Source organism: Carcharodon carcharias, chromosome 31 (assembly GCF_017639515.1).
Source record: "Carcharodon carcharias isolate sCarCar2 chromosome 31, sCarCar2.pri, whole genome shotgun sequence".
Classification (NCBI taxonomy): domain Eukaryota; kingdom Metazoa; phylum Chordata; class Chondrichthyes; order Lamniformes; family Lamnidae; genus Carcharodon; species Carcharodon carcharias.
In genome coordinates, this window is record NC_054497.1 from 3,752,068 (window position 1) to 3,813,526 (window position 61,459).

The window sequence follows — 61,459 nt, forward strand, 5'->3', positions numbered from 1 at the left end:
GCTGGCCAGACACCCCAGTGTGCAACATCAGCTTCAACAGGAGATCTGCACGACTGTGAAACAAAAGGTACCTAAAAAAAACCCAACCGCACCCGATCATCAACCAACCGCCATCAGAACATGAGGAATCGGAGCTGGAGTAGCCCATTCAGCTGCCCGAGCCTGCATTATATAAGGTCATGGTTGGCCTGATTATGGCTTTAACTCCACTTTCCTGTCTGCACCCCCGCCCCCCCCACCCCCATAACCCTAGACTCCCTTGTCGATCAAAGTCTGTCTAACTCAGCTTTGAACATATCCGAATGACCGAACCTTGCTCACTGGGGGTGAGAATTCCAAACACCGGCCTCCTGAGAAAGGAAATTCCTCCTCATCTCAGTCTAAAACTCAATGTGCCCAACCTTGTCGAATTCAGGTGGTGTATTTAAGTGCCGCTACTGAAGATCGTGTTGCCTGCTTCAAAGCATTCTCCATGTGTGATCTAGAGGGTTAGGATTATGGAAGCTTGCAGCACAGAAGGAGGTCATTCGGCCCATCATGCCTGTGCTGGCTCTTTGAAAGAGCAGTTGTGCTTCGTCCTACACTTCTGCTTTTGCGTCGAAAACCTAGTCTGTTTTCTCAAGTTCCTGTCCATTAAATTATTTATGGAATCAACTTCCACCACCTTTTCAGGTAGCTCCAGTTCCCAAAAACTCTCTGACTGAAACGTTTCTCCTCATATCCTCTCCATTTTGTTTTTTCTCTTTTGCCAATGATTTTAAATCTAAGCTGATTATTGACCCACTTTCCAGAGGGAATAGGGCAATGCCTTGACCAATCAGAGTCAAGCTGCTTGGTTTAAATGTCAAACAAAGTTTGGCAGTTAATTGTCAATCAGCATCAACTGATGCATTTGTCATGGTAATGTTTCTACCAATCAGAGTCCACTTGCCAGCCAATCTGCACTCTCTTCTCATACAGTATAAATATGTTGCTGTCCCTTTCACTGGTACTCTTGCAAATTGTCCTGTCAAGTTGAAGACAAAAAGCTTCAACAATTGCCTCTTTGTTCAGCATTACTCAAGGAATAGTTCTTTTTCAATCTACTCTTATCAGAATCTCTCTTCACCTTAAAAACCTCTTAACCTTATGCTTTGGCAGCACAGACTAACATATTCCACCAACATTAATGTGGTTAGCGTTAGCTGAACCGGACATATTCTACTGATAGGGTAATGGTGAGAACCTCGTAAACGGAAGCAATCTCGAGATGGGTCTTGAAGATTTCAAATGATGGGGTTGTGACTATTTCCTTCGGCAGTTTGTTCCACTGTGGGATTGTCCTCGGGGAGAAAGATTATTGATACACTACTTACTTTTCCAACCTCTTATTGAAGTCCCTGGTAAACCTCCTTCTTAGGCCTGGCATCTTTCCTGAAGTGTCCAGAATCATCTGCAACACTCCAGCCAAGGCCTGACCCGCGATCTCTTTGCTTTTATATTTGATGCCCATTTATGAGAACAAGTAACTCGTAGAGCCATAGAAATTTACACCATGGAAGGAACCCAATCGACCCATCGGCCTGTCTTGGTCGAGAAAGAGGGATCCAGCTTCATCCCCACTGCCCAACTGTTGGTCTGTATATCCAAGTACAGGTGCTGGGCCCCTTATCCAGCGTCCCAAAACACGGAGGTAGCTGAGAACCAGGTCACGTGCTGGAGACTACAATCCCCATCAGGCATTGCTGTCCATCAGACCTGGGTTCAGTTGTGCTGAAGCCCCCTGCTCTTTGGGTTGTTCCAAAGCTAGCCTGGTCCGGGCTTCATCCCTTCCCTGGGACAGAGAAATCCCAATCCCGGCTTTAAGTTTTGATTAATTGTTCTCCTATCCCGCACCCCCACCCCCGATCCAAAATCCGGAAAATCCACAAGTCCGGCACACGTCCTGTCCCACCCCTCCTGGCCACGGGGTCCGGTACCTGTACTGTTTAAACGTGAGTGTTTCTGCCTCTACCCTTTCAGGCAGTGAGCTGAATCTAATGCCCTCCTCCCCTGTGGCCGGTTTGGTGGTGATGGGGCATTTAATTGGGGGCGGGGCGGTGGCAGGTGGGGACGCTGTCGCTGTTGCCCCCCTCTGCCCCATTTAAGTCTGCGGTGGCAAGTCTTGGAGAGAGCTAGGAAAACTGGGATCAAGCTGGAGGCATTGTGAAGGTGACCGAATGGTGTACACACCTGCCCGAGTCAAACCCAGTCCTGAAAAAGTCACAGCCACCTCCGAGATGGAAGATCCAAGAGGCAAGAGGTTACTCTTAAGGTTTCAGAGTTACGATTTCACTCTGAAGTACAAGCCAGGAAGTGAAATGGTGCCAGAAAATGCCAAATATTAGTTGTTGCCAAATGAGGAAAGCACGATGAAAGATCTCAGTATAAAAATCCATCACCCAGTGAATGTAACACCACCCAAACTGAGTCAAGCGGGCGATGAGACCAGTCAAGATGAGGAGTTACAGATGGTCTCTCAGGAGGTGATCCAGGGATTGGCTGATAAGGTACAACAAACACAGTCAGCAACATGGCAGTACTGGCCTATCAGAAATGGCAGCTCACCAGAAGATGGTGTCCTGATGGCTGGATCTAGAATAATCTTACTCAGAGGGATAAGAAAGGATTTCTCTGAAAGATACGTAAGGGCCACATGGGAATGGAGAAGTAAGTTCAGAGCCAGGTCAGCTGTCTACTGGATAGGCTTCTACAAAGACGAGTGAAAAATTCCGTCCAATGTTTTATTTTTAAAAGAAAGTTTTATTGTTATACTATTGGTAATGAGCTAGGAACGAATTGTTATGTGAGTATTTATTCCGGGATGCTACATTTACTGTTGCACTGTAGTCAGGTGCTGAATAACTATGTTCCAGTCCACCGGCCACATGGAGAGATGCAAGATACACACTCAACGGAGCTCCAGCATTTTGAGTTTAAGGTGTGATTATTTCTAACTTATGGGAACCAGAAGACAAAACAGCCCTCATACATTTATGCACCTCAATGAAATTTCCACTTAGCTGCCTCTATTCCAAGGAAAACAACCCCAGCCAATACAGTCCTTCCTCATAACTAAGATTCTGCATTCCCGGCAACACCCTTGGAAATCCCTTCTGCACCGTCTCTGGTGTGCTCACATGCTTCCTGTAATGCAGCTATTTGAGTGGATTATAAACTTGCCCCTCTGCCTTTCCGAATTTGTCTACATGGACCCAAAGGTTTCTTCACTAGTGTGCTGGTTGGCAGACACTCTATCTGGGAACAAGCACAAAGGGAGACAGTATGACTGCACACGGCTACTCTGCACAATCAACAAATCAGAAAGTGCCGGAAAAACTCAGCAGCTCCGGCAGCATTGCTGGAGAGAGAAACAGAGTTAACGTTTCGAGTTTAACATGACTCTTCTTTGGAGCTGAAGCGGTAGCAATGTGATGGGCTTTATGTTGTCGAAAAAGGAAGGACAGTCAGGTGGAACAAAAGAGAAGGTCAGGGATAGGTTACAGGGCGGGGAGATTAAACGGCAAAGGTGACATGGAAAAAAAGGCAAAGGGTGTGGTAATGGCAGTAGTAAGTTAAGGAACAAAGTAGGTGTTAATAGCAGAATAAAGGTCAGTGCTGTCTGACAGCAAAACATGAGAACAAGATACAAACTGGCACTGGGAGGAAAGTAATGCAAAATGGAGGACAGAGCTCATGATCTGAAGTTGTTAACCTCAATGTTGAGTCCAGAAGGCTGTAAAGTGCCTAATTGGAAGATGAGGCACTATTCCTCAAGTTTGCATTGGGCTTCACTGGAACACTGCAGCAGGCCGAGTTCAGAACTATGAGTGTGAGAGCAAGACACTCCCCACAAATGCCTAATTCAGGAAATGAGGAAGGGCATTTGTGGTGCATCTCTTGTTCTGGCTGATTTGCTTTTTCCTTTTCAGATGTTTAAAGGGTTAAAGGCCAGTTATAGCATTTTGTTGTCCATTCGTCTGAGATCAGTCAATTCAACATAGGCCAAAGATCTAGCCTAGGCCTTTCCTTGGTCATAAGCCTCATTGCATGATGGGTACAACAACCAGCCATTGAGGGGCCACTTTTCATGGGTATCACTTCCCTTTGTTCCATAATAAGTACCTGAAAGGAGGGTAAATGGCTTTTAAGCATTTGACAGTGAGTTTCAAAGTCTTCTGCAGGAGCCTGGATTAACTCCTGAATTTTCCCTTTTCCCACCCACCTTAAAATGGAACACCAGTAAAACTGGGAAATAAGAGTACTGGTCCGAACTGTTTGTTTCCTTCCGAGATGTACATAGAAGCACCAGTATTCCATGGCATTCCCAAAACAGGGAACTGTGTCACGTCAGCTTGCACTCGCGATTTCCATCTCTCAGTGGCACAACATGCCATCAGGCCTTATACATTCTTAACGACTGTCCATAGAACGCTCAATAAATTATTGAATTGTGAAGTTTTCGATTTTAAAAAATAGCTCTCAACATTTGGGTGCGGTTATGATTTTTTTCTTCCCTCCATTTTATAAGGGTTTTACTTACGAAAGCCTCACAGGAATGGAATACCTGGACATGGTCGTCATGGAAACACTTCGGTTATTCCCTCCTCTGGTTTGGCTGCAGGGAACCTGCAAAAAATCGGTGGAGGTGTGCGATGTGAAAATTCCCAGAGGAATCCGGGTCACGGTGCCGGTCTGGGTGATGCATCACAGCAGGGAATTTTGGGACCATCCTTGCAGATTTAATCCATTGAGGTAACCAGTAAATATCAGCTTTCACCCTGGCGGCCATCTTGTTTCTAACCAGTTGATGATGCCGTTTGCTTCATCAACTCATCATCTAGGAATTTTGGGGGAATGCAGAATGGCAAAGGGGGTGGTATCTTTCTTCGTGAGTTGTTTTTAGTTGCTTGTCAGGATAGTTCAACAACATTGAACCAAGCTCTTGTAATCTCCTGTTTTGCCATCAAGATTAAAGCTTGAGATAGCAGAGCCATCCATCTAAGATAAGTCATAAGATCGTAAGGAATAGGAGGAGGAATAGGCCTTTTGATCCATCGAGCCTGCTCTGCCATTCAATAAGATCGTGGCAGATCCGATTGTGGCACCCAGAAGGAAGAAACAGTAACAACTGGTCCGAACTGGTCTTGTGTGCCTTAAAATGCAACATCTATAAAAACTGGGAAATAAGAGTACTGGTCTGAACTGTTTTTTTCATTCTGGGCATCAACTCCACTTTCCTGCCTTGCTCCTCCATAACCCTCAATTCCGTCATCAATCAAAAACACGTCTAACTCGGCCTTGAATATATTTGATGACCCAGCCTCCTCTGCTCTCTGGGGAACAGAATTCCAAAGACTAATGACTCTCTGAGAAAAGAAATTCCTTCTCGCCTGCATCTTAAATGGGAGACCACTTATTTTTAAACACTGCCTTCTTGTAAGGGCTAGTTCCCCAGTTAAATGCCCCTATTGAGGAATTCGGTGGCCCGAAATTGCAGGCCCTTGACTTCCTGCACAATTAAATTCTGTGATGGGGAGTTGGACACTATGGACTTGTGATTTCTGACTAGTATCTCCTACAATCACTTCTCATGACTGGGAGTGGTCGATTGAGGAATCAATCCTAAGAGCGCCCCACATACTCTAAGTAACAGTATTATAATACTGATGTATAGGTAATTGAGCAGCTGTTTTATATAAGTAACAGCTGCTCAATTACCTATACATCAGTCCTGCTGCTTATGCAGCTAGAGACGATAAAGAGGAACCCAAAGGGGCCAAGGTGGGAGAGGAGCAGGGCCAATGGAACAAAATAAAAATTAAAGCCATGGAATAAGAAATAGGAGCAGGAGTAGGTCATTCGGCCCCTTGGGCCTGCTCGACTGTTGTGTGTGATCATGACTGATCTTCTACCTCAAATCCACTTTCCTTCACCATCTGCATATCCCTTTGATTCCCATGGTGCCCAAAAATCCATCGATTTTAGTCTCAAATATACTCATCACCTGAGCATCCGCAGCTCCCTGGGGTGAAGAGTTCCAGAGGTTCACACCCCGCTGAGTGAAGAAATTTCTCCTCATCCCAGGCCTAAAATGGCCGACTCCACATTTCCTATGGCCTATTATTGATTGTTTTTGTCAACATGCGCAGGTTCACCAGAGAAGAGAAAGATGCTCGGGACCCCGAATGCTACTTGCCCTTTGGCCTCGGCGCATTGAGCTGCATTGGGAGTGAGTTCAACGTCATGATGATGAAAGTAGCTTTGGCTTCGATTCTCAAGTGCTACAGATTTGCCTGGTGTTCCCTGACCCCTGTGAGTAGCTAACACTGTCAGACCCAGGAGGCACCTCTTGGTAACACCTCGACTCACTGTTGATAGTGAGGTGAAGTAGGGAGTGAGGAGGCTCATGAAGAGCATTAATGCCAGTCTGGCGTGGGCCAGTTCAGCTGAATGGCCTGTTTCTGTGTTTTACACTCTTTGTAATTCTGTCAAAATTAAAGGGGGTATCTAATGCCCCCTTCCTCCCGGGATTGGACTGGGAGGTGGATGGGGGGCTGTTTAACTGTGTGGGAAGGCATGAGGCCTGTCACCTTCCTGCTCTCTCCCCCGCCACCCTGATTAAGGCCGGCCTTCCCACTCCTAGGCCTATTAATGCCCTTAAGTGGAAAATTAAAGACTACAGACGGGTCTCATCTAACCACCACTGGTATTCCAGTGGCCCAGGGAGAGGGGTGGGTGGGGGGCGGGGGCGTGGGGGGTGGTGGTGGGGGGGCGGGGGTGGCTGGTGGGTTGTTGTGTGTCCATGCCAGGCGGGGTGACCTGCCTCCTCACTCAGTCCGGGGGTACAGGTTCCTCCTGATGGGGCACCCAGGGGGCAAGGGCTGCCATTGCTGAAAGCCCTCTTTGCCCTCCATGCCAACAATCCCCCCCACCCCCCCCACCCTCTTAGCAGGGCCTGTCTGACTGACTGGTGCCTGGGTGAATTTCTTTCTTTCTGCTGCTTCCTGTGCTGGTTGCAGAATGGTGATGGTGATAGTCCCTGGACTAGCGGCAGTGAAGCCTCTGGGTCACTGAACAGACTGAGAGACCCTGGTGGTAGCCTCCTCTCTCTCTACCCTTTTAGCTTAAGGAATTGCTCCAGCACAAGGCTCTTCCTTTGGTAAAATTTGCAAGAAAAAATTTTGAGGCTCTTCTCCGCTCATAAGAGTGTCCCCGCTGCTGCACTCCCACCTTTTCCACTCCCACGGTGACAACATCCCTCTTTTGGGTGGCCTAACCGACGGGCCCCAGCCCAGGAAACCAGGTAGGAGTTGTGGCAGGCCTAGGGTTGCCAACCCTCCAGGATTGGCCTGGAGTTTCCAGGAATTGAAGATCAATCTCCAGGACACTGTTGCGTGTGTAACCCTGGAGAAAAATCATCAGGGCATTAAAAAGTATTTTTTTGTCATTTTCTTTGAACATTTGTCATAACCAGATATAAAAATATTGAAAATAGGAAATATGACTGTTTGGCTGACAGTCAAGCATCATCCAATTGGGTGATGAGTCTTTTTGCTTTCCAATTGGTGTAGGAAGGCAGTGCGTCACAAGGATGGATGTGTTGGCCGACTAGTGGCTGGGGTGTGGGGGCAAGTCATGTGATGAAACCTCCAGGAATACATTTAATCTTGGTTGGCACCCCCTAGGTGGGACATGGAGCAGCAGCTTGAAGTCCTGCTCATCCGCAACACCTCCAATGGCTTCAAAATCCAGCCTTCCCTGGACTTTGTGCCTCTAGATATTTTAACAGTGGGCAGAAGCATGATGCAAGATGCTCCCTGCAAAACCGTGGGCCTCCTGGGTTTGTTCCTTTGGCTCTGGATTGGGTGCTCTTTCAGGGTTAAGCCAGTGCTGGACTCGACAATGCTTCACATTATCTCCATCTCTCCTCTACCCAACAGATGTACCTTGACATTGAGACATTGGGTGCGACCAGGTCAAAAATACCCATTGTCCTCCAGGTGGACCTGCTGTGAAAGAAAGGTCAAGTTGAATCTCTTATCAACGTTGACATTCAGCTGTCAATACTCAAGGTCAGAGAGCTCAAAAGGACACTTCAAAGAAATTATATTCAGAGGAACTCGAAAAATTCCATCAGTGATATAAGATGACAGTTAATGATTTGCTGATTGATGTTTATCAGTTTAGTACAAATGGCCAATGGCAGAGAGAAATTTCACAAGCAGGAAGGAATGACTTAAGCCTTTACCGATTACAAGTTTTGCCTTGGGATCCAGCTCCTCTCCCCTACCAGTCCCTGGTCAGTGCATTAGGTACCCCACCCCCAACCCCCCCCACCCAGCGTGAAATCCCCTGTATCTCACTCACTCAAAATAATAAACAGGCATTTGTAAATATGATTATCTCTCTTCAGTTTTGGAGTTTTTATTAAAGTGGAATAGGAATCTAAGAAAATAGGGACAGGAGGAGGCCATTTACCCCCCTCCAGCCTGTTCCGCCATTCATTGGGATCATGGCTGATCAGCGACCTAACTCCATGGTCTGGATTTTCACTCTCCAGGCAGTTGTGCAGAGTCAGGAAGTTTTCTGGCTCACCGCAGCTGCCTCAGGAAAAAAAATGCCCCGAATTGCAGGATCTTTATTCTGGGGGGTGGGGTGTGGGGGGCTGGGGGAGTGGGAGGGGCGGGGAGGGTGGTAGTGGGGCCCACAGCCTCCAGAAACAGTTTGGAAGCAGCCACGGAGCTGCTGAGTGCTTGGTTAAAAGGTCCACTCCAGTTCTGGAACTTTGTCTCACTTGTGTTGTTCAAGATTACATGCTCTAGCCCTCAGCCCCTCATGCCCCCACCCACACCCCATGCCCAATCTATGCCAACTCATGACCCAAGCTACCCCCAGTGACCCCTCCATGCCAGCCCTTGCCCCTTCACTCATCCCCAATGCACCCCCCCTCCCAATCCCACTCATCTCCATCGCCTTATGGGCTCACCCAGTATCCAGCATGGACAGACTCAGGAACCATGCTGAGGAGAAATAAAATGAAGTTCTGAAGATCGATTACAGATTTCACTACATAACAAAAACACTCGCATTGATCAAAACCCATTCAATATATTTAAATCTGCTCAAGTACTTAATTGCTTATAAAAACAAACATTTGTATTCATAACTGACTTCAAAGACGACCAATCCCTCAATAGCCTCTTGGAGCTGTGTATTAAATTGTGAACTTACAGCCCCCCGCTGTGATAATGACAGGTTGTGGAAGCAGTCAAGCAATAATAATACGATAGCCCTTAGGGCTTTGACAACAAACAATTATTGAAACTACAAGCACCCATTTTTTAACTGAGAGACGCAAGAATGCTTTTTTAAACCCCAAATTTAAAGGGCAGGAGATTTAAATAACTTGACATCTTGACAGTTCCACAGACCTTATCCACCTTTTATGACCACTTACGTCTACTCTAAAAAAATTGTCAGTCACACACTGCAGGATACAGTCCTTGCTCCATAGAAAATGGGGTCTGTAAACTCAGCACTGAGTTCTAATGGGTTCGGGTTTTCCCCATGTGTGAGTCACGTCCCACAATCATTCCCTTATTGGCAAAAATAGGATCTGTCGGAAATGGGAATGGAACTTCTGGATCCTGGGTCTTAGCACCATTTAGGATAAGGCACAGGGTCTCCATGACTCCCTGAAATTCTAGGCCCATATGACCACATTTCCCCCATATTCGTTAATAACTTATTTAACAAAAATCTTAGCAATCTCGGATTTAAAGCAAACGATTGAACCGGCATCAATCGCTGTTTGTGGATGGGAGTTCCAAACTTCTACCACCTTTTGTGTGTGGAAGTGTTTCCTGATTTTACTCCAGGAAGGCCAGCCTCTAATTTTTAGACTGTGCTTCCTAGTCCTAGACTCCCCAGCCAGCAGAAATAGTTTCTCTCTATCCGCCCTTTCTGTTCCCTGTAATATCTTGAAAACTTAGATCAAACAATTCGCTGAATAATCTAACTTCCAGGGAATGCATCCTAGTGAGTGTAATCTCCCTTCACAATTTAACCCTTCGAGTCCCAGGTATCATTCTAGCAAATCTGCGTTGCACTCCTTCGAAGGTCGCTTTCTCCTTCCTAGTGGGTGGTGCCTTGGTGAGGTGAGACCAGACAAGGGTTTTGTACCTTCTTGCTATCAGCTGGATGAGGACAGATCAGGTTAAGTGTTGCCAATTCTGGTTGGATGTATTCCTGGAGATTTCATCGCAAGGCCTTCATTCTTCCCACCTTCATGTTGCTGCCGCTGATTGTCCAACATGCCAATCTGGTGGCATCCTTTCTTTTCATGCCAACTGGAGAGCAAACAAATTCTTAACCAACTGGATGATTTTCAACTGCCAACGAACTCCAATATCTTTAGAACTAATTAAGCAAAATTGTCTAAAATAAATGGGAAAAAAAATGACACTTTTTTGTACTACTCTTATGAATTTTCTCCTGGACTATTTGGAGCAGTGTTCTGGAGTTTAAACTTTAATTCCTGAAGACCCATGGATAATCCTAGAGATTTGGCAGCAGGACAGGATTAGGCTTGACTGTGTGGTGAATAATCCAACAACACAAACTGTCCAGGGTCTGACATGGAAAAATCGTCCAGTCATCCTTCGTTTATGACCCTGGGTGACAAGTGATGAAAAAAAACTTGCATTTATATAGCACTTTTCACAGCCACTGGAAATCTCAAAGTGCTTTATAGCCACTGAGTCATTATAGTAATGTCGGAAATGCAGCAGCCAATTTGTACACAGCAAGCTCCCAGATAATGATCAGTTCATCTTTTTTTGTGTGATGTTGCTGGACGGGATAAATCTCCTGCTCTTCTTTGAAATAGTGTCCTGAAACCTTTTCCTTCCCCTGGTTACACAGATGGAGCCCTTGGTTTAAGAGACTGCACCTCCAACAGAGCAGCACTCTTTTAGCGCTGCACTGGAGTGTCAGCATGGGTTTTGGTGCAAGTCCTGGAGTGGGCTTGAACAGAGAACTTTGTGACTCAAAGGCAGGAGTGCTACCAACTGAGTCACACTCAGATGAAGTGATGATGGGTTGATGGAGGGTTGTTTAACCAGCAGGCCTGTCAGAGTCAAACCCAGAGCCATACACATCTGGGGAACCATACTTCGGTCTAAGTGACCATCTTCAGCTGTGAGGTACTAGGAAAGGAAATAGCAGGAAAGGTAGGCAGATGTTCCCCTAACGCACTCACCACTCACCTGGATGGGCACCGTTGCAGCAACACTCAAGAAGCTCAGCATCAGCCATAACTGATTCTCTCACTTAGTAGGACCCTAGCTACTAGACCCAATCTCCACCCACCCCCACCATAGTGCTTGCACTAAGGACTATCTACAGGATGCACTGTAGCATCTCACCAAGGTCATGTTGAGAGCATTTCTGTGACATCTATCAAATGGAAAAACAAGAACAGCAATGTTCTGGCAGCATCAACCAGTTCCAAATTCCCCTTGAAGTCACACACCATCCTGACTTGGAATGCCATTTGCTATAGGAGCTGGAGTCGTTCATTTGGCCCTTTGAACCTGCTCTGCTATTCAACCAGATCATGGCTCTTCTACCTAAACCCCACCCTCACGCGCTTTCCCCAAATCCCTTAGTAGCCCAAAATATATCGGCCTCAGCCTTGAATATAGATAACAATGGAGAAGCCGTCTCTCCCAGGGTAGCGAATGCCAAAGATTTACAATCCTCTAAGTGAAGACATTTCCCCTCATCTCAGTCCTAAATGGCTGACCCTTTGCTTTGAGATAATCATCGTTCTTTCATTGTCACTAGGTCAACATCTTGGATGTCCCCCCCTTACTGGAGCACAATTGGCACAAAGGCCTTAGCGGTTCAAAGAGCCCGAGTTACCTTCTCATTGTAACGAGGGGTGGGCAACAAACGCTGGTGTTGCCAATGCCCCAAGGGCAGAGTTTCGTAAAGGTTCACCTCATGCTTCTGGATGTGACAGACAAATCACCCAGGCTGCCCCACTATAGACAATGAAGACATGCAGTTGGGTAGTTGACCTGCAAGGTCAGGGTTTAGAGGTCAAGATAGGTAATGAGGGTTGACATTTCAAGTCCTCATGACCCTTCGACAGTTCTGTCGAAGGGTCATGAGGACTCGAAACGTCAACTCTTTTCTTCTCCGCCGATGCTGCCAGACCTGCTGAGTTTTTCCAGGTTATTCTGTTTTTATTTTGGATTTCCAGCATCCGCAGTTTTTTTGTCTTTTATCTAGATAATGAGGGTATGTCCCGGGCAGATTATGACTATTGGCAACTTAAAGCCTAGATATCTAGTTAATCAATTGAAACTTGGAGTGGATTTAGCTCCAGCCAGCCAACCAACTAATACAGAGACACAACAAAACACACAGTGCCCATTTTTGTAGGACCAAATTATTCTTTTCACATTTATTTGTTTGACAGCATCTTCTGGCACAAACACGTGTATAAAATGTACAAATAAATAGAAGGAACTGTGTGGGCATTAATTAACCAAGGTTTTCTCTGGGGGCCCTTGTGAATTCGAATGGTGAAGTGGGGGGTAAAGGAGGATTGATTAGGTTCAGGTCTTTTACACTTGAGCCACCAGCTTTGCAAATTCTGAAAAGGAAGAAAAGAAAAAAGAGAGAAAAATAAAGAATTAAGTCAGCAGATTAAACCTTTTAAGTGGCTGAACAAATGTAGTGACTGGAGTCAGCCATTTTGCCACAGAGCATGTTCCATATTTTGCCTGCCAGGGCTCATTATTTACTAATGCCCAATTTCCGATCCTATTCCCATATCCCTAACACCCTTCCTTCTCAAGTAGCATCTCCCTTTTAAGCGCTTCAGTTAGTTTTGTTCTGGGACAACAATAATATTTTGCATTTATATAGCACCTTTAGCAGAATGCAACGCTGCAGCAATGGTGGTGGCCCATTGGTAATGTTACTCGACCAGTAATCTAGTGACCCCCCCAAGCTAATGCTCTGGGGATGTGAGTTTGAATCCTACCATGGAATTTTAATTCGATTAATTAATAAATCTGGAATTGAAAACCAGTTTTGGTACTGGTGACCCCCGGCAACTGTGATCTGGTTCGCTAATGCCCCTTTAGGGAAGGAAATCTGCCATCCTTACCTGGTCTGGCCTACATGTGACTCCAGACCCACAGCAATGTGGTTGACTCTTCACTTAAATGGCCTAGCGAGCTATTTAGTTTTACCAAACCGTGACAGGAAAGCTGAACCAGATACACTGCAGCCGTTCAAGAAGGCGGCTCACCTTCTGGAGGACAATTAGAGACGGACAACAGATGCTGGTCCAGCCAGTAATGCCCATGAACGCATCAAAACAAAAACCCCAAGATGCTTCACAGGAGCGTCATCAAATAAAATTAGGGCATAAAGAAGAGGATAAATCATCCATGATTCCAGCTCCCAGATCCTGGCCCCGATGGAAAGTGCTCGTGAGGGGAGGGCCACATTAAACTCAGCTCTGATGCTGTCCATTGTCGAATAGTCTCTGTCCAGGCTGACACCTGAAGCATGGCCACTTCACCAAGCTACTGGAAGGTGGGACTACACACCACAACCCAACAACCCCCACCCTGCCCACCCACGCCCCCCACCCACCCCACTCCCCCAGCTTAATGACAGTGCCTTTGAGAGAACAAGAGCTTATATTTATAATTTATATTTATATTTAATGTAAGGAAATGTCCGAAGATGTTCCACACTCGTATTATCAAACTAAATTTGACACTGGACTGTAAGGAAGTATTAGTGCAGGTAACCAAAAGATCGGTAAGAGAGGTCGGTTTTAAGGAGTATCCTAAATGGGAAGAGATTGATCCTGGTTGTAGCGCAGGAGGCCTTTTGGCCCATCGTGCCTGTGCTGGCTCTTCAGAAGTTCTATCCAATTAGCCCCTCTCCCCTGCTCTTTCCCCCATAGCCCAGCAATGTTTCCCCTTCAAGTACTTTTCCAGTTACCTTTCGGAAGCTATCATTAAATCTGTTTTCACCAGCCTTTGGATAGTGCAGTCCTGATCCTGGCAACTCACTGTGCGAACTTCAGCTTCCTCGTAAGATAAAAGCAAAATACTGCGGATGTTGGAAACCTGAAACAAGAACAGAAAATGCTGGAAAAACTCAGCAGGTCTGACAGCATCAGTGGAGAGAGAAACAGAGTTAGCATTTCAAGTCTGTGTGACTCATCTTCAGAGATCTGAAGACAGGTCATAGGGACTCGAAATGTTAACTCTGTTTCTCTCTCCACAGATGCTGTTGGGCCTGTTGAGTTTCTCCAGCATTTTTTGTTTTTGGTTTAGCTTCCTCATGTCGACTCTGGTTCTTTTTAGCATTACCTTAATCTTTGCCCTCTGACTGCCAACCTTCTGACATTGGAAATAGTTTCTCCTTATTTACTCTATCTTCTTTGCTCTAAAGAGAAGAATCCCAGTTTGTTCAGGCTCTCCAAGGAACTGAAGCCTCTGGTACCATTCTAGTAAATCTGCTTGGCACCCCCTCGAATGCCCTGATATCCTTACTAAAGTGTGGTAGCCAGAATTGTCTGCAATATTCCAGCTGTGGCCTAACCACAGAGAACAGAGTGGCAGAGATGTTTAAGGAGAGAATTCTCGAGATTGGCAATGGAACTTTTGCAGACAATTATGGTTTCGGTGTTTGATTGGAGGAGATTTCTCCTCATTCAGTACTGGATGTTGGATAAGTGATCTGACGATTTAGCAACAGTGGAGGAGTCGACAGAGGTGATGGTGCGACTGAGCTGGGATGTCATCAGTGTACAACTGAAATCGGGGGAAATCTGCGAATTGGCCCCCAATTTTAAACAGCAAAATGGCTAGCATGTTCGACTAAATTCTCAACTTCCATCTGTATTTCTTATTAGCTGTTCAGGTGGGTGGTGGGTGGTGGGAGGGGGGTGAGGGGCAGTGGTTTTTGGGTGGGATGTGGAGTCAGGGGAATGAGAAAAACCTTCATTTGATCTCTTCTGATAACCTTGCACCATCAGTAACAAATAGCTCATTGGATTCACAGTGTGTGTTAGTGCTCTGCCAGTATTCTGGGCATAATTTATACAATAACATGGCAATATTCCCAATCTGCTCAGGCATTGATCCCACTGTTGAATTAATGCTTTATGTCTATTGGGTTCTTTTGCCTGTCAAAGTCTCTACAAAATTAGTCACCAATGAGCAGGATAAGGCATTGTGCGAGCCTACTCAGAGATCTCCAATGATCCTCATAAGTGCCAAAGAACAGTGAGCCCATCGAAATTTTCTTTGAAGTTTTTCTCTCCCTGCCTTTACTGTCCTGGCATTTGCATTCCCTTACGTCTCCGTTTTTATCTATTCTTTCACAGGATGTGGGCGTCGCTGGCTAGGTCAGCATTTATTGTCCATCCTTAATTACCCTTGAGAAGGTGGAGGTGAGCTGCCTTCTTGAACAGCTGCAGTCCATGTGGTGTAGGTACACCCACAGTGCTGTTAGGGAGGGAGTTCCAGGATTTTGACCCAGTGACAGTGGAGGAACGGCGATATATTTCCAAGTCAGGGTGGTGAGTGACTTGGAGGGGAAATTGCAGGTGGTGGTGCTCCCATGTGTCTGCTGCCCTTGTCCTTCTAGGTGACAGAGGATGTGGGTTTGCAAGGTGCTGTCGAAGGAACCTCGGTGAGTAGCTGCAGTGCATCTTGTAGTTGGTACACACTGCTGCCACAGTGCGTAGGTTGTGGAGGGAGTGAATGGGCTGCTTCTTCCTAGATGTTGATAAGCTTCTTGAGTGTTGCTGACACCTGCACCTCACCCACCCTCCCCACACCATCCCCAGTTTGAATTGTTTGTTGGTCTCAACTAGACTTGGCATAGGGAAAATTACCCAAGGTTTCTAACTGTAATTGCTATCAAGTCATCCTTCTGTGCTCAAGGACCTGGGTTGGTTTTGAGGCCTTTCTGCTTCCCAATACCCACCACCTTCACTAACCCTCTCCAAAACACCCCTCTTTGATCAGGAACCAAAGGAAGATGAGCTTAGGGTGGAGCATGGGTCATTATTAGGGTTGCCAACCCTCCAGGAGTGCCCTGGAACCTTCAGGAATGAAAAATGAATCTCCAGGAGTCTGCTTTGAGCAATAATTGGAAGAACCATCACAGGGTCAATTAAAAAAAAAATCCTTTGAAAACCTTTTATTTGTTCTAAAAATATTGCACAGGGGAGTTATAAAGGCTGTTTGAATGTCAGTCAAGAACCATCCAATCAGGTAACAGAGAGTCTGTTCATCTTCGAATTGGTGATGTGGCACCTCAGAGACAGACCTGTTGGGTGCCCAATGGTGGGAGTGTGGGGACAGGGCAGTTAGTGAGAGGATGTCATGTGATAACGCCTCCAGGAATAACGTCCAACCAGAGCTGGCAAACCCAAGCAAGTGGTTCATAAGAACAGGGAGGAAAATGGCGGGTGAATGGGCAGCACTCAGAGCCCTGCACACAAAGGTAAACAGTTGTCACCATGACTTAAGTCTTGGATAGCCAACAATCAGCTTCAAATGCCTACCTTCTGCTCCAATTTTACCATCATGATCCTCATCACCAGCCGCAAGCAAAGCCTTGGTTTCGCTTTCAGAAAGTTCCCTTCCCTTAGCAGAAAAACCCTTTAGCACACATCTGTGAAGGAGAAAAGATTAATTGCAGCCGTCTCCCACTGCTTCCCAAATTTATTGGGCTTAAATTTTTCTCTTTCTTGTCCACTGACAATCACTTCTTCTTCAGGGAGTACTCTCAACTGTTTAAGTGTTGCTGAACCAGGGCTTGCGCTCTGATTTTGCTGCGGGGGGCAAGAAGAGCAGGTAGGCCCCAAGCCTGCCTCAGCGAGAACCGGGATCCAGCCCTGCACTGGGTGGTGGTGCTATTTGGAACCACACACTAGCTAACTGAGCCCCTCTGACAGTCACAATAATTTCAAATGAAGAATGCCTCCCCACGACCCTCCCCTTCCCATCACCTTTCCATTGCTCAATTTACCTTCAACAGGTCCAGCTTCAATTATTGCCATTTTTGTTGTCCATGCCATTGCGATAGGCAGCCTCAGGGAGGTGAATCCTGCTACAAATATTAAGATAGGGCTCTTGGAATGCACTTCCTTCCACAGCACACACCGGCAGCTCTGCTCGGTCATTTTATATGACTGAGCCTGTCTGCGAAGGTCTTGTGGTGCAGTGGTATCATCCCTGCCTCTGGACCAGATGCTCTGGGTTCAATTCCTACTCCAGGACTTGAAGGCCATGGAAGGTGTGTTCATGATGTGGCCAAACAGGTTGATTATCAGCCTGTAAATCCTTCTAATGTGGCAAGAGTGGGAGAATTCTCCTGGTCAGCCATACTGCAGAAGGCAACGGCAAACCACTGCCAAGCTTAATCATGGACCAGTTCAATGGAAGTCCATGGTTGCCAATGTCTTCTTAGGTACCCGAAGGAGGAGGGCCTGTAATTGAGCTCAATAACTGAAGACTGAAGCATTGCACGGGTGTCTAACTGACATGATTGGGGGTGGGGTGCTGCCTAAATTTAATATGATGAACTGCAATATTGGATGGAGCACTAAATCTTGGTATAATAGGCCTGCTTTCCATAAGCCAGTTGAAGAAATTCTGGTCTGTGAATGCCATCAATGTGCTGCCCCATCAAAAGGATGCTCAAAAAAAGTATTTTATTTTCTTACTTGAGCTCGTCCTCTTCAATGAAGCCACTGTGATCTTGGTCAAGGATGTTAAAGACTTCCTTCACTTGCTCAGGGGTTTTGTTCTTCAGACCGACCAACTGGAAGAACTTCTTGTGATCGAAGCTCCCAGGAGCTAGAAATTGCATGATGAAGTTTAGTCATGAGGTAAAACCCTTTCCTTTCAAACTTTGCAATTAAGGACATTATTGTGGCTTATGGAGGACACAAAGATGTCTCGCCCTATCCTCTAATTTTCCCTCTTTTCCCTTCCTCCCATAGGCACCAGCAACCCTTTGGGTCATTGTCTAGGCACTGATATGAGGTCTCAACACTGTGGATGATTGTCCCAATTCACTTCTCATCCCATATTCACTTAGTGTGAACATGAGGGATAGGAGCAGGAACAGACCATATGGCCCTTTGAGCCTGCTCCACCATTCAATACGATTGTGGCTGATCTTGGGCTTCAACTCCACGTTCCTGCCCCTCCCCTTTTTCCTTGATTCCCTGCGAGAGACCAGAAACCCGCCTACCTCAGCCTTAAATGCAGAGTGCCTTAAATGAAACCAGGGCACACAGTTTGAAAATGAGTCTCCCATTTAAGACAGAGATCAGGAGGAATTTCTGCTCTCAGGAAGTCAGTCCTTAGTCTTTGGAATTCTCTGCCCCAGTGAGCAATGGAGGCTGGGTCATTGAATATATTCAAGGCTGAGCAGGACAGATTTTTGATCGGCGTGGGGGGTTGGGGGGGGGTGGTGGGGGGGGGGCGGTGGGGGGGGGTGGGGGGGGTGCGGGGGGGCGGGGTGGGGGGGGTGGTGGGGGGGGGGTGTTGGGGGGGTGGTGGGGGGGGGTGGGGGGGGGTGGGTGGGGTGGGGGGGGGTGGGGGGGGGTGGTGGGGGGTGGGTGGGGGGGGTGGGGGGGGGGCGGGTGGGGGGGGTGGTGGGGGGGGGTGGGGGGGGGTGGTGGGGGGGGTGGGGGGGGGTGGGGTGGTGGGGGGGTGGTGGGGGGGGTGGTGACGGGGGGGTGGTGGGGGGGGGTGGGGTGGTGGGGGGGTGCGGGTGGTGGGGGGGGGGGGGGGGTGGGGTGGTGGGGGGGTGCGGGTGGGGGGGTGTCAATGGTTATGGGGTGACAGGCAGGAAAATGGAGTTAAGGCCACAATCAGATGAGCCATAATCTTACTGAAGGGTGAAGCAGGCTGGTTAGGCTGAATGGCCTACATCCTGCCCCTATTTATTACAATCTTCTCTTATGATCAGGAGCGGGAACCCTGGCTGATTATTTCTCATTCTGCCCCCCAACTCAGTTGCATTCATGATCGCCACAGCACCACAGGTAAAATCCAATTAACCCAGCTCACAAAAAGCATCAAATTCAGGACCTTCATCCCAGGTGTTTCCACGTCTTTCAGTTTGGGACAGTTGGTAGTACTTTTTCCCCTGGGGACAGAAAACTGTGGCTTGTGTTCATGATCTAGGCTGACACTCCAACGTGGTACCAAGAAAGTGCTCCATTACTGGCGGACATGAGTGACTGTCTGTCCACTCCGGTAGTTTAGATCAGTGCTGTCCAATAGGATTTCAACGCTGGCCAAACTTGTGGTGGGTGACCATGTTTGTCACATGATATAAAATGTGTGTCAAGGAGGGGATGGGCTTTGTAACAATTTCCCTGAGATGAACTGGGATTGAGGGAAAGGATAAAGATGCGTAATCTTAGGTCAAGGCAGCAGCATAGTGGTGTTTTCACTGGACTAGCAATTCAGAGAGCTAGGGTAACGCTCTGGGGCACCTGGTTAGAATCCCACAATGGAATTAAATAATGTCCATGCAATTATTGCTGTTAAAACCCATCTGGGAGGAAATCTGCCATCCTTATCTGGTCTGACCTACATGTGACTCCAGATTCAGAGCAATATGGTTGACTCTCAAATGCCTACCAAGCCAGTCACCTTGCAAGGGCAGTTAGGGATAGGGTCATGGTGCCAACCTGGCCAGTGACACCCACATCCCATGAGTGAATTTAAGACAAAAGCCGTGAGAGCAGATCAAACAGTATTTCTAACAGCGGGGGTCATCTCCACGCAACGTCCAGTTGTGGTGTAGCAATTAAAATACTTCAACATGCCTTCATTCCCTTCAATGGAGGCCTCTTTACCTGAATGGAGTTAGGCTACAGTCTTTCTTTCATGGTAAGGATTGCTTTTCCTGGGGGATTTCCCACTTCCTTTTGTCCCGGCCAGAGATTGTACCGGAGAGAGCCTGGGACAGTGTCCTCAGTCAGATGGGCCATCGTAGAGCTCTGTCCACCGTCCAGTGAAAATGCCTCACCTGATGCGGAGCATCCACCCGCTGGACGCCAGTGACCCGATTTGCCACATGTGACAGCCCACATTGGACAGCGCCGGATTAGACAGGCGCAGAGTTTACAATGGTCGCCTGATCTTCAAAGTATGAAGGAAGAGAGTAATCTGAAAGTGTGCCTGGTCTTTTGAAACTTTACAAGCTCCAACCCTGTGACCAACCACGTTCCAGCTGTGCAAAGCTATTTTATGCCAAGTCCACATGTGAGCTACTCAGCTGAGTGAGCCACAGCGATGTTCGGTGCCGGCGCGGGGGTGAATTTCCCCAAGGACCCTCCTGCTCGTCTGCCATAACTTTGTCGGGGGAGAGGCTCAAAAACCTCAGAAAAATGTCACAATTGGCAGTGGCCTCATTTTCTCAGGATTTCTGCAGCTCTCCCAATGAAGTTATGGTGGAGCAGTGAGTGTGTCCACCGCACCCCTTCCCCCCACCCCCAACCAACCGCTGCCAACACCCACCCCATGAAAGCTAAGCTCCAGCTTAGCGGGGAGAGAGAGATAAAACGAGAGAGAGGAAGGAACAGAGAAAGAGAGAAGAGAGAATGAGAAAGAGAGAGAGAAAGTGAGAAAGAAAGAAGCTAAGATAGATAGAAAGACGAGAGAGAAAGACAAGGTACAGGGTTCCACTTACTCTGGACAGCATTGAGGGCCTTGTCGATGTCCGCTGTAGCAAGTAACTTTGTAATGGGCATGATCGTAGCTGTTGAAGAAAAAAATATTAATAATTCAGAATATTTATTCACAATCCACCCAGTTTTGATCCCCTTTCCCAACAGTGGTAGAAATTACAACACCAAGGAGAGCCATTCGTCCCATCGCATCGATGCTTGTGCAGAGACTGGTTTGACGAATGGAGTTGTCCACTATGATCCCATTTCCGTGTCCCATCCTTAGATCCTTTTCAAATCTCCCTTTCTAAATATTTGTCCAATTCTCTTTTGAGTGATTCTGCCTCAAGGGACTGACATTCTGGGGGCCAAATTGGATAGCCCCGAAAACAAGCATGAGGATTTTGCAAAGAGTGATTGATCCATTCCCAAACAATTTAATGCAGGCATACACATGCAGCCAGCGTTAACTGACTGGTGGATTGGGTGCTTGCATCAGTCTCAAGCTAGCCTGCACCATTTACAAGGGAGGTATGTTGTGGTAATAAATGCAGGATGTGAATCTAACCTGGGAACTGGTGAAGAACCAAATATGGTCTGACCTACATGTGACTCCAGATTCCGAGCAATATGGTTGACTCTTAAATACCTACTAAGCCAGTCACCTTGCAATGGCAACTAGGGATGGGTAATTGATGCTGGCCTGGCCAGTGATGCCCACATCCCATGAGTGAATTAAAACAAAATGCTGTAACAGCAGGTCAAAGAGTGAAGAATGGCACAGCCTGAGAGAGCATGGGCTCTAAGGTTTATAGGCACTGCACTGGACACTATGGTGTAGGGAGGGGAATAGAGGAGATTTGTCTGCTGTCCCTAGGAGGCCAGAAGGTCCTCCAGACTCACACTCAGAAGACAGCGGCAGCAGAAAGCTATGGGGGTCAATACCAAGAATCACGTTCCAAGGATCTGGAGGCAGTGCCACAAGAAGTTCAATGACCTCACACGAGTGGTCAAGGTCAGCGGATGCATCTTCAAATGCCATATCCTTACACCCGAGCCACTAACCTCACCCCATGCTCAATCCATCACACCGTGCCACTCACTCCCACCTACTCCCAGCACTCACCTACCAACAATCTCCATCAGCCAGGATTCATAACTGGCATGTGCGTGTTTTACCACACCCACATACGCTTAGCAATGCCGTAAGCCCCGCACTAACATCTCAGATCTTGCACACATTGCCAGCTATGACCATGGCAGCCACAACAGATTGCCCAGCACCCACGGACACGCTTCCCTCCATCATACGGGGCAAGGTGGCACACAAATGAAGAAAGCGGGAGTTAACCAGAGGGGAACAGGCACGGCGACATGTCCGAACATCCACGGCAGGGATGGCGCCCGCTCTTATTGGCACAGCCATTGCTGAGGTTTTGGTCCATAGCGAGGCCGATACCATGGCAGGTGAGAGCGTCAATGGCAACCCCCTCCGTCCTGGGAAAAGTGCGATCCCAGTGAAACCGTGCGCTTCCTCCCCCTGCAGGGGGCAGGCTTGAAGGGACCAGGTGGAAATCCAGGAATCCGAAGGCGCCGTGCGCGCGTCCTGAGGTCATCACGCACTCGTGCGATATTGTGGCCGGCGGGCGTGGGTGAGAGTCAGCAGCGCGCCCGCCGACAATGAAGAGGGCTTTTAAACCCGTTAATCAATGAATTAAAGTGAACTTTTCCCTGCCCCTCCAGCCTTATGGTTGGTGCGCTGGCGAATAGGCCAAGCGGCCTTTGCATATTTTGCGAGACTTCACCAGCGGGCGGGATGAGGTTTTGAACAGCGATTTAAAAAAAATAAAGGTAGAAGTTTTTAAAAGTCATTTCTCACACGTCCCTTGCTCTTGTGACCCGGTCACGTGTGGGGACGTGTTCTCCTTATGCTTAAAATCTTTATTTTTAATGTCAAGAGCCTTCGGTTCCTCTGTGCCTCCAGGGAGCTCTCACTGAGCGGACCCCCTCCCCGCCGCGAGCATGCGCACACCTCAGCGCTCCTCCTGCCTCCGCCCGCTGAGGCCATCGAGCTCGGTTTCACGCTCGCTGGCCGTTAATGGGGGGCCGGGCCTTCCTGCTTTCTGCGCCCCGCCCGATCGAGGGGAAAATCCTCCCCCTGGTCTCAGGCCAGTGGTCCCCGTGTTCCTTGCTTTTTGGTGATCCTCCCTGAGGCTGGTTGTCCCTGTCAGGGGGCCCTCCCCACAGCCAATCTGAGGGCCAAGGCTGAGGCTTGACTGGAGGCAGCTCGCTGGGAGGGCGGTGGTATGGGTGTGGGGGTGGCAATGACCCATGAGGCTGCATGGAATTCGTTGACACAGAAGGCTGTGGAGGCCAGGTCATTGAATGTACTTAAGACCGAGATAGATAGGTTCTTGATTGGTAAGGGGATCAAAGGTTACGGGGAGAAGGCGGGAGAATGGGGTTGAGAAGCTTATCAGCCATGATCGAATGGTGGAGCAGACTCAATGGGCCAAATGGCCTGATTTCTGCCCCTATGTCTTATGGTCTTATGGCATGTTCTAACACACCTCACCGGTGCAGCATCGATCATTGGGCCATTGCTGCAGTCACCGGCCAACCTGTGAAAGGGTTGTCCCTCTGCTTGGCAGCCGTGCCCAGAGTTTATTTGTAACAAGCTCAAACCTCTTCAGAGGACACCTCAAGGTGAAGGCACCCTCCTGCAGCAGGAGCACCCATCTCTGGTGGCAGGGCTGCCATCCTTACAAGGCTGAGGACCCTCTGAATGGTTTTTTGCAACCCCAGGGACCCTCCCACCATCTAAAATTGAGGTTGTAATCTGGCTACAGCAGGATGGTGAGTTCAGTGAGAAGATCCTTACTGAAGCATCAAGTCTCATACATTGTTCCTTAGTGAGATTCACAAAGAAAAATTGCTCCCTGAACACCCTGGGTAGATATGGCCTCTTGCTCCTTTCCCTCCCTCCTCCTTCTCCTCCCTCTTCGAGCAGCTTGTCCTACTCTTCTTGGTCACTTTTCATTCTCTAAGTCACGCTACATTCCGAGAGGAATGCCTACTAGTGAACCCATATCTGGGAGAAACTCGTTTCTTCAGAACCTTAAAAATCAGCAAAAATTCCTTCAACTCCTGCTACACCACTCCCTGTAGGCTTTTCCAACTTGAAGCAACTATGGAAAGCACCAATACTTGTAGAATCGAAGAACCAGCCAGGAGAAAATCAAGCAGCAACTATCCTGTAAGGAGTCAGGATCCACCTGACAGGATGGATGAGGAGAGGATGTTTCCTCTTGTAGAAGAGTCTAGAACTAGAGGGTCACTGTTTAAAAATAAGGGACAGGGATGAGGAGAAAACTCTTCTCTCAGAGGGTCGTGGGTCTTTGGAACTCTCTTCCTCAAAAGGTGGTGGAAGCAGGGTGTTTGAATATTTCTGAGGCAGAGGTAGATAGATTCTTGATAAATAAGGGGGTGAACGGTTATCGGGGATAGGCGGGAACGTGGAGTTGAGGTTACAATCAGGTCAGCCATGACCTTATTGAATGGGGGAGCAGATTCAAAGGGCCAAATGGCCTACTCCTGCTACTAACTCGTATGTTTGCGTGTTCTTATGAATTGGTGATCCCTTTATAATGCATGTGGGGGTTCTGTTGAACATGTGTTCAGCTGTGCGAGGTTAAGAGAGGGTATCACCTGAAGTATTGAACTCCAAAACCAAATTAGCCAAATTAGCACTGCGTGCTGATCAGTGTGATGATCTGCCTGCCCTACATTTTTCAGAGGATGTTGACTGCGCGCTAAGGCCCTCATCAATATAGCGTCCGGTGCAATTCACACCAGAATTGAGTGCATGTGCCAGCTGGAGCTCTGAGTCCACCGGTAGTTCCCAAAATTCCAGAATGGATCCAAGACAGTCATTCGTCTGTGGAACTCTCTCTCTCCCAGAGAGCGGTAGAGACTGGGTCATTGAATATTTTTAAGGCTGAGTTAGATCCTCGATTGATTAGGGAGTCAAAGGATAGGGAGGAATGATGATCTGAGGCCACAATCAGATCAGCCATGACCTTTATCAAATGGCGGAGCAGGCTCAAGAGGCCGAATGGCCTACTCCTGCTCCTAATTCATACATATGCATGTACTGATGCCATCTTGGTAGACCTGCCATTGGCCTCTGAGATGGGTCTGGATTAATGTACTGATGCTGTGAACCTTGCCAGGACCCCCCTAGCTCAAAAAAAACAACACCTGCTATGGAGAATGCCGAGCACTCATTTTGCCAACCCCGTTACCTCTCCCAGGTTTAGTACCCCAACGATGCTCGTCAATGTCTACACGTGTAACATGCTGCCAATCGCATGGCCCAAATTTACCTGCATGGATAACCTAGCCCTCTCAATGCAAATAGACACTTTCAATAAGAAGTGCACCTCGAACACAGACCTAGATATCTTGAAGGAATATCACCAGATATTGAAGCTCAGGCCAAATTTCCAGTGGAACAGTCACTGCATTCCATGCGGACAATGAAACTTTCAATATACCCTGAAAGTGACCTTCTGCAGCAACACGACATGGCATGACCCCAGTCCGACCTCTCTCGGAATGAAGTTCGACTTCATGCTGACCTTCCACCGCTACCTGAAGAGGGTAGCCACCAAGACGAGGGCGAGGTCCAGAAACTGGGCAGCACAAGCTGAGGAAACATCACCATTGGCAGTTTGGACTTCAACAATTGTCCTTGTGTTCTCCATAGCACAGTACTGTGCACTGGTATGGGCAAGTAGTCGCCACATTCATCTTGTTGACTGCTGAACAGTGCAATCTGACGGATCACTCGAACCCACAAGTTGAGCCCGACACTCTGGTGGCCTGTGCTGTCACACATCGTGCTCCCACCCATTCACAGCAATGCCAGGAAGTCTGGAGGAACAAGGAAAATGAAAGTCTGTCCATCGCCCGGAAGCTTAACAAAGTCCCTCAACACCGCTTCCGGTGCAAGCCCTTTTAGACCCTTGCGCTTAATCTTCGACAGCGTGACTTCAGCACCGGTGAAGCTTGAAAAGCTGAACGGGGTTCACAAGGACTCACAAAACACCTTGTGAAGACCCGACATGGACAATCCCTGGCTTTGATCTTCCGAGTAGTTCCTGAGCAGCCAAACCACATCTGCCACAAATCGTGAATGCTTGATGCACAACTGGAAAATTCTAAACTTCTTCATGTGTGACTGTGGCACAACCCCCCCCCCACACCCCCCCACCCCCACCCACCCCCTGCACCCCCACCACCCAGAACAGACCATGGGAACAGATAAAGACTCAATGCACAATTCACAAATATGAAAGAGCCATCACAGTGATGGACTCCCCTACTCTGGACTCAATTGTCTGGTTTCACCACCTGAATGTAAAATTATCGTGTGTGGCCCTCCATCTATATCACCTTTTGGGAAGAGAGTGTGCCCCCACCAAAAAAACAGGATCTTGCAAGAACAATTTCTTACCTTAAAGTATCCTGAAAACTTCCCCTCTGAAGAAATTCTCCTAATGTTGACTTTTTGTATTTTGTTATTGATTTCCCGACAATTCACTAATTACCCTCTCAAAACCTTTCAGTATTTTGATGACATCCCTCTTTTGTCTCTTTTTCAATAGGGGGGAAAAAACCTCAACTTTTCTATCCGTTCTCTTTAATGTCAACCTTTCAATCCTGGCGTTATTCTTTGCTGTAAACTTCCCTGGCCTAAGAATTAATCATTAGCAAATTGAATATTATTTCTTTGCTCCAACCCCCAGAATTTCGTTTGCGCTTTTATCTGTGCAGTCCTATGTTTTAAAGATTTTTGCATCAGCATGCTTAGATTTCTGGTGCTTCTCCATCCAATTGGTGCTCACTCTTGGCCTCTGAGTCAGGCTGTTGTGGTTGACATCTCGCTCCAGAAACTTGACCACACAAATCAAGGCACCAGTGCAGCACTGAGGGAATGCTGCAGTGTTGGAGAGCACTTTCACATGACGTTAAGCCAAGGCCCTGTCTTCCCTTTCAGGTGGACACAAAAGGATCGCTGACCACATTGCTGAAGAAGAGTAGGAAATTAACCATGGTGTCCTGGCCAATTGGCACAGGTCCTGTTGGCACAGTGGGTACCATCCTGTCTCTGAGCCAAATGCTCTGGGTTCAAGTCCCACTCCAGGACTTGAGGACCAAGAAAAGTGCATTTATAACACGGCCAGACAGGTTGATTACCAATCTATAAATCCTCCCAATAAGCCTATGGCAGGTAGTAAGAGTGGGAGGGTCTCCTGGTCAGCCATGTTTCATGTGGAGTGGTGTCCCTCATACTCTAGCTTGAGGCTGGTGACCTGTTTCAGGTTATACAAGCTCTGGGAAGGAGATGTAAGTGTGTGCTTTGTCTGCCTCCAGGTGAAGGAAGAGAATCAAGAGATAGAGTCCAAAATCAATTCCTCATGCATCACAAAAACAGATTAGCTGGTTATGATCATATTGCTGCTTGTGGGAGCTTGCTGTGCACAAGTCGGCTGCCACATTACAACAGTGACTACTGTTGGGATGTGCGAGGCCATGAAAAGTGCTTGATAAATGCAAATCTTGCTTAAACCTGACTGTTTAAGCTACAGTGTATTTTGCAGTGGTGGGGAGCTCACCTCATACAAGAGGTGGTTTCCATGAGTCAGCTTGGAGTAGCCTTGATTTGAGGATTAGATTAACTTAAATTTGAAGAGCACCTAGGAGGAATTTTCGATACACCCTGATACACAAGGCATCGCGACCATATTAGACAGACTCGATGAGAATGTGAGTCTTTTTCCTTTATTTAATTGTTGCAGTGCCTGCCTCAAAATGTACTGCTTGATATTTCTCAGAGTTAAACTGTATCTGCTACTTAGCTGCCCACTCCTCTAACCTTTAAGATCAGAAGATAATTAGAAATCTGGAACTGAAAGTTAGTCTCAGAAATGGTGACCATGAAACTATCATCATTTGTCATAAAGACCCACCCGATTCACTAATGTCCTTTAGGGAAGGAAATCTGCCATCTTTACCTGGTCTGGCCTACATGTGACTCCAGATACACAGCAATGTGGTTGACTCTTACCTGCCTTCTGAAATGGCCTAACAAGCCACTCAGTTATGGCAATTAGGGATGGTCAACAAATACCAGCCTTGCCAGTGATGCACGCACCCCATAAAGAATAAATGAAAAAAGAGCATAAATAGGAGTGGGAGTAGGCCATTCGGCCCCTCGAACCCGCTCTGTCATTCAGTAAGATAATGCTCCTGAGATGTCATTGGTTTTCTAAGCCTTATAATATGGGGATCACCGCCCAAATTCAGTTTTACTTCCACCTGTATTTAGATCCAAATGATTTAACTAAAATGGAAATCAAATGAGATCCCATCACAGATCTCTGGAGCACATGACCACCCTAATCCCGAAACCATCCCTTGGTCTTGACTCGGATTTATGTCACTCCTCTATCAGTGTGACATCATTCTTTCTAATCCCACGATGATCAACATTCAACCAACACCACTTTTAAAAAAAAAGAAAATCGGACGACCTGGTCATTGCTGTTTGTGGGATCTTGCTATGCGCAAAGTGGTTGCCACATTTGTGCCATTCAATACATTTCAGAAAGAACTTCATTCACTGTAAAGCACTTTGGGATGTCCTGAAGTCATGTAAGGTGTTACATAAGTTTAAGTTCTTGCTTTTCCTGTTCTTTAGTCTAAGATCTAATCGTAGTCAGAGTATCGCTTGCAATAGTTTCCCTTTCTGCCCTAGCCCAACTATCTCTGGTGTCCTCCAAGGATCGATCCTTGGTCCCCTCCTATTTCTCATCTGTATTCTGCCTCTTGGTGAAATCATCTGAAAACACAATGTCAGTTTTCCCACGTGTGCGCTGATGACAGCCTTCTCGCTCGAGTCCTCCACTGTCTCCCAGTTAACAGGCCTCTTGTCTGAAATTTAGTACTGGATGAGTAGAAATTTCCCCAAATTAAATATTGAGCTGTCCTGGCTGGTCTCCCACATTCTACTCTGCACAAACTGAGTTCATCCAAAACATTGCCAAGTGTGTCCTTGCTCGCCCCAAATTCAGCAAACCCATCAGGCCTGAGCCCCTTGACCAAGACTGATTCCCACTCAAGCGACGCCTCAATTTTAGAATTCTCAGCCTTATTTTCAAATCCACCCGCAACCTCGCCACTCCCCTATCTCTGTAATCACCTCCCGAAATCTGCTGTCCTTACCTGGTCGGGCCTACCTGTGACTCCAGACACACAGCAATGTGGTTGACTCTTAAATGCCCTCTGAACAAGGGCAATTGGGGATGGGCAATAAAGAATATCCTGGCCAACGACGCCCACATCCCATGAATGGAAAAGAAAACCTACAACCTTCTGCAATATCTATGCTCTTGAATTCTAGTTTCTTGAACATTTCTGATTTCAGTCACTCTGCCATTAATAACCGTGCCTTCAAGTCCCTAAACTCTGGAATTCCCTTTTTGCTCTCTATCACTCTTTCCTCTTTTAAGATGCTCCTTAAACCATTCCTCTTTGATCAAGCTTTTGGTCACCTGTCTTAATATCTCCTTACGTGCCTCAGTGACAAATTTTGCTTTATAATGCTCCTGTGAAGCGTTTTGGGGCATCTTATTACATTAAAGATGCTGCATAGATGCAAGCGGATGTTGCTGTACAAAACCACAATCTTGGCCGGCTTTAGGGTTTGGCACTGCCACACAATGCGAGGCCTCACACGGTCAAGGATGTCGATGGTATTGCTATGTGAAAATAAATCAGGAAAGTTTGAATGTGTTGTAGATCATTGTGTAATCTGGTCAACAGGGAGTCCCTGGCTCATGTCCCAGCTTCTGCAGACATTTGCTTCAACGCTGAGGAGTCACCGGTCTTGGCATAGTCAACACCAGCTGCGCAGAGTGATGGGCATGAGGGTTGGGAAAGGTGGTCTATTAATGGCAGGTGGGACCATAATCTTCCAAATCTCCTGGTGAGAGAGGATTGGCATCGGTGTCTTAATTTGGCGGGGGGGTGGAGGGGAAGGAGGAGCAGAATGGGCTTTTCTTAAAATATGGGCTGGGATTTTCGGGATCCACCATGGTGGACCCACCGCGGGTGGTGTGACGGCACAGCCAAAAGTTCATTGACTTTCGGCGGGACCAGGTGATCCTGGTGGTGGGTGGGACCGGAAAGTCCCACCCATAATATCCAGTATATGCACTGTTCAATGACAAGCCTTCATAATCGAAGTTCTTTTCATTAGAAATTTATTAAATTATTCGCCTTTATGTTCCTCAAAACAATAAAATTAACTTGCATATTGATAGGGCCCTTAACAACTCAGATGTTCCAAAGCACTTTACAACTAATTACATGCTTTTGACGTGTAGTCACTATTGCAATGTTAAAAAAAACTGGCAATTTCTACACAGCAAGATCCCAGAAACAGCAGTGTGATAGTGACACAATAATCTGTTTTTGCAATGTTGATTAATTCGCTGGTTAGGCCACAACTGGAGTACTGCGTGCAGTTCTGGTCACCACATTATAGGAAGGATGTGATTGCACTGGAGAGGGTGCAGAGGAGATTTACCAGGATGCTGCCTGGCTGGAGGGTCTGAGCTAGAGGAAAAATTGGATAGGCTGGGGTTGTTTTCCTTGGAGCAGCGAAGGTTGAGAGAGGATGTGATAGAGGTGTATAAGATTATGAGGTGCATAGGGAGGCAATTTGTCCATTAGCAGAGGGGTCAATAACCAGGGGGCATAGACTTAAGGTAAGATGTAGAAGGCTAACAGGGGAGTTGAGGAGATATTTTTTCACCCAGAGGGTGGTAGGAGTCTGGAGCTCACTGCCTGAAAAGGAGTCAGAAGCTCTCATACCACTTAAGAAGTATTTCGATATTCACTTGTGTTGCCATAGCCTCTGGGGCTACGGGCCAAGCACTGGAAAATGGGATTAGTGTCGTCAGATCTTTGTTGACCAGCCTCCTTTTGCAAATGTCTGTAAGTCTATGAGGGATAAATATTGGCCAGGCACTGAGGAGAACTTCCCTGGTCCTCAGATGAAAGACAGTACACCCGGCAGTGCAGCACTCCCTCAGTATGACACTGAAGTGTCAGCCTAGATTTTGTGCTGGAATAGGAGTTGAATGTATGACTGCCTGACTCAGAAGGCAAGAATGCACCCCACTGAGATATGGCTGAGCCTTGGGGTCCAGAAACTGGATGGTCAACCAGGACTGAAAGATGGGACAGGAGGGTTGGGGTATCAGTGAGCAGAATATTTCAACCTTTCATCTCCGAGTTACAAGGTTGTAAATTCAATACCAGCTCCAGGGACTTGAGTTTAAAATCCAGGTTTACACTTTAACACAGTACTGAGGGAGTGCTGCACTGTCAGAGGTGCCATCTTTCGGATGAGACAAGAAACGAAGTCTCACTAAAACAGCTACCTGTGCTAAACTGTGTGGGTTGGCTGGATCCCCTTGAACAAGGAAGGAACAAAAGAGAGGGCATTAGTTAAAGAGGGAATCGCTTATGGAAAGAGGAATTACAGGGGCGCTTCTGTCCAAAAGGATTTCCTACTTCAGGGAATGATATTCCCTGATTAAGGCCACCTTTAAATTTCTTTGCTTTCCTGTCTGCAAACTTTCCAACATTATTTTTCTTAAGACAGTGCTGTTGACGCCACCAAAAACCTCGCTGGATTTCCAACAATAGCTGGGAGCTTGACAAACATCAGAGGCTGCGGGCAATAATCCAAAGTGCTTCAGCCATTTATAACATTAGTATTCACAGTAATCCTGGCAGGCAGTCAGTCTACAGTCAGTGTACACAGAGCAATGATAAAAATTAAGTTAAAGGATATTAGTCTTATTATTTAACTGGGCTTCCTCAGCTCGCTACATGAAGGAAAGACCTGAATTTATACAGCCAGTCGTTCATAAGGTAGTCACTGTTGTAGGAAATGTGCCAACCAATTTGCACACAGCAAGCTCCCACAAACAGCAGTGATGTAAATGACTAGCTTTGATTTTTTGCTAACATTGGTTAAGGGATAAACATTGGCGCGGACACTGAGGAGGACTCCCCTTCAAAGTAATGCGCTAGAATCTTTTAAAGAAAGAAAGATTTGCTGGTCTCTGGCACCTTTCACATCCCAAAGCACTTTACACCAACAAAGTACTTTTAAAGTGTAGTCACTGTTGTAATGTAGGAAACACGGCTGCCGATTTTCACACAGCAAGCTCCCACAAACAGCAGTGTGATAATGACCAGCTATCCTGTTTTTGTGCTGTTGTTTGAGGGACAAATACTGGCCTGGGCTGTGGGGGAGAACTCACTTTCCCCTTTTCAAATATTGCCATGGGGCCTTTTACGTCCATCTGAGTTTAATGGCCTCAGTTCCTTGTCTCATCCGAAAGATGGCAGTGCAGCACTCCCTCAGTACTGTGCTAAAGTATAAACCTGCATTTTAAACTCAAGTCCCTGGAGTTGGTATTGAATTTACAACCTTGTAACTCGGAGATGAAAGGCTGAGTTAGCTGATAGCAGTTGGACCACGGCAAGTGGCACCAGTCCCCAAGATGAGAACATCAGTAAAGGTTCTAAATCCTGATCATAAACTAGTGACAACCTGCTGAAAGCTAGACTTGTTTGGAAGTCGGTGAGGACAGGATTGGGTTTAATGCCCTGCTGTCTTGTTGACACTCATGGAGCGTGATCCTTTGGGCAAGGAATCAAAGTGCTACAAGCAATGTAAATGACACCCGAGCAAGAGGCAGCACGCACAGGGAGGGGAAATTGGAAGGTAAGGAAGACTAACTTTAGAAGAAACTTGAAGGTAGAGCCTTCAGAAAGTTACTGATAGAATTATACCATCAAAGCCCAAAAGGTAGCTATTCAGCCTACTCAGTTGTCTCTTTGGAAGAGCTAACCAATTACTGCCACTCCCCTCCTATTCCCCCATAGCCCCGCAATTTTATGCTAGAATCAGCATTTGCTTAGATTTGTTGTCGATTGTTTAGTGCGTGGTTGCTTCATTCATTTGTCATCTTGGAGGAAAGGGATCAATTCTAATACCGGGAATCAGTGAGCAGGATAAAGTTCTTGTGACAATCCCTTTGCCACATGCCACTATGACAGGTTTTGATTGGGGCCAGATCTGGTTACATCACTATCACAGGTGGAAGATAATGAGGATGTCACTTGTGGGACATTGCCAAAGGCTGGAGTTTTTTATTAGTGGTGCCAAATGCTGATCTGCTGTTGGCTGCAGTGCTAAATATTAAAGACATAAGTGACAGCGAGCTGATGGCATTGCACACTCTAAAGTCAATAAGACTGTCTCCAGATTAATCTCTCCTATTGCAGCAAAGTAAACATGTGGAACTAGAACTACTTGCAAATTCAATGTGCCTACAGGGACCATGTTTAGTGAGCTTTAGCAGAAGCTTAACACAAAATGTAAAGATAACAGGGCAGTAAAAAACCTTGATGTTTTCTGCCTGCTGCTTGTCTGTTATCCATTAACAGAGCTACATCACCTTCCCCCCGCTGTTGCTGGGTCAAGATCCTGGAACTCCCTCCCTAACAGCACGGTGGGTGTACCTACACCACGTGGACTGCAGCGGTTCAAGAGGGCAGCTCACCACCACCTTCTCAAGGGGTAATTAGGAATGGGAAATAAATTCTGGCCCAGCCAGTGATGCCTGTTTCCTGTGAAAGGATTTTAAAAATGGTTGATGACGCACAACCAAGGTAGGAATTTAAACCACATCAAAATAAAATCACTTTAAAATAGAGGGACGGTAAAAGAATTTCAATGCCAATGAAATGTCTTCTCTCCCCCTCCACTTTGGCTTTATGTTGTTTTTGCCTTTTGGCTGTTCAGTTGTCTTCCACAAAAGGCAGGTTTGTGAAATGCTCACCAGCACCAAGTGCCTTTAACCTCAATCACCTGTACACTGGCATCCTTATCCCAGAGCACGTCAACCAGCTGGACTGGCACTTCTGTCAGATATGCCCGCTCGCATGACAGATCCCCATTTCTGAGGCGGACCACAAGTCTGCCCCAATGCAATTTGTTACCTATTAGCGCGTGCTGAGTTCCGTGTCACAAATCTGCAGGACCAGGTATATCCCTTCCTCACCTCTCCCTCAGAACAACACACACACAGAAAGCCTCCCCTTCCAGAATATCTTAGCTAAGGAAATGTAAGCATGTTGGGGGTGATTTTAACTTTGGCCAATAGTGCACAAGCGGCGTTGGCAAATGAGCTGCCATTATATGATGTGAGGTGGTCTTGTGGCGGAGTGAGTAACATCCCTACCTCTGAGCCAGAAGCTCTGGGTTCGAGTCCCACTCCCAGACTTGATGACTACGAAAGGTGTGTTCAGAGTTGTGGCCAGGCAGGTTGAGTAAATCCTTCCAACATATGAAAATGGCTGGCGGTATGAGTGGGAGAGATTCCTGGTCAGCCAGGTGATGGAAAAACAATTGGAGCCTCTGCCATCACAATCTGTAGCTCTAGGCTGCAATGTGCATGGAAAAGTGTATGTTACCGCAGCAACTTGGTCTCTTTTGGGGCCTGGGTGCAGTTGGCTGGACGGCTGGTGTGGATCGGGTCGGTGCCAACAGCATAGGGTTCTGGCTGGGTTGGAATTGGACCTGCCTTCTTGCCCTACCCTTGGTGGAGATCATGGCGCTGTGGGTCGGACTCGTCTTTGGTCAGAGAACTCAAGGGGAAGATATGATGTAGCCAAGTTTCTTTTTGACCGAAGTTTATGGACATCAGATAGGGCAGGGTGTACAGTGGGCGGTTAGTTCAATACTGTCCACTTTACACTATCGCACGCAGTAAGAAATGACCTCCCCCTCCCCCCACTGACCATTTACAAAGTAGAAACGACTCTAATATTTTTTTAAATTCTCTATCAGCTCTCCAGCCACCTAATAAAAAAAAATCCAATTTTGAATCCAAATCTTCAAACTGCACAAAAAAAAAGTTGGTTCTAACTTTTGGTTTGAAATTCCGGACTCCTAAATATTATTCCTAAGTGGTTGGAATTGGATTCTGATTCATTAAGTTGCAAACTAAAATAAAACTCCAGTGAACGGATTCAAAAAAGTTTTGTGATTCTGTCAATTTATTTCATTTCTGATGAAATAGCTATGATTTCAAAAAAGACCTCACTTGTAGTTAAAAGACAGCCAAAGTGTGAATCTATTTTAGTTTCTCCGATTGAATCGCCTTTCAAATAATATTTACAGAAGTTTCACAGATGATTCCTTTAATTTAAATCTCTTGACCTTTCGTATTCCACTTTTGTCTTTCTCCTCCTGATCCTATCTTCTCCTCTCACCTCACTTGCTATTCTCTGCGTTTTTTTCCACCTCTCTCCCCCCTTGTTTTCCCTTGCGTTGTATTCATTTCTTTCTCTTTTAAGTCCTTTTCTGTAAAAAAAAAAGCTCTTTTCAGTATTTTTCCGTTTCTTCCTTCCTCACTTCCCGTTCTTTTTAAACGGTGAGGCTGATCCCTCCGAGAAGCCTGGTGCTCCAGTTTTCCCCTAAGTCCACCTGTTCGGCGCCCAAAGATCTCCTGTTGTAAAGCTCCAGGCGAGGGACTTACCTTGAATTGTGGTACACGCGTTGGCGGAAGGGCTGTAAGAACTAGGAAGTGGCTGAGGAATAAGCAATGGGTAACGGGGAAAACAGCCCTGATCCTTATGTACTCATCTCCCGCTCTATTTTAGGAAGTTATCCCTTTTCTGCTCCTGAAGGATCGGATAGGCAGAAATGAGACTGTATCACATTTACTTCGCCTGATTAAACTTGCACTATTAATATCTCAAGCTGGATGTCTGAAAAAACTTGATGTGAAACTATGCACTGTGCAACAGAAGCTGCGGTCTTCCCTGCCTTGACCCCCAACAACCCTCCCCTACCCTCCCCGCCCGGCCAATGCCTCCAGTGCAGTGATAGCAGAGTTTGTCAGCAGTGACTCAGTGGTCCTACAGAACTCTATCCCTGTAATAGTCCCCTTTCCCCACCCCTTGTTTTGACCCGCAGTTGGGCTGCCCCACGTGATCTGTCCTGATGGGTTGGCCCACATCCACTGCAAAGGTTGGAGAGGCACGTTGGCCTGTTTTCTAACATTTGTTTTCTTTACTTAACTGCCGAGAACTTTAATTAGCCCCAGGTATTTGGACAGGAAGGTAAGCCGTTTTCAAGTATCGCACAGATGATATGGGATCCCCCGCATTCTCACAAGATTAATTTAGATTTCATTTGGCCATGGCATCAGATGATGAATTTAGGGTGGATTAAATGCCTATTGGACTAATAGCTCCTTTTAATGGGCCCTATATCACTGAGGTAAGTAGAGAGGAGCTTTTAAATATTCCCTTTAAAGGTGCTGAGAAGAGAAATTGTTCTTTTTTTTTTCCCCACGCAACAATAGGGGATTCAACAGGTTTCTATCTTTGGTGTCTAATTCGCATTGTGTGGATGAATGTAGTTTGCACTGTGCGACTGGCACTCACAGTACGACAATAATTTATTCTGTGTGATGACACTGTACTGTGTTCTGCTATTATTTACCAGGGTCCTTGCAGCAGTCAGCCTGGTGGTAGCAATTCTCACTCGCGGGTGAGGTATTTGCCAGTTCAAGCTCCTATTCCGGGCCTTGAGCTCATTGGTTTTGATTGAGCCTCTTGGTGCAGTACTGAGGGCGTGCTGCAGTGTGGGAGGCACCACCCTCCAGGTGAGACAAGACTGATGATTTGAAGTGGGGCTGAGGCGGGGTGGTGGTGGGGGGAGTCCGGGGAGCTGATCTTTCTCTCCAGACCAACCCCGCCAAAAGCAGGTTGACCGGTCCAGCCTTTACGTAGCTGGCTGTCAATTGGGTCGATTCCAAGTTGGGGACCCCCCCACACCAATGTGGGTTGACTCTTCCGATGTGGCCGAGCAAGCCACTCAGTTTTATCAAACTGCTACCATCTCAAGATGAAGGCCCATCCATCATCTTGCCAGCATAAACACTGGCTTTTCCAGTGGCGTCCACGTCCCAAGAGTGATGTGATTTGCACCTCACAGTGCGAGTAAGTGTGGGGGCCAGATGTCGGCCCCTGACTTTTCGATGCTCACTGGGGGTCTCGCCTTCCTGCACTGAGCATCTCGCACGCCTCCCATCGCCCAGGAGTTAAGTTGGCGGTATAACTCTGTTCCTATTTTAACTCTCTGCATGTGCCACTCCCTTCAGGCAGGAGGGGCTAAAATCAGACCTCGCACCCGATTCGCTATGCGCTTTCTTAATATCTTCAAAACCGCGAGGGGTCTGGACAGGGTAGACAGCAAGAAGCTGGTTCCCATTGGTAGAAAGGTTGAAAACGAGAGGCAACATGAGGAAAAGCTTTTACGCAACGAGTGGCTAGGATCTGGAATGCACTGCCCGAGAATGTGGCAGAGGCAGGTTCAACTGTAACTTTCAAAAGGGAATTGGATAATCATCAGCCAGAGAAACAAACTGCAGGGCTAGGGGGGGAGAAGTGGGAGAATGGGACGATCTGAGGTGCCCTTGCAGAGAGCCAGCATGGCCTGGATGGGCCAAATGGCCTCATTCTGTGCTCCAACACGTTCTACGATTCTGTTTCCTAAAATCTGTGTTAACCCTAGTTGGAATGATGGGGACAGTCAAAGACAGTAAAATCTAGGTATAATTTTGGACGGGAAGGAGAGCTGGGGTTGGTGTTTAGTGTTGACAGAATGGAACTATTTATCTAATGTAGAATGTCTATGGGCTTGAAGTAGAGAATACCGGATATTCCACTTCTGGGGATGGTGAAAGAGGGCAGAAGGAATGGGAGGAAAGAATTCAGGGATGGACGACTTACAGCTCAGAGAAATGGGATGGGTAGCCAATGAATCTCTTCAGACCGGAGGAAGAACTGGGAGTGACATAAATAAAATACAATAACAGAGGAAAAGATCAGAGAATGGACCTGCTTAGGGTTTGAACAAGATGTGTTTTGGATATATTTTACGAAAGGTCAACATTAATTATCCATGTGTATTCTCCCAAGGGCATCTTTGATCTGGAGCAAGTGCAAGAATTTGAAGGGGAAGTTATTAAGAACGAAAATAAATTCAGCAAAGCAGCAGAGGAAGAAATGAAAACCGACCATATTGGATACTCCTTACCCACTCCCTGAAGTGGGCACCATGTCTTTATCGTTTTCAAAATAAGGGGCCCTTAGCACTGGTTCAGAGAGTCCAATCCATGGAATCAACTGCAACAAGGAAGGTAAGCGATTTAGTTGAATGTGGAACCAGGAAGAGCACTCCACATTCACACCACCTCCAAGGGATTGCTTGGGGAGTAAGAGAGAGTAGGAATAACGCCTCAGTGTTTGGGCCTGAGCTACTTACAATCTGTATTGAAAAAAAGAAAAGAAGGACTTGCATTTATATAGCACCTATCATGGTCGCTACGTCGAATCGAGTACTTTTAAAATATAGTCACTGTTGCAACATAGCAATGACTCAGACAAGGGGATCGAGTTAAAAACAAAAAAACCGCGGATGCTGGAAATCCAAAACAAAAACAGAATTCCTGGAAAAACTCAGCAGGTCTGGCAGCCTCGGCGGAGAAGAAAAGAGTTGACGTTTCGAGTCCTCATGACCCTTCGACAGAACTGCAGCTGCACCAGGTGAGCACCCTGGAAAAACTCAGCAGGTCTGACAGCATCTGCAGAGAGGAATACAGTTAATGTTTCGAGTCCGAATGACTCTTCATCAGAACTGTTTGCTGTCGATACAAATTTAGGTCAGAAAATAGGCTGAGAGGGGGACACAAAGAGGCTGCAAAAGAATTTGAACAAGATTAAGTGAGTGGGCAAGGATGTCGCAGATGGAATATAACGTGCAGAAGTGCAAAGTTATCCCCTATGCTCAGAAAAATAGAAAGGCAGAATATGCTTTAAGTGGCCAGAAACTGGGAAATATTAGCATTTGGAGACACCTGGTCTCCTTTATTTTTATTCATTCATGGGATGTGGGCATCACTGGCTGGGCCAGCAACTATTGCCCATCCCTAGTTGCCCTTGAGAAGGTGGTGGGTGAGCTGCCTTCCTGAATCGCTGCAGTCCATGTGATGTAGGTACACCCACAGTGCTGTTAGGGAGGGAGTTCCAGGATTTTGACCCAGCGACAGTGAAGGAACGGCTGATATATTTCCAAGTCAGGGTGGTGAGTGGCTTGGAGGGAAACTTCCAGGTGGTGGTGTTCCCATGTGTTTGCTGCCCTCGTCCTTCTAGATGGTAGGGTTTGCAAGGTGCTGTCAATGGAGTCTTGGTGAATTTCTGCAGTGTATCTTGTAGATGGTACACACTGCTGCCACTGTGCGTCGGTGGTGGAGGGCGTGAACATTTGTGGATGGGGTGCCAAACAAGCGGCTGCCTTGTCCTGGATAATGTCAAGCTTCTTGAGTGTTGTGGGAGCTGCACTCATCCAGGCCGTATTCTTGTATCTGAATCACAGAAAGTTAACATGCAGGGAAAGCAAACAATTAACAAATCATATGGTATGTTAGGCTTTATTACAAAGCTATTGGAATAGAAAAGTAAAGAAGTCTTACTGCAATTATACTGAGCCTTAGTGCAACCACACCTGGAGGACTGGGTACAGTTTTGTTCTCCTGACTAAGGAAGGATATATTTGCCTCAGAGGGAGTTCAACAAAGGTCCACTAGATTGATTCCTGAGATGAAGGGATTGTCCTATGAGGAGAGATTGAGTAGGCGAGGCCTATATTCTCTGGAGTTTAGAAGAATGAGCGGTGATCTCATAAAAAAATAACATTCTTAAGTGACTTAATAAGGTAGATGCAGGGAGGATATTTCCCCTAGCTGAGGAGTCTAGAACTAGAGATCACAGCATCAGGGTAGGAGATTGGTCAGTTAGCACTGAAATGAGGGGAAATTCCCTCACTCAATGAGTTGTCGATCTTTGGAATTCTCTACCCCAGAGGGTTGTGGATGCTCAGTCATTGAGTATTTTCTTGACAGAGATCACTAGATTTTTTGAATACTAAAAGAATCGGGGGTATAGGGATGGTGTGGGAACGTGCAGTTAAGGTAAAAGATCAGCCATGATCTTGTGGAATGGCAGAGAAATCTCAAGGGAGCCAAATAGCCTACTCCTGCTCCTAATTCTTTTATGTTCATCTGCTCTCATTTCCCAATGACCCCCGCACCCCCCACCCCCATCTCCCGTGCTGCTGAGACCTAGACTCTAACCCAATCTCTGACCCTGCATTGCCTCAGTCCCTTCCCATCCACAACCCAACTCCTGGACCCCCTTGGCTGAGGGCTGCGACCCCATTTCTCACGACCCCTCTGTAACCTTTGGATACTGGGTCTCGGAGCTCAGCATTCTGCCACGTGGTCCGCACCTTTCGTGTGCCCACCAACAGACGCCCAGCCTATCCAAGCGAGGCATTCTAATTGCAATGGCAAGTCACTTCTGCAGACTGTATGAAAAACTGTAACCTTATTGCATATTTTGTAAAATAACTGGTCGACTGGAGTCAATAACGGCTTGTAACACAATCTCAGGGACTCAGAGGACTATTTAGCAGCTCTTGGCACCGTATTGTCCCATTCCTGGCACATCTTGCTTCGCTAATAAGCATTCCTGGGAAACACGCTGGATCACTGGCCTATCCAAATCCCCTCTTCCTGCGAGCCCAGCGGCTCCAACTCCACAACTCCAGGGTGCCACTGCCACACAGCAGGACCCCGAAAGCAGGCTGGGGCCCTCCAGATCTCTACCCTCCGGAGGACGCCCGCCAAGATCATCCCAGACAGGGCGTTGCAGTCAGCAGGCTGCCCCCAACTCCGCTGTGGATGGCTGGGGAGCAGGGTTAGGCAAGTTAAGGAGATGTAGTTGCACAGCCTGGGCTTGGTTGTTAATCACTCGTGGCGCAGTGATATTGGGCTGGTAATCTAGGGTAAAACTCTGGGGACCTGGATTCAAATCCCACCATAGCAGATGGTGAAATTTGAATTTAATAAAAATCTGCAATTAAAAGTCTAATGATGACCATGAAACCATTGTTGTAAAAACCCACCTGGTTCACTAATGCCCTTTAGGGAAGGAAATCTGCTGGTTTTACCTGGTCTGGTCTACATGTGACTCCAGACCCACAGCAATGTGGTTGACTCTGAACAAGGGATGGGCAATAAATGCTGGCCTAGCCAATGACACCTACATCCTATGACCAAATTTTATTTAAAAAATGCTCACTATTGTAGATAATCTCCCAAGAATGGCTCCTTGTTCTGATGAGCAGTGTTCGTGTCACTCAGATGTGAAACCTTGGTCCCTGCACAAGATAAAGGCAGGTGTCTCTGTCCAGGGCCTCCTCCCTGTGCAGTATGTAACCTTCAGACCAAAGTGATGGTCTGGCCACACACTCCCAGGACATGTTACTGATGCCCGCATCTCGACAGTGCTTGTCATTGCTGCCAGAATGTCGTGGGCAGGTGCTACAGAGTTCCCCATTCTCTCTGTGTGCGCTCAGCACCTTTGGGGAGGGGTTGCCCCCATCCCCTCCATCTCTTCAGCACCTGTGACCAGTGACGCTGTGCTCCTGAAGGGGGTCAGGTGCCGAAGGTTGATAAAGAATCAGGTGTCTTTAAAGAGTCTCCATGATATGACCCTGATCACAGAGCGCTAGCGAGCTGCCCTCAGCCAGACAGGAGTCAGACATTCACAGAGGCTATGTGAAGATCTATGGCAGGTCCTCACTGCATGTCATCATCGTCCCCCTGGAATATAGCGACTATTAGGGCCTCCACTGTGTCTCCATGACATGAGCCTGAGCACTGAGAGTATGTGTGCTGCCATCAGCCACACAGGAGTCAAACATTCACAGATGTAAGGTGAGGATGTCAGGACTGTCCTCATGCATCTCGTCAACATCCCCCATGAGTCTTGTGGATATGTGGGCCTCCCGAGTGTATCTGCCTCATCCACATCACCAGCATCTTCCCCTTCGAGGACCTCATCACCATCATGCCCTTCGATGTCCTCCTCATCGGAGGGGACATTCAGCTCCTGCATCTCCTCAGCCAGATCCTCCACCCTTGCAGTGCCAGGTTGTGGGGTGTGCAGCAAGCGATGATGGTGCGCGACACACTCTGGGGACTGTATTGCAGTGCTCCACCAGACCTGTCAAGGCATCAGAACCTCATTTTCAAAATGCCTATAGTTTTCTCTGCCAAAGTCCGGGTCGCAGCACAAGCCTCGTTGTACCATCGCTCTACTGCTGTTGAGGCTGCCGCACGGGCATCATCAGCCATGTCCTCTGTGGGTAGCCCCTGTCCCCGAGGAGCCAATCCTGCAGCCTCTCTGGATCCTGGAAGATGTCAGGGACCTGAGACCTGCTGAGGATGTAGGAGTCGTGGACGATCTCTGGAAACTGTGCACAGACCTGCCGGATGTGTTTGTGGTGGTTGTACACCAGTGGAAGACCTTGCGGTTGACGTTGTTGACTGCTTGATGCCACGGAGATCTAAGCACCATGTGAGTGCAGTCGATGGCACCCCGCACCTTGAGATCTGCACTAATCCCAGCACCCTCATTTCCTGGCTTTCCTGATCCCAGTCGAAATGTACAAAGTTCTGTGCCTTCACAAAGATGGAGTCTGTGACCTCCTGGATAGACTTGTGCGAGGGACTTGCGAGATCCCGCACTGGTCTCCTGTGGAGCCCTGGAAGGATCCACTGGCGTAAAAATTGAGCGCGTGGTCAATTTCACGGCCACTGGCAGTGGATACCCACCATGTCCCTGGGGCATCAATCCCATGGCAGGTGGCAAATGTGACCAACCAGTTCCCTAGACATCAGCAACGCTAGTTCTCGGTCATCTGCAGGAATGACAGGCGGTGTCTATAGGCCCTGGGTCGAGCGAGGCGTTATGAGTGACGGCTCTCTGTGGATCTTCAGCGGTGTGTGCAGCAGGCCCCACCTCACCTTCATCATGAGGGAGGTGCCCCTCCCTTCGCCAAGCCAGACTCCTCCACAGTGACTGCACCATGGCTGGCTTTCGCAAGGGGTTTCTACAACTTACCCAGTCGGCCAATTACTCTGCTGCCCCCTAAAACACACATTAATTTGCAGTCTGTGCCCGAGGGGTGAAATATTCTGGAGCATTTGGTGCCTATTTCATGCTTTTGTGCTGCTTGAGTGGACAGAAAAGCTTCAGAGGCCCAACTCCAAGCCTATCAATGGAGCTGCTGCTGAACGGTCTCGGCTATGGAAGAATGCTCAATTTTGACAATGTTTTCTAAGGAGGGGGGGCCTCTTCTCTCACCACCCCCCCCACTTCCCCCACCCTTCAATCAAGTGCTTGAGCATTTCCTTCAGTCAGTGCTGCCTTGCCCCCCCACCCCACCTGCACCACGCCTCCCCCATGCCTCTCTGTTTGACCCACACTGGAGCCCTTGCCCCGGCACTGTACAAAAAGCCAGTCGGGACATCATGACTTGCCTGTGGGCCCCCCGTGAATGTGCAGCGCCTCTTCCTTGATGTCCTACGGGCGATGCTCACGCGCGCTGGTCAAGGGCTGTGTGTGCTCACACCCCCGAGTTCCCCTCAAAGTTCAGGTCACCAGGCGCACGCCTTTTCGAGGCAGTGGTAAAGCAGGCCGTTCTGAAGTCAAGCCGACGTGCACGGTAAATTTGGATGGACGTTTCCCATGAGCAGGTCTTATAATTCGATGCAAGTGTAGTATTAAAATAAAGTTCCCGATGTGCGGCGATGGGAAATGTGGCCTTCTCAGTTGACGGGTAGAGCCGATGATCGCAAACTGGTTTCATGACGATATAAAACCGATTTTTGGCCTCCTCACCATATTTTCTCACCCCCCCCACCACTGCCTGCCATGGCGCCCGGCACCAACGGGACTGGAAAATCCCAGCCCCTGTCCCCCGCTTTCCCCCAGAGTCCTTTTCACAATTCTTATATTCCTCCATGTGCCTCAAGGACTGACTGGGAAGATGGGCTGAGAGCTGCACCAATGCTTTGTACCAATGCTGCACCGTAGCTCGTGTCTAGAAGGCACACAGGCGTGGGATGGGATATTTGGGTCTTTGTCCTTCCCGTGAAGAAAGAGCCGGCGTCGATATTAGCGCCTTTCAACTCCTCAAGGTGCTTTATAGACAACAAGTGTCCTTTGAAGTGCCCTTGTTTCATCGCGGGTTTAGTTTACGCACAGCAAGACCCCCCCCAAACATCACCACGTCTCCTCTTGCGGGATAACCTATTTGCTGTGCCAAAGCAAGATGGCAGCCGATGAGAATGTGCGGAAAACCAATGACATCACTGGCCCGAGACACAGTGCCAGCAAAGAGCCTCTGTGACAGAGGGGAGGAGAATATTAAAACAATCAGAGAAGCAAGGAGTTACAAAAAAGCCCTGAATGACGCGGGCTGTGTATATAACTGCTGGTGGTTGTATTGAACCGACTGCGAGAGCGAGGGGAAAGTGGTACACGCACCTGGTTTCTGGCTCACATTTAACTTTTTGTGTCAATTTTTTTTTTTTACTAACTTGCTTCTGTTAAACTGTGTGCATTTTTTTTATATGTTGGTTTAACTTCTTTTTGGTTTAGATTCTGACCTCCGTCACTCGCATGGATGTCGTGGAGTAAAACGGGTACAACTGCGCCTGCACCACGTTGGCAGCAAATGCAGCATAAAATAATTGGCCAGGGCAACGAGGAAAACTCCCCCCTCTCCCCCCCCACCCCCCCCACCGCCCTTTTCCGAAATTTCAACCATTTGTTCTTTTCTGTCCACCTGAGAGGGAGGACTGGGTGTCGATTTGGTGCTTCATCAAAAAAATAAGATGGCACCTCCGACAGTGCAGCACTCCCTCAGTGCTGCACTGGGAGTGTCAACTTAGATTTTTACTTTCAGGTCTCTGGGGGTGGGATTGAACCCCCCAGTCTTCCAATTGAGAGGAGGACCAGAGGGCCTCATGTCAGTGGGAGGAGGAAAGAACACTTGCAGGACCCGGTTTCCCACATTCGGGCTGAACTGGTTAGCGTGTGTGCCACCCACGTCATGACCAGTGTGATCACGGAGGTGCCCAGAGGTGAGTAGCTTCATTCTCTGGGGACAAAAGGAACAGGACCTGCTCCACTAAGCTCCGCAAAACCAACCTGGCCTGATTCCAGGAGTTGACCGGGCCTAGTTCTGTGGTCGCCCAGGGTTTATCGTGCTGGACCACAGCTCGCCGTCTGGTGTTCAGACCTGGTGGACTGAGGGCCGGGCCTCCTGCTGGTCTTATCAGATACCAGAAGAACTCTTAGAGGAGCAGGAGGTGGGAGCAGGGATGGCACCATTGGATATGATGGCTGGGACCTATGTCCAGGTTGGAATTCAGGGCAGAGGAATTCATTGTGGGTAAGCCAAAGTGTTCCAGTGACGATGGGAATGGAGATTCCCTCTGGTTGCTTAGCCACATTGTAAACACTGGGATAAATTCCCTAACAAAACCTTAAAAGCTTCTTAAAGGGAATGAAGTTACAATTGTGCTAAAAGACAGGGCTTTGAGAAGATACCCTCATGGGAAGGAGTACTTAATATGTAAAGGTCCTAATGCCTGATGCATACTTTACCAATATGGCCACCCATCATATTGTACACTTAAGAGTCCTTTTCATATTCGGAAAATGGGCGGGACATAACTAATTTCTAGGCAATGTGTTATAAGATGTGTTAAGACAGGGTAAGTGACATAAAGGAAGCAACTCTGTCAGCATCACAGATTAATATCTGTATTCTGCCAATATTTAAATGAAGAGTCATACGGACTCGAAACGTTAACTGTGTCCCTCTCTGCAGATGCTGTCAGACCTGCTGAGTTTTTCCAGGTATTTTTATTTTTGTTTAAATGGGCCATGCTGGCTAAACCATGTATAACCTGCTGAAACGGTAATCCTGATAATGAAATGTATAAATATAAATAACCTAAAGATGGGTCTTGAAGATTTTAAGTGTTGGTTGTTAATGGTATGTTAATTATATTGTCAGGTGAAGGGTATTGTTAAATTAAATACTTTGAGCACACATAAATAGGGGACAGCTGGGACACTGGGTTGACTGGGAGGAGAGCTGTGAGACTGAACAAATCAATAAAGTCTCTCAATAAAGAAAAGCTCTGTGTCTTAGTTTTGTTCACTGGCTGGCTTGGATCCTATTAACAATGGTTATGCATTCACTGCAGTGGAGATTTTCCTTATTGCAGTCACTGGGATGCAAGGCCCTTGGACTTCCTTGACATGTCCAGTCCAAATTCAGTAGGCCTGTGCCCACACAAATCAGAGATCAAAAACTGGGAGCTTTTGTATGGCTTTAGCGTTGCAATGGGTATGTTTTCATGCACTAGGCCATTGGGGAAGATAGGTCCCAGGGCCAGTGTTAGAATGGAAACCCTGAGGCAGGACAGGGTGCTGGCTGTCTTCCTAATAACTCAACAGATTTTCACACTTCCTGTCAATCCCCAAGATTAAAATGCCAATGGGCATGGACGCACATGTTCCAGAAAATCATGGGCACCTCTTTTTCCACAGTCGATGGGCATCTTACTGCTCCTGCTGGGTGGTGATAGGACAATCCAACATCACTTCTCTCATTTCTGTTAGGCACTCACGCTGAAAGGCTTAAGAATGTCAAGTGGAAACGGTTAGATACTCCCTTGATGGCTTGATCAATGCAATCCAACAAAGTGCATTTAGAGAGTGCCTTTCACGCAGGGAAGCCTCCCAAAATGCTTTGCAGAGCTATAAATCAGACCAGAATTTGGCACTGAACCAAAAAAGGGGATATCCCAGTTGGAGGGATAACAGCTCAGTCAAAGAGGCAGGCTTTGAGGAGAGTCCCAAAGGACAAGAACAAGGTGGCAAGGTAAGAAGGCAGAACGATCCCGGAGTCAAAGTTGACAGGATTGATTTACTTGGAATCCTACATAGCTCTGGAGAAATTTGTAATTTCAGGAATCATCATCTTAACATGGAATGTGACACTTGTGTCATGATTATCCATGTTACTGACATCCGTGAACCAGAATTGCAACATATAAATTCCAAACACTCTCTACATTTCACAGTTGTGACCTTTCTGACCCTCCATATCTACTCAAAACAAACTGTTAAATGCCAAATCCCAGTTTCTATTTTAACTGTCTGGGGACTAAATGGCTCGAAAATGTATATGTGGTCTATGACATCCAGTGAAACCAAAGCCAGTGTTACTGCAATCTGAATCAGACAATACAATAACATGTCAACTCAGCAGGCAGGGTGAGTGTAGTAGGAGAGAGGGTGGTGTAGTGGCAATATCAGTGGACTAGTAATCTAGAGATAGGGGTTCAAATCCCACCATGATAGCTAGTGAAATTTAAATTCAATTAATAAAAAAATTAAAAGCTAGTAATAGTAACCATGACCCCTTGCTGCAAAAACCCATCTGGTTTGGAAATCTGCTGACCTTACCCAGTCCAGCCTACATGTGATTCCAGGCCCACAGTATTGTGGTTGATTCTTAACTGCCCTCTGAGAATAAGGGAAGTAAACACATGGCTAAAGGAGTGGTGCAGGAAAGAGGGGTTCCATTTCATGGGGCACTGGCATCAGTATTGGAACAGGAGGGATCTGTACTGTTGGGATGGTCTCCACCTGAACTGATCTGGGACCAATGTTCTAGCAAAAAGGGTAAATAGGGTGGTCAACAGGACTTTAAATTAGAAAGTGGGGGGGAAGGGAAGGGTAAAACTCCAAGAAGTATGACTAATGGGAAACAAAGCAGCAGGTTAGCGTGTGGGGGGTGGATTCAACTTCATGGAAAATTATGAAAAAACTGAAAAGAAAGGAGAGCCCAGGAGAGGCTATTAAAGTCCCCAGAACACAAAATAGGACAGAGCGTTTGGAAAGGGCTAGGAATCTAACTTCAAGCACATCAGATAAAGGGATGACAATGAGAAAGGGGATGGGAAATACAGGACTGAAGGTGTTGTATCTGAATGCACGCAGTATACGAAATAAGGTAAATGAGTTTGTGGCGCAGATTGAAATTGGCAGGTATGATGTGGTGGGCATCACGGAGACGTGGCTGCACGGGGATCAGGACTGGGAGCTAAATATCCAAGGATATACATCCTATTGAAAAGATAGGCAGGTTGGCAGAGGGGGTGGGGTTACTTTGTTAGTAAGAAATTAAATTAAATCGATAGCAAGAAATGACGTAGGGTCAGATGATGTAGAATGTGTGGGTAGAGTTGAGGAACCGCAAAGGTAAAAAAACCATAATGGGAGTTATGTACAGGCCTCCAAACAGTAGTCAGGATGTGGGGCACAAGATACACCAGGAGATAGAAAAGACGTGTAAAAAAGGCAAGGTTACAGTGATCATGGGGGATTTCAATATGCAGGTAGACTGGAAAAATCAGGTTGGTAGTGGATCCCAAGAAAAGGAATTTGTGGAATGTCTACGAGATGGCTTTTTGGAGCAGTTTGTGGTGAACCCACTAGGGAACAGGCAATTCTAGATTTAGTGATGTGTAATGAGGCAGATTTGATAAGGGAGCTTAAGGTGAAGGAACCCTTAGGAGGAAGTGACCATAATATGATAGAATTTACCCTGTAATTTGAGAGGAAAAAGCTGGAATCAGATGTAACGGTATTACAGTTGAATAAAGCTAACTACAGAGGCATGAGGGAGGAGCTGGCCAGAATTGACTGGGAGATGAGCCTAGCAGGAAAGACAGTGGAACAGCAATGGCAGGAGTTTCTAGGAATAATTTGGGAGATACAGCAAAAATTCATCCCTAGGAAGAAGAAGCATACTAAAGGGAGGACGAGGCAGGGACAGCGTAAAAGCTAAAGAGAAAGAATACAATGCGGTGAAGATCAGTGGAAAACCAGGGGATTGGGAAGCCTACAAAGACCAACAGAGGACAACTAAAAAAGAAATAAGGAGGGAGAAGATTAAATATGAGGGTAAACTGGCCAGTAATATAAAAGAAGATTGCAAGAGTTTTTTTAGATATATAAAGGGTAAGAGAGAGGCAAAAGTGGACATTGGGCTGCTGGAAAATGGCGCTGGAGAAGTAGTAGTGGGGAACAAAGAAATGGCGGAGGAAGTGAATAGGTACTTTGCGTCAGTCTTCATGGTGGAAGACAGGAGTAACATCCCCAAAGTTCAAGAGAGTCGGGGGGCAGAGGTGAGTATAGTGGCCATTACCAAGGAGAAGATGCTAGGAAAACTGAAAGGTCTGAAGGTGGATAAATCACCTGGACCAGATGGATTACACCCCAGAGTTCTAAAGGAGATAGCTGAAGAGATAGTGGAGGCGTTAATGGTGATCTTTCAGGAATCACTGGAGTCAAGCAGGGTCCCAGAGGACTGGAAAATCGCTAAGGTAACCCCCTGTTTAAGAAGGAAGTGAGGCAAAATGTGGGAAATTACAGGCCGATTAGCCTGACCTCGGTCGTTAGTAAGATTTTAGAGTCCATTATTAAGGATGAGATTTCAGAATACTTGGAAGTGCATGATAAAATAGGGCAAAGTCAGCATGGTTTCATCAAGAGGAGGTCATGCCTGACAAATCTGTTAGAATTCTTTGAGGAGGTAACAGGCAGGTTAGACAAAGGAGAGCCAATGGATGTTATCTACTTGGACTTCCAGAAGGCCTTTGACAAGGTGCCGCACAGGAGGATGCTCAGTAAGATAAGAGCCCATGGTGTTAGAGGCAAGATACTAGCATGGATAGAAGATTGGCTGTCTGGCAGGAGGCAGGGAGTGGGGATAAGGGGGTCTTTCTCAGGATGGCGGCCGGTGACTAGTGGAGTTCCGCAGGGGTCAGTGTTGGGACCACAACTTTTCACTTTATACATTAATGATCTAGATGAAGGAACTGAGGGTATCCTGGCTAAGTTTGCAGATGATACAAAGATAGGTGGAGGGACAGGTAGTATTGAGGAGGTGGGAAGGCTGCAGAAGGATTTAGACAGGATAGGAGAATGAGCAAAGAAGTGGCAGATGGAATACAATGTGGGGAAGTGTGAGGTCATGCACTTTGGTAGGAAGAATAGAGGCATAGACTATTTTCTAAATGGGGGGAAGTGTGAGGTCATGCACTTTGGTAGGAAGAATAGAGGCATAGACTATTTTCTAAATGGGGGGAAGTGTGAGGTCATGCACTTTGGTAGGAAGAATAGAGGCATAGACTATTTTCTAAATGGGGAGAGAATTCAGAAATCTGGAGTGCAAAGGGACTTGGGAGTCCTAGTCCAGGATTCTCTTAAGGTTAACTTGCAGGTTGAGTCGGTAGTTAGGAAGGCAAATGCAATGTTGGCATTTGTTTTGAGAGGACTAGAATATAAAAGCAGGGATGTGCTGCTGAGGCTTTATAAGGCTCTGGTCAGACCACATTTAGAATATTGTGAGCAATTTTGGGCCCCGTATCTCAGGAAGGATGTGCTGGCCCTGGAGAGGGTCCAGAGGAGGTTCACGAGAACGATCCCAGGAATGAAAGACTTAACATATGAGGAACATTTGAGGACTCTGGGTCTATACTCGATGGAGTTTAGAAGGATGAGGTGGGATCTGATTGAAACTTACAGAATACTGAAAGGCCTGGATAGAGTGGATGTGGGGAAGATGTTTCCATTAGTAGGAGAGACTAGGACCCAAGGGCACAGCCTCAGACTAAAGGGAAGACCTTTTAGAACAGAGATGAGGAGAAACTTCTTTAGCCAGAGAGTGGTGAATCTATGGAATTCATTACCACAGAAGGCTGTGGAGGCCAGGTCATTGAGTGTATTTAAGACCGAGATAGATAGGTTCTTGATTAGTAAGGGGATCAAAGGTTACGGGGAGAAGGCGGGAGAATGGGGTTGAGAAACTTATCAGTCATGATTGAATGGCGGAGCAGACTCAATGGGCCTAATTTCTGCTCCTATGTCTTATGGGTCTTATGAAATGGTTTAGCATATGTGGCAGCAATACCCACATTCCATAAGGAAAAGTAGGATTGTCACCTGTCAATCATCATGTCAACCAAAGAATGCCCTGCCACAAAAGGAACCAACTGAAATGTACCGGTTGGGCCAGCATTTATTGCCCGTCCCTAATTGCCCCTTGGGCAGTTGGTGGTGACAACTGAGGCCATTTCAGAGTCAACTACATGGCTGTGGATCTGGTGTCACATGTAGGCCAAGACCAGGTAAGTACAGCAGATTTCCTTCCCTAAAGGGGCATTAGTGACCCAGATGGGTTTTTACGACAATGGTCAGCATTTGACTTTTAGTTCCAGATTTTTTTATTGAATTCAAATTCCATCATCTGCCATGTCACCATTAGACTGCAGTCTCCTAACACGCCCATATCCATTCCAGCTTCTTGCAGTGGAAACTAATTCTGTCCAACCACATGACAGTATTTTTGCTTGGATGCTCCCAATTTAATTTTAAAAAAATTCTTTCATGAGGTATGAGCACCGCCAGCATTTATTGCCCATCACTAGTTGCCCCTTGAGAAGGTGGTGGGTGAGCTGCCTTCTTGAGCCGCTGCAGTCCGTGTGGTGTAGGTACACCCACAGCGCTGTTAGGGAGGGAGTTCCAGGATTTTGACCCAGCGACAGTGAAGGAACGCTGATATATTTCCAAGTCAGGGTGGTGAGTGACTCAGCAGGGAACTTGCAGGTGGTGGTGTTCCCCATGTGTCTGCTGCCCTTGTCCTTCTAGGTGGCACATTTTGCCAGTTTCGAAGAGCATTGACCAGTTAGTCTTACGATGCTGCTTCAAATGTTGCAAGAGGTGAGTGGGTTAGCGCATGGAATAAAATGGCAGCAGGAATACTTGCACAACTCTAACCGCATTTAAAACAAGCTGATGGGATAAAAGCAAAATACAAAAGGACCAAGGGGTGTAGATGGTGGTGATATTAGCTAAGGAATGTGTCACCATTAGCAGGGCCATCAATATCACCACCGTCAACACCCCATTGTCCTTTTGTCTAACACATCTTTGACAATCTCTTCTTTGCCTCCAACTATCAAAGGCCCCCTATCCAACTCTACCTGTCCCACCCCCCTCAACCAGCTTAGATTTTACCTCATTTCTATTTTTCCTTAGTTCTGATGAAGGGTCATATGGACTCGAAACGTAAGCTAGTGGGATAGTTAGGCTTCCACTAGCCTCAGACTTGAGTTAAGGAGCCTGAGGCCTGCTTTGGCCCCAGCACTGCTTCCCCATGCCCAGCTCCTCTCTCCCCCCTTCCAAAATTCCTGCTCTGTCTCTCCAACCTCCATCCATCTATTTCACTCTCTCTTGCTGCCCTGCCATGTGCAGCCAGATGGCTTTGCTTCATACCTTCACCCCCCCGACAACCCCGACCACCCTCCCCACTAACCAAGCTCCAGGTTTGAGCTTCATTTCCTCTGGACTGTGTCCTAGTGCGGCTAATTCCTCACTCCGTCTGTGGATATTTGAGGAATTGCACTTACAGGGGCATCTTCCTGAGCCCCTCCCTGACCCAAATGTCCAGGGTTGGCCTGGAGTCTCCAGGAATTGAAGATCAATCTCCAGGACACTGCTGTGTGTGCAACCCTGGAGAAAAATCATCAGGACATTAAAAAAATTTCCCCCCCCCCATTTTTTTTGAACTTATCTCTTTACCAGACATAAAAATATTAAAAGTGGGGGGAAAAAAGGCCTGTTTGGCTGACAGTCAAGTATTATCCAATTGGGTGATGAGTCTTTTTGCTTTCCAATTGGTGTAGGAAGGCTGTATGTCACAAGGATGGATGTGTTGGCCAACTAATGGCTGGAGCGTGAGGGTAAGTCATGTGTTGAAACCTCCAAGGATATATTTAATCACAGTTGGCACTTGGGAATCCTTTATAATGCAAACAGTAACTCTTTCAAGTACAAACCTGTTTCCATCTGTTTCAGATGGAGTTACATAGTTTGCCATTATGAGATTTGAACTCTTGATCTTGGGGTTACAAACCCAGTACCATAACCACTTGGCTATTTAGGCCAAGACACAGTGACACTTGGAGTATTCTAATCCCTTCTCATTAGGGTCTAAAAATACAAAGTGAGGGCAGGCAGGGATTATCAAGATTAACCTGTCTTCACCATTCTAAAAGGAGCTAAATCCCTCTTTAATCAGGAGAAGCTGTTACTTTAAGGAGGGATGGTGTTAGGGTTAGGGTTGGGGTTAGGGGGCAGTCCAAGGAAGTTCACTAGGTTGATTCCTGAGATGAAGGTGTCCTTATGAAGAAATGTTGAGCAGGCCTATTCTTTTTGGAGTTTAGAAGAATGAGAGGTGATTCTAATGAAACAAATAAAATTTTGAGGGGTCCTGATGAGGTTGATGTTGAGAGAGTGTTTCCCCTCGTGGAGGAAATCTATAACTTGGGGACATAGTCTCAGAATAAGGGGGTCACCCATTTAAGACAGAGTTGAGGAGGGATTTCTTCTCTCAGAGAGTCATGAATCTTTAGAATTCTCCAACCCAGAGAGCAGTGGAGGATGGGTCATTGAATATATTCAAGGCTGAGATAGCCAGATTTTCAAACTAAAGGGGAGGCGAGGGTTATGGGAAGAGGCAAGAAAGTGAAGTTGAGGACAAGATCAGATCAGCCATGATCTTGAATGGTGGAGCCAGCTTGAGGGGCCAAATGGCCTACTCCTGTTCCTATATCTTAAGTTAAAACACAATTGAGATTCAAAGCTGTGATTGAGAGACAGAGAATTAATATCCTTTAGAAGGTATGGAGGTAACTTCAGGCATCAATTTATGTTGTAACGAAAGGTTAAGTTGGGCCTTGTCTCGTTTGCCAAGTTGATCTAACTGAAGTTCGGCTGATTATGAAAAGGTTGTTGCAGGCAAAGTGTTAAGGCAGTTGGGCACTGGGAGCTGGGCAGGTAATCTAGGCTGACATTTTGGTGCAGTGCTGAGGTGCCATTGCATTGTTGGAGGTGACATTCTTTGACAAGACCTTACACCAAGTTCCTGCCTGCCTAGTCCAGTTGATGTTGGAGATTCATATGCAACGTCTTGAGTAGCAGGCCATCTTTTGATGAACACCAAAATTGGGCACGTACTTCTTAGCCACTTGCATCCTGGTGCAGAGTTGTCTGCAGAACAATAGTTACAACAACAACTTGCATTTATATAGCAACTTTAACATTGTAAACCATTCAAGGCACTTCACAGGAGTGATATCAAGCAAGATTTGACACTGAACCACATAAGGTGATATGAGGACAAATGAAAGCTTGGTCAAAATGGTGGGTTTAGGGAGTACTTTTTTGTTCTTCCGTGAGATGTGGACACATCGCTTCTTTTCAGGAAGGCCTGCCATACCTTGTGCCTATCAGGCACTTAACAGGACAGAGGCAGCCCTTCTCCTGGGATCAAGGGCCCCAGGGAGGTGGGGGGGTGGGGGGCAGTGGTGGAAGTCCCACCTTTCAAAAGCTGCCAGCCAATTAGAGGCTGGTAGCTCTTCTGTACACAGTGGCGTCACCCAGGAGGCAGTGGCTGCTGCTGGTACTACACCACTTGGATTGAGGAGAGACCCAGGCAGAGCTGAATGATGGCAAGAGAGGGAGACAGGGTTGGGGGGTGGGGGAACAGGGGGAGGGGGTCACAGGGGAGATGGTTTGGGGGGAATGCTTATCCATTCGGTGTGCATACATTTTATCACCACAAGGCAAGAGGGCAGGAATCAGCTCTCACCTTCTTTGAAATGTAGAACTTCAGAGGACCAGACTTTCTCAGGGTTGAAGTCAGTTATTCAACAGTAAATAATTGTCTATGTTCTATGTCTCCCTAGTTGAGCAATAGTACGGCACAATTCAAACTGTATTACGTTACTGTACTGGGAATGGGTCCTCTAGCACGTAAGCCAGAGTCTGCAATAAACTTTAATTTTCATGTAGTCTTACACGTTACATCAGCCTTTTCCCAGCAATTTTTTTAATAGGATGTGGACATTGCTGGCTAGGCCAGCATTTTATGCCCATCTCTAATTGCCCTTGCTTAGAGGACATTTAATAGTCAACCACAATGTTGTGGATCTGGAGTCACATGTAGGCCAAGGAGACTCTGGGAGAGAGAGTGAGGATCATGGGTTTTTCTGTGGTTTAATAAGAGGTGCAGAATCTTCTAGGTAATCAAAGTTCGCATTGCAGGGTTGAGGGTCAAGAGGGTCAAAATTGGAAATTTTCATTCCTCTTACACAGGCCCAGCCATTCCCTTAATAGCGAAGGTTAAATGGACTCTCAAGGAAGTCAACTTCTCAAAATGTGCAATCTGCTGATTTTGGGAGATGGCCAGTTTCCAAAAGGTGGGACTGCACCTTTGACCTCACAGAGCACATTCGCCTCAGCAACGGGTGATGGGTAAGAATGGTCCCCATTTAAGCATTGAGGTGATGTCAAATGTGCATGTGAGCAAGAGATGGGATGTGATAGCATGCAACACATTTGGAACGCATGGTATGCCTGCTCACTGCTAAAATATTCCTGATCATCAGTCAGTGTGTGTTTGCATGTGTACTGGGTGAGGACAGTCCAACGCTTGGCTCTGAAAGAGCCCATTGTTCAATTGCATCCAGATGTTCACTGTCTGAATCAACATATGGTACCCTGGCCATTTTTAGTGAGATACTGGATGGCATCCAGCACCTATGAAATTGTACCTCAAAAATGCCATCAGTAGAGTCTAGAAATGCCTTCAGTAGGGGAAAAGCTTAGAGAGGGCAGTAAAAGCATTGGTCTATGTGTTTTATAACGTCTTACCGGACTCTAAAGATAATGTGAGATTGAAAACTTTTTGACGATCTAAGATAAAGTTTATTTGTGCTGTTGTTCATGGTTGTAATGCAAAAATCTAGATTGATGAAATCTGATATATTTAACAGAATTTTAGCTTTTCCTTGCAATATTTTTATTGTACATCGAGCTATTGAGGTCACTGAAAATAAAGACATTTTCAAGTTGGAAGGAGATATGATTTGAAATCACACATTTGGATTTAATGTACAAACACATGTGAGGTTTTTTTGTCTGCTATTTTAATGAAGTTCAGTGAAGAGCAGAGGAGGGCATGCCAGGAGCAGAACCAGGCATGGCTCAAAATGAGGTGTCAACCTAGTGAAGATATAACACAGGAATACTTGTGTGTCGAGCAGCATAAGCAGCAAGCAATAAACAGAGCTGAGTGATTCTACAACCAACGGATCAGATCTAAGCTCTGCAGTCTTGCCACGTCCATCTTGAATGGTGATGGACAATTAAACAACTTACTGGTGGAGGACGCTCCACAAATATCCCCATCCTCAATGATGGAGGCGTCCAGCACATCAGTGCCAAAGACAAGGCTGAAGCATTTGCAACGATCTTCAGCCAGAAGTGCTGAGTGAATGATCCATCTCGGCCTCCTCCGGAGGTCCCCAGCATCACAGATGCCAGTCTTCAGCCAATTCGATTCACTCCACATGATATCAAGAAACGGCTGAAGGCACTGGATACTGCAAAAGCTATGGACCCTGACAACATTCTGTCAATATTACTGAAGACTTGTGCTCCAGGACTAGCTGTGCCCCTAGCCAAGCTGGTTCAGTACAGCTACAATGCTGGCATCTACATGGCTATGTGGAAAACTGCCCAAGTATGTCCAGTCCATAAAAAACAGGACAAATCCAACCAGGCCAATTACCGCCCCATCAGTCTACTCTCAATCATCAGCAAAGAGATGGAAGGTATTGTGGACAGTGCTATCAATTGGCACTTATTTAGCCATAACTTGCTCACTGGCACTTAGTTTGGGTTCCACAAGCCACTCAGCTCCTGCCCTCATTACAGCATTAGTCCAAAGTTGGCTGAAAGAGCTGAACTCCAGAGGTGAAGTGAGAGTGACTACCATTGACATCAAAGCAGCATTTGACTGAGTGTGGCATCACGGAACCCTAGCAAAACTGGAGTCAATGGGAATCGGGGGAAAACCCTCCACTGGTTGGAGTCACACTTAGCACAAAGGAAGATGGTTGTGGTTGTTGGAGGTCGATCATCTCAGTCCCAGGAATTCACTGCAGGAGTTAACCAGGGCAGCCCTTTAACACCTTCCAAACCCGTAGCCTCTATCACCTAGAAGGACAAGGGCAGCAGATGCATGGAAACACAACCACCTGCAAGGTCCCCTCCAAGTCACGCACCATCCTGACTTGGAAATATATCGCCGTTCCTTCACTGTCGCTGGATCAAAATCCTGGAGCTCCCTTCCTAACAGCACTGTGGGTGTACCTACATCACATGGACTTTTTTTCTCTGTTCATGGTGTGTGGATGTCGCTGGCAAGGCCAGCAATTATTGCCCATCCCTTATTCAGAGGCAATTTTAAGAGTCAACTACATTGCTGGGGGTCTGATGTCACATGTGGGCCAGACCAGGTAAGGACGGCAGATTTCTTTCCCTAAAGGACATTGGTGAACCAGATGGATTTATACAACAATCGGCAAAGGTTTCATGGTCATCATTAGATCCATATGTTTATTGAATTCAAATTTCACCATTTACTGTGGTGGGATTCAAACTCAGGTCCCCAGAGCATTGCCCTGGGTCCCTGGAATACTAGTCCAGTGACAATACCACTATGCCACTGCCTCCCCAGCGGGTCACCATCACCTTCTCATGGGCAATCATGAATGGGCAATAAAAATGCTGGCCTAGCCAGTGACACCTCTTAAAAGGATAAAAAAAGAGTAAGGTTATTAATTCGCAGTTGTCACTGACAGTGTGCAGCAAGCTACATTGACACAGTGCTGTGGTGCAGTTGATAGCATCTGTGTCAGAAGACTGGGCGGTGGGGGGTTAAAGTCCTACTGAGTCTCGTGTATAATATTTCAGCTGACTGTCCTGTGGAGCACTTCATTGACAGAGGTGTTGTCTTTTGGATGTGATGTTAAACTGAGGCTCTGTCTACACTTGCAGGTATTTCCGAGAAGTGCCAGGGCGTTCTCCCTGGTGTCCTGGTCAATATTTATCTCTCAAGCGCCATCAGTGACACAGATTACCTGGTCATTATTGCAGTGCTGCTTTTGGGACCTTGCTGTGTGCAAATCAGCGGTCACACTTCCTACATTTTAACAGGGACCACATTTCAGAAAGTAATTGGTTGCCTGTACAGCACTTTCGAGGTTGTGAAAAGTCCTGATTTTTGATCTTTTGAAGTTTATCACTACGCTGAAGAGTGAAAATCGCTACCGGTCAGTGTTTACCTCAAAAAAGAATCCGGGCAGGAGATCTTCCTTAATGTGCAGATGACTACTCACAGCGACCAGAACAGTTAATCCCCTCAATGTTCGTTAACAGCTGTGACTGACAGGCAGCCATTCAGATCTAATATAGAACAGACACCAGGCAGCTGTTCACAAACTAGAAACTTGTTTTTGTTTGGGAGGATATAGGTTTGTGAGGTGATTTCCCACTGCAAGGCCACAGCTGCAGGGGTAAACCCCAGGGAATCACGAGCTGTCCCATTAAGAATGGTGCTGTAAAAAGAGACATGCTGTCAAAGCTTTTTGTTTTGCACTCATCAGGACAGATGCAAGAATGCCAAATTTCAAAGGGAGCAACAATTTATCCTGCATGAGTAAAGAGCGCTGTTTGGTTATCAAGTCAACTCTGATTAGTCAAGGTGTTCCCATGGAGAATGCATCAAGAAGCTATTGTCTCCCCCCCAAGTTCTTGTTTAATTCAAAAAAAGTGCAATGCCTGGACATTTCCCTTTTGCCTGCAGAGGACTGGTTCCTGCATATGAATATATGTAGCTTCTAGCAAGCATAAGTGAGTTGCATTGCAAGCCTGATTGATAATCTTGAATTGGCTGTTAGTATATTTCTTAGCACAATCAGAATTGTTCAATCAGCATGCTTTCCTCATGCAATGGAGTTCCGCAGGAATCAGTGCTGGGACCTTTGCTGTTTGTAGTATACGTAAATGATTTGGAGGAAAATGTAACTGGGCTAATTAGTAAGTTTGCAGACGACACTAAGATCGGAGGAGTTGCAGATAGTGAAGAGGATTGTCAAAGGATACAATGGGATATAGATCGATTGGGGACTTGGGTGGAGAAATGGCAGATGGAATTTAATCTGGACAAATGCGAGATAATGCTTTTTGGAAGGTCTAATACAGGCAGGGATTATACAGTAAATGGCAGAACCCTTAAGTGCATCGACGGGCAGAGGGATCTAGGTGAACAGTTCCACAGGTAACTGGAAGTGGCAAAACAAAAACAGAATTACCTGGAAAAGCTCAGCAGGTCTGGCAGCATCGGCGGAGAAGAAAAGAGTTGACGTCAGACCTGCTGAGTTTTTCCAGGTAATTCTGTTTTTGTTTTGGATTTCCAGCATCCGCAGTTTTTTTGTTTTTATAACTGGAAGTGGCAATGCAGGTGGATAAGGTAGTCAGGAAGGCATATGGCATACTTGCTCTCATTGGCAGGGGTATTGAGTATAAAAGCTGGGAAGTCACGCTGTAGCTGTATAGAACCTTGGTTAGGCCACACTTGGAATATTGCGTGCAATTCTGGTCACCACATTACCAGAAGGATATGGAGGCGTTGGAGAGGGTGCAGAGGAGGTTTACCAGGATGCTGCCTGGTCTGGAGGTTATTAGCTATGAGGAGAGGTTGGAGAAACTCGGATTGTTCTCACTAGAGCAACGGAGATTGAGGGGCGACTTGATAGAAGTTTACAAAATTATGAGTGGCATGGACAGAGTAGATAGTCAGAAGCTTTTTCCCAGGGTGGAAAAGTCAATTACTAGGGGACATAGATTTAAGGTAAGAAGAGAAAACTTTAGAGGAGATGTCCGGGCAAGTTTTTTATGCAGAGGGTAGTGAGTGTCTGGAATTCGCTGCCAGAGGAGGTGGTGGAAGCAGGTACAATGGTGGTGTGTAAGAGGCAGCTTGACAAATACATGAATAGGATGGGAATAGAGGGGTATGGACCCCGGAAGTGCAAAATGTTTTAGTTTGACCGGCAATATGATCGGTGCAGGCTTGGAGGGCCGAAGGGCCTGTTCCTGTGCTGTACTTTTCTTTGTTTCTTTGTTTCAGTATAAATTGTTGTTCCCTTTGAAATTTGACATTCATGTGTCTGTCCTGGTGAGTGCAAGATGAAAAGCTTTGACAGCATGTCTCTTTTTTTCAGCAATACCCTTGTTTTGTATGACGGAGTGGCTAATTCCCCAGATGTTCTCCTTCAAGTGCTTCTCCCTACTGGGGGCTGGCTGGTCACAGAATTAATTTTCAAATCATTTGATGGAACAGCAAGACTCATCCAAAACTAATCTTTGCTAACTGTGTTCTTTGAATAGCCCCAATATTTTGCCATGAATATTTGCACATAGATGAAGAGAAGGTACCTCATATCTGATGTGGGATACTTGCTTTTATTAGCCGAGGCACAGAATACAAGAGTATGGAACTGTAACTGTATAAAACGCTAGTTAGACCAGAGCTGGAGTACTGAATGCAGTATTATAGGAACTATAGTACTGGAGGGAAAATGTAATTGCCCTAGAGAGGATACAGAGGAGATTTACGAGGAAGTTGCCTGGGTTAGAGAATTTTTGTTATGGGGAAAGATTGGACAGGTTGGGATTATTTTCTTTGGAACAGAGGAGGCTGAGGGGAGACCTCACCGAAGTGTATAAAATCCTGAGGGGGCCTAGATAGAGTGGATTGAAAGGCATTGGTTGAGGAGTCCTTAATTAATCAGGGGCATAGGTTTAAGGTAAGAGGTTTACAGGGGATTTGGGGGGTGGGGGGAGGATTTTCACCCAGAAGGTGGTGAGGATCTGGAATTCATTGCCTGAGAGGGTGTGTAAGAGGTTCACGCTCCCGTTTCCCCTTGCTGATGGTTCTTGGCTTTAGGATTTTATAATAGGCAAAATTACACAGACACGGGGTTTGGTTCATTAAAATGCTCCCAATGCCCTGATACAAGAGCTCTAAACAAGTGCAAATGACACTACACAACACTTCATTGGTTAGCCCGACTTAAGTCCCTCCACGATTTAACCTTGGTTTCGTGTAAATACATAAAAAATAAATCCACGACTTATTAAAAATCCCAGGCAAAACCCCTGCAGGAACCAGTCCTCTGCAGACAAAAGGAACATGTCCAGGCATTGCACTTTTAAAAAATTAAACAAGAGCTTGAGGTTGGAGGGGGAGGGGCTGGTGGGGGGACAATAACTGGTGCATTCTCCATGGCAACACCTCGACTGATCAGAGTCGATTGACAACCCTGTTTCTGCCCAAAACCTTCCTCAGCTCAACCTAAACCCCTCAGGATTTTGTTGTTACCCTTAAATTACCCTTTAAGCCTCAGCCCCAAAGCCCCTTGGATTTTGCTGATAACTTACAACTCCCCTCTTTTTTTCAGCAATACCCTTGTTTTGTATGACGGAGTGGCTAATTCCCCAGATGTTCTCCTTCAAGTGCTTCTCCCTACTGGGGGCTGGCTGATCACAGAATTAATT

General features: G+C 46.7%; 1 protein-coding gene across 1 annotated transcript; it reads right to left on the reverse strand.

Moving 5' to 3' along the window:
* Window positions 1–12,656: 12,656 nt before the first annotated feature.
* LOC121271487 (parvalbumin alpha-like) lies at window positions 12,657–20,851 on the reverse strand. Its single transcript, XM_041177469.1, has 4 exons — window positions 20,791–20,851; window positions 17,801–17,933; window positions 16,637–16,746; window positions 12,657–12,685 (listed from the first exon to the last, which is right to left on the reverse strand). The coding sequence occupies exons 1-4, from the start codon at window positions 20,849–20,851 to the stop codon at window positions 12,657–12,659; spliced, it is 333 nt and encodes a 110-aa protein (XP_041033403.1).
* Window positions 20,852–61,459: the final 40,608 nt, after the last annotated feature.

What these genes read in the sequence shown, in the direction of transcription:
- LOC121271487 (XM_041177469.1), bottom strand. Translation starts at nt 20,851, where the DNA reads ATGCCCATTACAAAGTTACTTGCTACAGCGGACATCGACAAGGCCCTC. An exon ending in GGCCCTCAATGCTGTCCAGA is followed by an intron (nt 17,934 to 20,790) that starts GTAAGTGGAACC and finishes TGCAATTTCTAG; the next exon opens with CTCCTGGGAGCTTCGATCAC. An exon ending in TGGTAAAATTGGAGCAGAAG is followed by an intron (nt 12,686 to 16,636) that starts GTAGGCATTTGA and finishes CTTCCTTTTCAG; the next exon opens with AATTTGCAAAGCTGGTGGCT.